The 63,438-nt window shown below is 37.1% G+C and overlaps 3 protein-coding genes across 4 annotated transcripts; 1 reads left to right on the forward strand and 2 right to left on the reverse strand.

The window, feature by feature from the left end:
• The first annotated feature begins 16,460 nt into the window (after positions 1–16,460).
• On the forward strand, positions 16,461–24,384 carry LOC124937580. Of its 2 annotated transcripts, none has more exons than XM_047477866.1 (9): positions 16,461–16,593; positions 17,236–20,092; positions 20,178–20,258; positions 21,392–21,547; positions 21,958–22,121; positions 22,201–22,348; positions 22,442–22,564; positions 23,496–23,583; positions 23,869–24,384. In XM_047477866.1, exons 2-9 carry the CDS (start codon positions 17,252–17,254, stop codon positions 24,063–24,065), a joined length of 3,798 nt encoding a protein of 1,265 aa, XP_047333822.1. In that variant the 5' UTR covers positions 16,461–16,593; positions 17,236–17,251; the 3' UTR covers positions 24,066–24,384. The 2 variants fall into 2 exon arrangements, with proteins under 2 accessions (XP_047333822.1, XP_047333823.1); XM_047477867.1 differs by having other exon boundaries at positions 21,395–21,547.
• A 34-nt stretch (positions 24,385–24,418) lies between these two features.
• On the reverse strand, positions 24,419–26,408 carry LOC124937581 (EP1-like glycoprotein 3). The gene is made up of 2 exons (XM_047477868.1): positions 25,929–26,408; positions 24,419–25,829 (listed from the first exon to the last, which is right to left on the reverse strand). Exons 1-2 carry the CDS (start codon positions 26,388–26,390, stop codon positions 24,798–24,800), a joined length of 1,494 nt encoding a protein of 497 aa, XP_047333824.1. The 5' UTR covers positions 26,391–26,408; the 3' UTR covers positions 24,419–24,797.
• Positions 26,409–29,120: 2,712 nt separating this feature from the next.
• On the reverse strand, positions 29,121–42,760 carry LOC124939115 (protein NAP1). Its single transcript, XM_047479626.1, has 24 exons — positions 42,465–42,760; positions 41,789–42,240; positions 41,630–41,704; positions 40,804–40,884; positions 40,472–40,552; positions 40,253–40,335; positions 39,925–40,009; positions 39,138–39,263; positions 38,869–38,976; positions 37,047–37,091; positions 36,802–36,944; positions 35,848–35,980; positions 35,444–35,554; positions 35,008–35,086; positions 34,300–34,493; positions 33,617–33,762; positions 32,278–32,359; positions 32,073–32,183; positions 31,689–31,814; positions 31,429–31,568; positions 31,254–31,350; positions 30,099–31,090; positions 29,778–29,996; positions 29,121–29,677 (listed from the first exon to the last, which is right to left on the reverse strand). The coding sequence occupies exons 2-24, from the start codon at positions 42,209–42,211 to the stop codon at positions 29,140–29,142; spliced, it is 4,218 nt and encodes a 1,405-aa protein (XP_047335582.1). The 5' UTR covers positions 42,212–42,240; positions 42,465–42,760; the 3' UTR covers positions 29,121–29,139.
• Positions 42,761–63,438: the final 20,678 nt, after the last annotated feature.

Below are 63,438 nucleotides of genomic sequence, written 5' to 3' on the forward strand. Positions count from 1 at the left end.
GTGATATGCATTATCTTAAAGTAATCATCAAATATTAAATCGAACCAGTCTACAGTCTTTTTGACAGGAAACATCATTCATAATTTATATATTGTTAATGAAAAAGTAAAAACAATACAATTAGGTGTTGTTTGATCTTTGTGTGTTTTTGTATAAAAAACCAAAATTTCTCCAAATACACGCTCAATCTTCTAATCATAAATCAAATAATTCAATATTTTAATTAACATTATATTAAATATTAAATTATTCATATATAAATAAAATTATATTTATTACATAAGTGGAAAATTAAATTAAATATATTATTATTTATATATAAAGAAAAATATATGAAATATAATTAACATTTAAATTATATTAAATTAAATAAATAAAATGAAGCGCCAAAACCTTTTTGTCATGTCAATTCACCTGTCACATAGTCTCAGGCTGTGTGAAACCCGTATACGGCAAGTCATTTCAACTGCCACCATCCAATCAAATGTCAATCCTTCAGATTGTATTATATATGTTAGATTTGCTGATCGAAGATTTCTTCGCTTCTTCCGCATTTAGAAGCGAATAGTTGCTCACCTTTTCGAATGTCTTTTTTTTTCATAATGTTGAATCATATAAAAGATTTCTTGAGCGAAGATATATTCGCACAATCCGACATTCAACACGAATAAATCTTCGTCTATTCTAGTATCTTTTATTTTCATAATGCAGAATTATATGTTACATTTCATGAGCGAATAATGCTTCGACTCATATGAAGTTCATGAAAAACTCCTTATTCATGTTTGTAAAAACCGATACGGCCTCATGAAAATACATTCACACTAATAGAGGAAGTTAGAAAAAAGAATATCTCAAGCCCGACTCCGGCCGTCATACCCCCAAGTTACTCTACTATTTGACCTAGCGCTATCGTCTCCGCTCGTTCGATTACGAATCCATTTCTCTTCCGGTTAGTATCTTCTGATGCTGCGAAAATGGTAAGAAGTGTTTACGGTTGCATGCGTGGGTCTTTTTCGTTTGCTTATTTGAGTTTGTTTGAATCTAAATGTGACTCTATCATTTCAGAATTAGGATTCCGATAAGAAAATAGTTCCATATACTGAATCGACGACGGAAGTTAACACACTGAGGTAATTACGCTAATGTTAGAAAATGTACATATTTGCTTCTTTTTGGATTATGTAGTTCATCGAATTTTTGGAATAAACGTGTGCACCATGTTAATGTAGTGTTCAACAAAGGAAAAGAAAACCCGAGGCATCAGGCACGACCACGATACCACTGGATATTCTAGCCAACGCTACTAATGAAGCACTTAATGAGAACCAGGTTAAGAAAAAAAGAAGAAAGACTCGTGACCCTGATTTTGATTTTAAGAGCAGAACCTCTCCATCGCGCCTTCATTACCTGATTAACAGGTTATCCGAAGAATAGAAGGATGCTGTGAGGGACATAGGATTTGGTTCCCTTCTTTCACTAGACATATTAAAATGCCCACTTGAATTCTCACGGTGCATTGTGAGTCTCTTCAATCCCAGAAGGAGGAGCATCGTCCTACACAGTGGAGAGGAGATGCAGATTGATGAAGAGGATGTTCAATGTGTATTGAACATCCCTAGAGGGAAATTAGAAGTGGCAGAGTGTTTAGGAATTCGCACGGACGACAAGGAGTACAAGGACCAGCTCACGGCGTGGAGAAGGAGATGGGGATTCGAGAACAGTGGAGGTCCTTCGACCTACCAAATGCCGGACAAAATTCTACAGAATACAGCCGGAGACAGTAACTTCAAGATGGACTTCGTGGTGTTTGCTGTATCCAGTTTTTTGTGGACATCCCAAAATCTACAGTGCAGGTATACCCAAACAACCTAACAGTAATTTTGTAATTTCATTTAGAACTTCACTATCATTTTAACTGATTTGAGGCACTCCTTTTTTATATACAGATTCAAAGTACTGAAATCCCTACAAGATGTATCTAAAATCAAAGACTACAACTGGTGCAAGTTTACGTTAGACGGACTAGTTGACAGTGTTTATAAGTGGAAAGAAAAAAAGACATCATATTTCTATGGACCATTAACGTTTCTTTTGGTGAGTGTAGAAATCTATTTGCTGTAGGTTGTAGCTTCATAATTTTTCCTTTATTTTAACGTAATATATATTTGTTTATGCAAATGTATCAGTTGTAATACTTGGACCGTGTGGTTGATTTCAAGGTAAACAGTCAGATCTCAAGGAATTTTCCTATTTTGGGATGCTGGGACGAGAAGAAGATGTACGAAATGATTGATTATGAGGCTGCCCAGGGGGGATTTGGACATGGTAGGGTAGTTGCTCGCATAACCATTCCGAATGAGCAACCACCGATTCAACAAAATGTGGAGCCACCACTACCACTAGCTGGGGATGACAATCTTACTGAGCAGCCACCAATTCCACAAAATCTTGTATCATGTTTGAGGAAGGTTGCAGCCGCTGCAGGCGAATTGGCACAAGAGGCTAAATATCTAAATGAGATGCACCAGATTAACGCAATGGAACTTGTACAATCTGCATTTGAGCCATTTGCCACTGTAATAAACTCCCATTCAATCCTGAGGGAAGGCTTACAAAAGAGCTTGGACAAGACAAAGCATCAGCAACCAAGAGGAAAAGGCATTACCCCCAACACCGAAACCACCACCCAAGCCAAAGCCAACACCCTTCCTCCCAACACCACTCCAATAGCCCCAACAAACAAGAACACCCTAACCCCCACCACCCATGCCAACACCAAAGCCAACACCACTCCAACAGCCAAAGCCAACAAGAACACCCTAACCCCCACCACCGAAACCAACACCAAAGCCACACTCACTCCAACAGCCCAAGCCAACAAGAACACCCTAACCCCCACCACCGAAACCAACACCAAAGCCAACACCACTCCAACAGCCCAAGCCAACAAGAACACCCTTCCTCCCAACACCGAAACCAACACCAAAGCCACCCTCACTCCAACAGCCCAAGCCAACAAGAACACCCTAACCCCCACCACCGAAACTAACACCAAAGCCAACACCACTCCAACAGCCCAAGCCAACAAGAACACCCTTCCTCCCAACACCAAAACCAACACCAAATCCAATACCCAAGCCAAAGCCAACACCCTTCCTCCAAATACCCAAGACAACACACAAACCACCCTCACTCCAACAGCCCAATCCAACAAGAACCCCATTCCTCCGAAAACAGAAACCAACACCAAAACCACCCTTACTCCAACAGCCCAATCCAACAAGAACCCCATTCCTCCGAAAACAGAAACCAACACCAAAACCACCCCCACTCCAATGGCACAAGCCAAAGCCAACCCCATTCCTCCCAAAACAGAAACCAACACCAAAACCACAACCACTCCAACCGCCCAAGCCAAAACCAACACCATTCCTCCTAAAACAGAAACCAACACCAAAACCACAACCACTCCAAAATGCTCAAGCCAAAGCCAACACCATTCCTCCCAAAACAGAAACCAAAACCAACACCAGCACTCCAACAACCCATGTCTTGCCTCCTACCCAAATTATTCAACAAACAGAAGAAGTGGGACCATCAAAGGCATTAAATGTCTACAGAAAAGTCCCCCAAAATTTGAAAATGGATTGGTTAACCGAGGTCATCAACACCGAAACCAACAACAACTCCCCTTCTTTGGCGATAGTAAAAATTGAACCAGAAGAATGCATCTCTAGTCTACCACCGCCACTTCAAACTGCCTCTTCTCGTCCACAAATGCTATTGAATGAATGGCTTGAAGCATTGGAATTGCCTCCAGTATTGAAAACCCCATATTACAGTAAAATGTTTAGGGATGTCAAAGAAATGACAAACATTCATAAGATTTTTGTGGGTTTCATATTTGCTAAAGGACTTGATAAAAGGTAATGTTTCCTGGACATTCTTACTTATTCCTAAAAAATATACTTTGTACCCCATTCTGAAACATGTTTTTATGGTTTTATGTAGTGAAATGTTATTTTTGGGGGAGAGACTAAGTCTACACGTGACGCGCGGGGACATGCTTACAATGGCTGATCAAACCTGGGTAGACAGTATGATTATTGACGTTTGGTCGTACATGTTGAACGACTTTTGTAAGAGAAATGTAAAACGGCGTTGCAATAAGATTTTCTTCACAACCGCGGTCACCGTAAGTTGTACTAGCACTATTTTTTATCAATTATGTTATTCGTGTGACACTAAAGACTATGTTGTAAACAGATTTTTCGTGCAAGTGGGATAACTTGCCAAAAAGAATTCGATGAGAGATTCTATCGTAGAGGTCGGGCTTTTAAGATTTCGAAAAGGGACCTCTTGGATGTGGACCTCGTAAGTACATCTCTCGCTGTGATATCTTATAATAGCATGTACACCTATATGAAATCTTATTTGTTTTAATTATATTCACAGATGTTTTTCCCAATCATTGATGACTCCCATTTCTACTTGGTTTGCTATAACTTCATACAAAAGCAAATTCAAGTACTTGACAACAGGGAGTCACCTATGCAATCGCCCTTCGAGAGAAGATATAAGAATGTCCCAATCTTGGTATGACACTAAAATTTTATTTTGAACTAGTTAAGTGATTGAATTACTAATAGCACTAAATTACATAACATCATGTTGTTTGTAATTATGTATTAGGATGACTACATTCAACGGTTTATGAACGGCATAGACCCCGTTCTTGCTGAAAAGTATGGCAGTTTGAAAAAGACATGTTTGAAATTGTCATGGCAGGATTCCAAGAATTACACTGACTGCGACATTTTTTGCATGAGACATATGGAGATGTATGAAGGTGAGGTGAAGGGTTGGAAAAGTGGCTTCGGCGTTAAAAAAATGTGCGGGCACAAATAAAGACCTTGAGGATGGTATATTGTTGGTGTGTCATTGGCTATGAGCTCAACCTAGCCAGGAACAAGGTCTACAAATCCTGCAGTAAATGGATTAGTCAATGAATTTGGAAATGTATACAGATTGTGTAATTAAAGTTTTCAAATCATTTTAGTTGGCATTTGTACAATAATGAAGATGCATACAGATTGTGTATTTAAACGATTCATTTAATTTTAATTGACATTTATACAATAATGAAGATGTTGTGTAATTTAAATTTTTAAATATTTTTACTTGACATTTTTACAATAATGAAGATGTATATATACAGATTGTTTTTAATGAAATTTGATTTTCAAATACTTGTTTATTTATGTATTAAATAAATAAATTAATTGAAAGAAACATGAAACGCCTAAATATTCGCTTCAAATCAATTTTTTTTTAGAAATGTTCCTAAAATTTTTATGTGAGGAGTCGATTTGGAGCGAATAAATACTCGCTTCAATTACTTGTTTTTAGTTTTACAATATTATATGAACACTTTGAATTTAGAGTAATCGAATTTGAGTGAAGAATTATTCGCTTGATGTTATTTGAAACCTGTCGTTCATGTAAAACCCTCACCCCACCCATGAGAAACCGGGTTACTTGACATGTAATTACACTTACTCTAACATGTAAATACCAAATGATACAAAATATCAATTTATTGAAAGAAACATGAAGAGAATAAATATTCGCCTCAAATACTTGTTTTTATTGTAGCGAATATTTATTCGCTTAAATTTTATGGTTTTAAATTTTCAATTAAAAGGATAATTAATAGGAGTCGGCTGGGGGCGAATAATTATTCGCTTCATTTACATGTTTTTATTTTTAGAAGGAAATTAGTGTTGTCATTCATTTGGTATTACATAAAACAGCGCATGCATACATAATACCTTGTTCATTGTTTCAAATCAAATATACATACATACAAATACATATCAGATTTCACATGAAACTGGAATTAGATAATTGAGATGACAAAAGAACAGTGAACGGAGTATTGGCTTCCATGCTGAAACTTTCGTCCCATTGTTGAGGAGTTGAGAACTAAGAAGTTGTCGTTGGCATTGCATTTGATGGCTGGAACGGTATATCAATTTAAAAGTATGTTAATAAATGAAGAGTAATAAACCAATTATTAGTAAAGAAGTTAAGTCAGAAAATTCATACCGGATTCTGTGTTTCGCTTGTTATTCTTGTTGATTTTCTTTTTCTTGAGTTCTTCTCTAGTCCACCTTTCATTCTCTTACCAGACTTTGTTGGCTTCTTAGTTTTGATTCCTTTCGCTTGAACATGGGCACCCTCGGCAGAACATGATACACCGGTTGGTGGAGTTTGCATATTTATACTCTCTTATAATATTTTATCCACAAACTTACACTGGCTAAGCATAATTTCTTTCACATGCCTATATGTGTCATCATCTTTCGGCTGCCTTTGTAAATAAATGCATGGAAAAGCCACACAAATCTCTGTATCTTATGTTATGAATCTCACTCGGATCAACATTACTATTGTCCACGATTGGATCAGTTCCAAATAATCCATGTTTTACTATTCTTGTCCACCTCTTCAATATCAACGCAGGAGGAATCTTCAACACGTCAATCGTAGTGAAAATCTTTAGGATGTGAGCACACAAAATCCCGCCAAATTCAAATTTACAGCAGCTACACTCGATATTCTTATCATCATTCTTATGAACTGTAACTGTATGAGAGCATCTCCTAGTGTGGGGGGTTACTTTATATTTTCTGTGTGTGTCGACATCCTCTAACATTTCTACACCACAATCATGCGACATAAACTATTGTTGTTCAAAACACTTAAATACCTCGGGTGTGTAAACTTTGCAGGCATCCTTTAAGATTAAAACTGGATAGTTCAGACTTGGTTGGCTGGTAATTGATTTGAAATCATCCTTCAACACATCATATCTTCTTTCATCGATTAGTCTTTCAAAGTGTTTGAAAAATTCTAAAAACTTGTGTTTGTAGGAGCAGTACATTTTCAACACACTGTTCATACTCTCACTTCTCTGTGTTGTCGTCATATCAGCACAAAACATTTGTCGTCCATAGACTAATGTCCACTTTCGCCTAATGCAAAACATACGTTTCAACCAGTCGTTGTTTTCAAGCCCGTAGTTTGTCAACATTTGATTCCAAGCTTCAACAAACTCTACCTCTTCTTCAAAATCATATATATATGAAGAAAAATCCTTCGAAAATTCTCTGAAATTATGGAACACGGAGCTTAGATGTATGGCTGCATTTTGAAATATGTGTCAAATACATAGACGATGATTTGTTTCGGGCCATGTAGACGCCAAGGCCTTAGCCATGGCCGCGTCTTGATCTGTAAGTATGGTTTTTAGTTTTTTCCCACGCATAGCTTTGGTGAAAGTATCAAAAAAACCATTCAAAAGTCATTGCAGTTTCATCGTATAATAGAGCTGCACCAAAAATAATTGATTGTTTGTGATGATTCACACCTACAAAAAGCGCAACTGGACGACCTTCCTTATTCTTCTTGTAGGTCGTGTCAAAACTGATAACGTCTCCGAAGTATGAATAATCAGACCGCATGTTGGAATCACACCAAAAAATATTCGTTATCAAATCGTCTGCATCAAGTTGAAAAGCATTATAAAAACCTGGATCATTTGATTGTTTTTTCTGCAAATACTCTAATACACCCCCTGTATCCCCAAAATTACAGTCTCTGGTTCTTTTTGTGTGCAAGTAATTTTTGTAATCCTCGGGAAGAAAACCAAGATTCTCCCTTCCACCGATTTGTTTAGACATTAGAGCATGTGATGCCTTAGGAGGAATTCCACGTTAGTGGCAATCTCGATATGTAAGCCTGCAACTGCAGAAATATTCCTATGGCATCTATACAGGTGAGTTTTCTTTGGACTTGCAAGAGGATGACAATGCTCACTAATAAAATTTACCACTTGGAACTTTCCATTCTCTGCCCTCTTTATCCTCAATTTCGTTTCACAACCGAACCTCGTCAAAGAACGGCTACGTCTCACATAGACATCACGTTTGTCTTTTACCCGTTCACCCTGTGCACTACAACAAAAAACTCTATCCAGTATTTTACCATCGTTGTCAACATGTTTTGAACTGCGCCTTATACCAAATCCTATTAGTTTAGCGTATGCTAAATAGAATACGTAGCCTTCTTCTTCACTCTCAAATTCCCTACCTAAATGTGGAATTAAGTTGGTTTCGATGTCGCCGTTTTCATCGAAATTCAATTGACGACGACAACTAGCAGATTCGCTGTTAAATTTTAGAACACGTAGAAAATAAATCTTCATCTCACCAAAACTTGTAGATGATTGTAAAATGAAGGAAATATAAGAGAAGAGCGCTTCACTTCACTATTATTTACATTCATACATTAAGCGAAGAGAGTTTCGCTTTACAAGCTATTATAAAAAATCCTATAAGTGAAGAGATCTTCGCTTAAATATGAATGTAAAAAATTTGAGAAGTCAAACAATATACCTTAAATCATTAATATCATTCTCGTTCATATCATTCTCGTTCATGTGTATTCCTTCCTGATAATCAACAAGAATAGAACATTTCATGTCGAGTATTTAAAAAACATAAAAAAACGTTGTGAAGAAAAGTAGAGACGGAAGATAACATTCAAAAATGCACCATTTTAATTTAGGAAGATGGATTGATATTAGAATGAACTCTCCGGCGAAGGAAAGGTCGATGGTAGACAATGGAGTATCACTCCGGCGAAGAAATGGTCGACTGCTTCTCAGACAGGTGAGAGAGAAAATAGTACAAATCTAGCAGCATGGCTGCATGGCAGCATTTAATGAAAAGGTGGTGTTAGGTGGCGGTGAGGTGACTTGATAAAAAAATATTTTATTTTAATAATTAAATGAATAACATTATTATGAATTAATATTAATCAATCAAGCGCTTCATCAGAAAGCGAAGATTGCTTCACAATATTATTTTGACAATTGTTTTATAACATATATAAATTTATCACATTAGGGGCGTTTATTACATAGATTGCTATGTATTAATAAATGAATACAAATTTATACTTTAAGTTATACATTATTTCATGTTTCAAGATTTCGTTTAATATAATGTTGCTGTTTAAAAGAAATACAATTCTAATAACAAAAAAGAGAAATCTGAAATTAAAAATAACATTAACAAATTCAAGAATGCCAAAAATTCAAATATTCAGTAACAAATTCAACCAACACATGTCTATTACAACAAAGGCTGCAAATCACAAGTAGCAATGGATTCAAGCAAGATTGTGTGAGGAACACCAAATACATCCAAATATGTCGTCAAAGGATTCACTGCCTCAAATACCCAAACAAGTTCATTAACATCGTGCCGAGACTTGTCGTATACAACTATAGTTTTGTCGTCCTCGGGCTCAACAAATGGATTCTCCATTTCTTTAGTCGTACCTCCTCCAACAATTACAAACCCCATCAGATCATGTTTGTAAGCCGGGATGAATTCCTCTGCAAATATAAAAGTGTAACTGTCGAACAGTTTCGGCAGCTGAAAGAAAATACAAAACATTTTTAGTTATCATGGAGAATTGAATATCATATGGAGGAGTAGGAATCAGACAAAACTTACATTGTTCAAATACCGCATTCTGCCAGCTCTTGGACCGCCCATAGTCCCATGATTATCTCGCTGCACCTCGTACGGTTCCTCGTCGACGTAACATTTAGATCTGATTGATGATTTTATCCCTGTACAAAAGCAATTGGTATTTTTAGTTTCATATATGTGAAAATGAATATTGAATTAAGAGTTAAGAATAACAGAGTCTCACAATCAATGGTAAGGACCCAACTCCCGTTCAATATTGCATTTAATACTTTGATAGTGCGACCGCATCCACCATTAGCATCGATGGATGCTATGTCGTGGGTCACATCGTCTCGCCACCTCATTGTCACCGTGGCACCACATGTGTTAGCATATTGTTGAATCAAGTGCTGTTTAAGAACAATCATAAATATTTCAGATAAATAGGATGAAAACTTAAACAATATGGAAAAAAAGGGATATATGTCAAGAATAGTACTATATCTTCACTTGTTAATTGATTTGGGCATAAAATCCAGTCTTTGCCAAAGTTTTGGACGGATGCATTTGCGGTTGCCTGCACATGCATGAAAAAAAACAGTCTTTGTTAGTATTTACTAAGGTTTCATGGAAATAATATCCTAAACCCTAACACTATGTAAGTTTTCCTAAATAAGATAGATTTTCATTCAACGTGACATTTTGAGAGTAAGGTTTCCTAAAGATTAACGAGACAACGACATCACATAACATAATCTAGGGTTTAGTGGTTTCATAATCCTAAATATGAAAAGTAACTATTTAGGAGTACGTACCATTGTGGAGACGTGAAGATGTTGCTTCTGGTCTGGTCGACGGGGAGCCGGTTGCGAATCGCCGTGAAAGGAGGCAGGAAGAGAGAGAGAGAGATGAATCGGGCGGAAATGATTATAAAATAATCATATTAGGGTGTATATATATTCATGGAACCTGGGCGAACAAGTCTTCTCTCGAAAAGCGACTATTCATTCCATTTCACATGACACCTGGACCAGGGGCGAATAAGTGTTCTCTCGAAAAGCGACTATTCAATCCATTTTACATGGAACATGGTCTAGGCGAACAAATATTCTCTCACAAAGCGTCTATTCATTCCATTGAATCTGGGCGAAGGGGTATTCTCTATGAAAATTAATTAATTGAAGCGAATAAGTCTTTGCTTTCAATCGTCTCCTCGTAAAAAAAATTATAATAAAAATATTAAAAAAAAGAATGAGGTAATTTGAGCGAATATTTGTTCGCTGCATGTCATTTTTAATAAATTGAATTAATATTTAATAAACGGAAATATAAAATCCATGTAATTTTGGCCTTTACAAACAAGGGTAAGTGTATTTCCATGACAGGCAAGCGGTCTTCTCATGGGTGGGTTGGGGGGTTTACATGTAGGTCAGGTTAAAATTAATTGAAATAAGTCTTCGCTCCTGAGCGTCTCTCCGCAAAAAAAAAAAAAAAAAAATTAAAATAAGAGTGAAGTAATTGAAGCGAAGTTGTTCGTTCGCTGCATGTCATTTTTAATAAATTGAATTAATATTTAATAAACGGAAATATAAAATCCATGTAATTTTGGCTTTTACAAACAAGGGTAAGTGTATTTCCATGACAGACAAGCGGTATTCTCATGGGTGGGTTGGGGGGGTTTACATGCAGGTCAGGTTAAAATTAATTAAAGCGAATAAGTCTTCGCTCCTGAGCGTCTCCCCGTAAAAAAAATTAATAAAAAAATAAAATAAGAATGAAGTAATTGAAGCGAAGATTTGTTCGCTGCATGTCATTTTTAATAAATTGAATTAATATTTAATAAACGGAAATATAAAATCCATGTAATTTTGGTATTTACATACACGGGTAAGTATATTTCCATGACAGACAAGCGGTCTTCTCATGGGTGGGTTGGGGGGTTTACATGAGGGTCAAGGCTCCTGGGCGGGGAAATCTTCGCTCCATTCGTTTCTCACCCTTCCCTCTGACATGGGGCCCGAAGCGAAGAGATCTTATCCGGATCATATGAATATTATATTATTTCCGTACGTTAACAGGCCATTCCGTTAACGGCGTTTGGTGTGAACCTGGAATGAAACCCGGATTCCGGATTCTCCCTCCCCCCTCTCCTACCCAGGTTGATTTATTAATATAATAATAATGCTGCAATTTGATTGGTCCGCAATAGGGGAACACGGGAATCGGTAGCAGAAGATCCGGATTGTATATATATATATATATAAAATAAATATAAAAATTGTGAAGGTAGGTGCATTTATAACCAAAACAAATATTTATATCTTGAATTAATATTAATATAGATAATTTTTTAGATGATATATATTAAGAAAATATATATATATATGATAATGGAAACCAAAATTTAATTAAGAAAAAAAGTAGGAGAGAGGAGAGAAAAAATACTGATGACGTGGATTATATATCTTATGACGTGGATTTATGTGGCGCGATAAGATAACGTTGATTGGTACTTGTCGACTTTAAACATTATTATATATATATATATATGACATTTTTAACAATTATAAATTATTATCTCATTTTATTTATCAATATAAATAAACAATATCCACTAATGAATTTAAAATTCATTATCGTTTTACTCATCAATTTAGATTCTTCTATTGCGTGCCATTAGGCTCCCAGAGTTTTTAGCCAACTCCAATTAACATTTTAACTATAATTCAGTAAAGAGGTTATTTTTAACAAAAACGCTCATGATTCCTAATTCTCTAGAAAATTAACTGGTATTAACGAAATGTCAAACATGTCCGCTACCACATATATGTGAATATTTATCTCGTCACATCTTATATTCGGCTCAGTTATATGAGTATGGTTAATTACTGTCAACTCCTACTATACCGAAACATCGCATCTAGTCTAAGCCTATTTTTTCTTCTTTCCATTCCAAAATTCACTATTCTCTTAAATCTATTCTCGAGAGACCATCAACCCAAGATAGAATGCCATGACCATGGACTATAAAGTAGTGTTTCGACAAGAGTAGGAATCATGAGCGTTTTAAAAATTAAGCATCATTATATATATATATATATATTATTTAGTTAAAAAGTTGAAATTATATTGTTAAGATTGTCCCACGTTCATCAAATTTGGTATTAAGTTTAAAATATAAAGTCTTATTAGCATAGTTGGTTAAAAAGTTGTACTTGTTTTTATTAGGTTGCAAGTTTGAAACATACATATAACATTTTTAATTTTATTTTTAACCATTTAAATTTATGAGCGGGTCAACTCACAATCCAACCCAAATTGACCCTTATCTTGTGACTCACGTTTTTTCATATGCATTTTTTATATCTCATCAAGCTCAACCATTAATCCTCCAATTGACTCTCATATTGTGATTCACACTTTTTCATATACCTCTATCCCTCGACAAACCACTCACCAATCTTAGTCAACCTCTCTTTTACTCCACTTCAACAAATCAACAACCAATCCCAATTTATCAAAGACCTCTTATCTAACGTCAAACCAACCACTAACCACCACCCGACCTCCATCTCATGACCTCACACTTTCAAATGCTCGCCAAACCAACCATTAATTCCAACCTCACACTTTCAAATGTTTGCCAAACCAACCACTAATTCCGATCTCACACTCGACAAATCACCCATCACCCGACCTCCATCTCGTGACCTCACACTTTCAAATGTTCGTCATACCAACCACTAATTCTGACAAACCACCCACCACCTGACTTTCATCTCGAGATCTCAAACATTTAAATGTTCGTCAAACCAACCACTAATTCTGACCTGACATTTTCAGATGCCTATCATTTGTTTAAAAGTTGCGCCACCATATATTATAATCAAGAATACATTCTTGAAAATATAAATTTGCTATTTTTGGATTCAAACTCTGGTCTTCAGGATGGATTGTGAACACTTAAACCGCTAAACCACTTATGATTTTTGAAATAATTTTATTATTTTATATATGCATATATATTTTGTATTTAATATTTATTACCAATTAGTTAATTTTTATATTAACATAAAAGTTATTTATACTCATAAATAAAATATATATATATGTATATGATGAGAAAAAAAATGTATGATAAAAGATAAAATATATTTATATAAAATTAATGATGAAAAATAATACAATATATGCATAAGGTAACAAATAAATATAAAATTATGAAATTAGGTGCATTTATAATAATAATAAAAAATTGTTTTTATATATATATATATATATATATATATATAATAAATATAAAAATTGTGAAGGTAGGTGCATTTATAACCAAAACAAATATTTATATCTTGAATTAATATTAATATAGATAATTTTTTAGATGATATATATTAAAAAAATATATATATGATAATGGAAACCAAAATTTAATTAAGAAAAAAAGTAGGAGAGAGGAGAGAAAAAATACTGATGACGTGGATTATATATCTTATGACGTGGATTTATGTGGCGCGATAAGATAACGTTGATTGGTACTTGTCGACTTTAAACATTATTATATATATATATGACATTTTTAACAATTATAAATTATTATCTCATTTTATTTATCAATATAAATAAACAATATCCACTAATGAATTTAAAATTCATTATCGTTTTACTCATCAATTTAGATTCTTCTATTGCGTGCCATTAGGCTCCCAGAGTTTTTAGCCGACTCCAATTAACATTTTAACTATAATTCAGTAAAGAGGTTATTTTTAACAAAAACGCTCATGATTCCTAATTCTCTAGAAAATTAACCTGTATTAACGAAATGTCAAACATGTCCGCTACCACATATATGTGAATATTTATCTCGTCACATCTTATATTCGGCTCAGTTATATGAGTATGGTTAATTACTGTCAACTCCTACTATACCGAAACATCGCATCTAGTCTAAGCCTATTTTTTCTTCTTTCCATTCCAAAATTCACTACTCTCTTAAATCTATTCTCGAGAGACCATCAACCCAAGATAGAATGCCATGACCATGGACTATAAAGTAGTGTTTCGACAAGAGGCTTTGAGTATATACACTCTTATTTTTGACGCAAGAGTTGTGACTTCTTTATTGGCTACTCACAATATCACTATATATTTCACATATACCAACCATCAACTCTTGATCACCCTTTTACAAATTGATCGTAACTAACATCAAAGTACATGATTCAAACATATGATTTTACTTGAGCACCTCAAGTCTAATGACAGTTCACTATAGTAGCTACGAGACGCACCACTGACATAGAATTATATATATATATATATATATATATATATATATATATATTACCATGAGGGATCTCGTGCAGGACACTCCAGTGCATTTTTAACTCATTAACAACCACATTTATGTTTATTCAAATTTATCAACTATAATATCGAGTTATAAAGATACCCGCTTGATCAAATCAAACAATATAACACACACTAGTCTTATCAGTTTAATGATGTCATATCTCAATAAACCTACGACTATGGATTATTTTGATATGAATGTTACGCAGCATAATAAGAGACATATATTTATTATCACTATCATAAACATTTTTATACTAGTAACATATCGTGGATTTCACTTGATTCATGAGCTCACTTGATTCATGAGCTCGTTAAAGACAAGAAGTATAAAACAAGAAAGATGCCTTTATTAACTGAAATTAATAATATTAGATGTGATACCATTAAGCACTCTTATATAACATCAATTATATATATATTTTTCTCAAGATTTTGAGGTTCTTTAGGATTTTTTTTTGTTTATAAAAGAATAAATTATTTGAAATGTTTTTAAAATAAATTATTAAAATTTTCTTTTGTATTTAAATATAAGTTTAATAAAAATATTTTAAAGACGAAATTAAACAATTTGTTAGGTCAGTTACACACAGGCACAAAACGATATCGTTTAAGTTCTATTGTATATTTGTTTTTATAAATGTTTTTTTTATATTTTTGTTTAGAGGGTTAATGTTTATGTAGGGGACACACTGATCCCTTCCCAATGATGATAGTGTGATGTAATAATTAAAAATAAATAAATAATAAAAACACAATATTAGACAGCTCTTGGGAACTTGTTTGTTCTAAATTTTTTAGGTTTTTGTTAAAAAAAATATTTTGATTAAAAATAGATTATTTGAGTGTTTAGTAAATTTAATTATTAAAATATTCTTATGCATTTAAAATTAAAATTTAATAAAAAGAAAGTAAAAATATTTAGTGTTTTAATTGATAAAATGAATTATTAAAATGATAAAAATGTAAAAGATATATTATATATATATTTTTTATATAAAAAATTGAAAAAAAAAATCAAACCAAACCTAAGAGTTAGCCTATCTGGACCAATCAATCATTTCTAATAAAATAACAATTTTTTTCATGTTAGCTCTTATCATATTCTGATTAAATTAATGATACAATTTCAGAACAAAGATACAAAATTTTCAATTGATTAAATTTGGTAAAACGCATATAATGACAATACATATTTTTATCATATATGTGCGTTATGATAAACGCGTATAATAATTTACGCGTTTTACATAGAGCGCGAATGTGGTAAAACACGTTAATAAACAGTAAAAGGGCACGAAAAAGGTAAGACAAATATTTTACCGGACGAAAATCTAGCGAATATATTTTTCGAATTAGATTCATTATCAGGATCATTTCGTCAAATTTCCCATGTAAAAGACTTGAACATAATTAAAATTTTATATTTTTAAAGTTGTAAACAAAAATAGTTACTATATTAGTAATTAATACAGTCTACAACATTTTATACAAAGGAATTTTTGTCTGCTTTGACATATAAAAATAAAGATTATTATAAGAAGCATGTAGACACAGAAAACTGACTTCAATTTTGAGCTCTAAGAACGACTTAGAGAGAGAAAGAGAAGGGAAGAGAGAGAAAAAAGAAACTTGCTTGTCACCAATCCAATGGCGGATTTCTTTTCTCACGCCTATCAACCAATACCACCTTAAGGTACAAGTCAAATTTCACTTCTACTGGACTTTATCTGCAGCTCGATTCATATTATTTATGTTTCGATTGTTCATTTTCCTATTTGGATGTTGATCGCTTTCTGAATTTTGGTCCCAAGATCTAGTTCCATCTGTTAAACAATAAATCTATTGGTGGATTTGATTTTATTTATCGATTTAATTAATTGATGAATGGAATCAACTTATTTGATCATCTGAATCATCGAGATTGATTATTATTTGTTCATGCTTTTTCTGTGATCCAGTTTCTGATGCTTTGATGACTTTACAGATGAATCTTTACTGTAACTGGAATTCTTTTGTGCTTTTAATTTTATTAAGTCTGACATTGAGCTTTTCTTCTGAAATTTAATTAGTTTTTTTATCTGATGATTGTTTTCTATTTATATTCTGTAAGTGCGCCAGCCAGTGACTGTAATTCCAATATAGTTTTTTAGATTTCATAATTGATTCATAAGATTATTTCATTTAGCAGCACAATTGAATTCCACAGGCTGGCTTAAAGCTGAATCTTTTTCATTGCCCAATGGGATCTTTACCTAGATACACTTGTGGGTGAATCTCAGTTCTATTTACAAACAGATCTGACTTCCTTTTCATTAATATTCTGTTCTTTGTACAGGAAAACTGATTCATGCATGTACAGAACAAGTGGTGAGATGGAGCCGCATAAGGCACATGAACAAGAGCAATACAGTAATGTGGCATCTAGAAATGCAGCACTTGGAACGAGAAATAACAGTTTTCTTCAGGACCCGTCCAGCTCTATTAATACTAATGTGAGACCACCCGATTTTCAGAATCCACCAGCAGCTAGGCCTGTTCACAATTATTCCATTCAGACTGGTGAAGAGTTTGCACTTGAATTCATGAGGCTGATTCCTAGGCAGCAGTTGCTTCCAAGCACATATGCTGATTCTAATGCTGCGAGTAACTATACGGATCTAAAGGGGATTCTGGGGATTAGCCATGCAGGTTCTGAAAGTGGATCGAATTTATCCATGATTTCCTCAAAGGGCACAGCCCGTGCCCAAGAAATAGAAAAGAAAAATATGCATGGAATACCTCAAACCTCAACTGATACTGCTGATAATAAAAGGTCTCAAGTTCATGTCCCTTCACAAGTTCCTGAAACCCCTTTGTCCAAGAAGTTAAAATTTCTTTGTAGTTTTGGCGGTAAAATAATGCCTCGTCCTGGTGATGGAAAGCTTAGATATGTTGGAGGTGAAACTCACATTATTAAGTTAAGCAGGGACATTTCTTGGCATGAACTTATAGAAAAAACAAGATTGCTTCACAGACAGAATCATTTTATCAAATATCAGCTTCCAGGTGAGGAGCTAGACGCATTGATATCTGTGTCCTCTGATGAAGACCTCTGCAATATGATGGAGGAATGTGAAATCCTAGGAGACGACGGATCACAGAAATTCAGAATCTTTCTCTTTTCTGGTAGTGATTTTGATGATTCAATGGCTGGTCTTGATGATATAGAAGGCGATTATGAAATTCAGTATGTCCTAGCTGTTAATGGAATGAATCTAGGGTCAAGAAAGGGATCAATTGCTTTGAGAAGTACTGGTGGCAGCAATTTGGACGAGTTACTCAATTTGAATGTTGGGGCAAATATAGTCCATGCTGGAAATACATTGGCTGGTCCGCAATCTATGCCTTCACTAGCTCACATGCCTTCATCAACAAAAGCAGTTGTGCAATCTATGCCGCTCTCTCTGACTCATGTTGGTGAATCAGGTTTGCAGTCTTACAAAGGCCAAATGGTGGATCAAGCAGAAGATAGACTGGAGATTTCATCCACCGTCAACCCGAAGGAGAACTCCCATAATGTAGATGGCAAAAGTAATGTTTCATCATCTGCTCAACATGCTTATATTCCTAACAATTCCAAACTTGCTCCCAAGGTAGAAAAAATAGAGATGCCTCTGCACGCGAATTTGACTAGCCATGGAGGAGGAGTCTCCATAGATCGGGTTCCCAGTTACATTCATGCTCAGTATGCTGAAGTACAACAAAAAGGCGATAGCATAAAAACAAAAATCAGTTCAGAAAACAACCAAATAGCAAAAGAGATGCTTGTAAAGGATGAAGGAACTAAAAGAGACAATTCTTTCAGGAAAAGGGATGAACCTGGAAATTTTTCTAACCAAGAAGAGGTTGATAATTCATGTACAAGTGCTGCTGCACTTCTGAATTCTGTTCCTAGGAATATACCAGATGTCACCTCCTCTTCTGTGGATGCAGGACCACCATTTCTACTCTCTCAAAATCATGGAAAGCTCGAACAATCTGCAAAGACTTCAAAGTTCAATGAAATTTCAAAAGGAGGAAATAGAGATAAGTACAGAGAAGATGAATTAGTCTACTCCAGTAAGCCTGCCTATGAAGCCGAATCAGAGGAGTTTAACTACCTTGAAGTACCCGCAATTCCCCAACGAGTATTTCATTCAGAAAGAATTATGAGAGAACCAGTGGAGCAGACACGTTTATCAAAATCTAATGACCTCGATCCTCAGGTTCTCATCAGTCATTCACATTCTAACATTTTGCCACAAATGGAAGAAAAAGTGGATTATTCAAGTGTTGGAAACATGAATTCCATAAATGACCAGTCCATCTCTACTGAAACCTCTAATGCAAAAATCCAACTAGTCAGAAAGGGACAAACACTACCTCAGAAGTATGATAAGTCAGTTGAAGATTCGGACAGAAAGGCTTCCTCCAGTGCTGCAGTGATGGATGAGATAAATTCTACCACTTCTATTTTAAGGGCGGCCCAAAAAGATGGCCACATAGTGGTCCCAGCCCCTTCTGCTAAGATCCTGCCAAATTCTGTTGATGGAATACCAAGTAGAGGGAAACTTGCTGATATGAAAAATACAAACAGCGCAATTTCAAGTTTACCATCCATGGTTCGGACAGAGAAACCACTTGACATTTCTCAGAGAGAACCTCTTCATGTTGGTGTTACAGGACAAAGTGATATTCGGATTGACATTAATGAACGTTTTCCTCCTGAATTTTTTTCCGATATATTTTCCAAGGCTAATATTTCTCGTGAGCTGACGGAAGAGAGTGAACTGGATAATGATAGAAGTAACTTGAGCTCGCAAATTGAGAATCAAGAACCTGAGTACTGTTCATTCTTCCAAAATGTGGCAGAAAATGATCTTGGTAGGAAAGATGTTTCTCTTATTGATCAGGACCATATTGGGTTTCCATCATCATTAAATGATCCCAAGGGTACTCCAATGGACTATAGTTACCCTCCTTGGAGAATTGAAGAATTTAACTTGGCTCATATTAACTCCAATTTCAGCAATGAAGCTATTCAGCGGCAATCACCTGGGAGAGATGGTGCTGGAGCTATGGATCTGCATTCTGATTTAAGTCTATCTAACAACGATGAAAGTTTTCAGGTTGATGGCTTGGTGGATCCAAAGATAATATATTCGAAGAATGAGGTTTGTGCTTTACATAAGGTGGTAAACTACTATGACTCCATTTGCTTCATAACTGAACCTAGTGAACTTTTTTTTTCCATTGAAGGAGGGAAAGTTGGAAGCCGATCATACAGGAAAACCCCTTGCAGATATTCCTTCTGGAGAAATTGATATTAGCTCCTTGCAGGTATTTATGTATTTCCATATAACACTTATAAATCTATTTCCGTCTCTCTCTCTCTCTCTCTCTCTTTCTCACACACACACACACACACACACACTCACACACGCACGCTCTCTCGCTCGGGCACACACATGCACGATCTGCCTGCTTGCGCAGATGTTTTGTGATATTTTCGAAGTGAATTCTCTAGCAATTGAGTGCAAGTATGATGTATCATTGGCGCAATACTAAAAGGGAACGGTTCAATTTGCAGAATAAACCCTTAAATCTCATGATTTTAATTTTCCTCTCTCAAGTAATTTCCTTGTGCATCTTTTTCCTTGACAAAAGTTATGGTAGAAAAGGAAGAAAAAGAAAGTACCGATCTTTAGTATCTAGGCCTCGGGGAAGTAGTTTCAGCTATGGTTATGGTCTCTTTAGATGTCAAGGGTTCATGATTCACGCGAAAGATGTACTTCATTACAATATTTCAATGCTAGAATATTATTGTAAACAATTAACAGACTGCTAGCTGGATATATTGTTAAGCAATAGATGAAAACGTTGCTTACCAAAATACTCCAATTTCTGGATTATTCCTGTAATGGTCTTTCTCCTGAATTATGTATGCATCATATAGTGCTGATTTGCATGGTCAATCTGTTATGAAATTTTCCAAAGGAATTGTTGATCTCTTGATGCCAGCATGCTTAAGCAAGAGAAGTTGAAGAACAAATTTAATATAGTTCCTCTTATTTTGTTTTTAAGTGTAGCATGTATCTCTTTCTCAAACACTTCGGATAGCTTACAAAACATGATGTTTCTGACCAGTTTTCTCTCTTCTTCCCTATTCTCTAGTTTTAATTTATTTATATATATATATATATTTTTTTTTTGAAAAATGTCAACTTTTATTAAAAAGAACGCAAGATGCGTTCAAACGTTACTTTTTTTTTTTATATATATATATAAACAAAAAAAAACATTTTCCATTAGTATCATGATCTTGATTTCAAAACATTTTCAATCCTAGAAGCCCTGAATCTTGTTCTTGAGAATTTGAACAAAAACCTTCTTCTTTTTTATTATCAAGTGGACTGCTTAAATCATTGCATTCTGTTAGTGGAGATGTTTATATTTACTTCTAGCTGTTAAAGCAGTTTATTGAGAATGAGGATCTTGAAGAACTGAAGGAGCTTGGTTCTGGAACATTTGGAACTGTCTACCATGGGAGATGGAGGGGAACTGATGTGGCTATTAAACGGTTCAAGAAAAGCTGTTTCACTGGCCGTTCATCTGAGCAAGAGAGATTAGTGAGTTTTCTTTTTGATCATTTAGTCAAGATGCATTTGTCCTTTTTTTTCCAGTCTGTCTGCTGCTAAGTATTATGGTCTCATTCTCCTTCTGTAATGTACAATGAGGAAGTCCAATGCATTGTTTTTTCAAATGCATATAATAAAAAAAAGCACCAGTTGAATTGAGGGTTCATTAGCGGTGAGATGTTGTGCTAGCCTCCTCCAGGGATTAGTCGAGGTGCGCGCAAGCTGGCCTGCTCACACTCGTTAAAAAAATATATTGTAGAAAACAGACAGAGTTATGCTTCTTATCCCTATGTAAATTTAGGATCAGTTTTTTTTCTTTAAAGCATTTATCTTTGTTCTTAAGTCTGTTTAATCATGGAAGATTGATATTTGCATACTAACCATTCCATAATTGTCAACAGACAACAGAATTCTGGACTGAAGCTGATATTCTCTCGAAGCTACACCACCCGAATGTTGTGGCCTTTTATGGTGTCGTGCAGAATGGACCAGGAGGAACTCTTGCTACTGTGACAGAATATATGGTGAATGGTTCTCTTAGGAATGCTCTAATTTCAAAAGAGAGGTAACGGTTAGTTTAATTGCATTATCCAAGTCAACCTCTTTATCTTAATGCCTGATCCGCTTGATATAACTGGTATAAGGCATCTTGATCGTCGAAAGAAGCTATTGATTGCAAAGGATGCTGCATTTGGAATGGAATACCTGCATTCAAAAAATATTGTGCACTTTGATTTGAAATGTGACAACTTGCTTGTAAACTTGAAGGATCCTCTGCGACCCATTTGTAAGGTAATTATCCCCGTATTCCTGGTAACAATCATGGCTTAACTTGATGCCAACTCAATGCATTATCAGATAATGATATCAAAATTGTTTGTTCAGGTGGGTGATTTTGGTTTGTCGAAGATAAAAAGGAATACATTGGTTACTGGTGGTGTTAGAGGTACCCTTCCATGGATGGCGCCGGAGCTACTAAATGGTAACAGCAGCAAGGTTTCTGAGAAGGTCAGCCCTTAGCATTATAAATTGATCATCTAGCAGTTTCTTTAGGAAACTTAACAATAAAGTGCAATATAGGGTGTGCGCATCAAACGCGGTAGGGAAATTATTTCTAGATTCGAATAAGTTTGCTAGCCTATCTCTCTTGATTCTTTCAACTTGTGTAATATGAATTTCACTTCTAGCTAGTTCCGTGAGAGATTCAGAAAAAAAAAACTTTTAGCTCAACTTGTGCTTCCATTAAAATTTATAGATGTAGGATATGGTATATACATATACAATACCCGATGATTCTTGTTAGTAGTTACTCCAAAAAAAGACGTAGCGTCTTGTTTGGTTATAAGGGTATTGTTATATGGACTTTTATAATTGGAGTTGGGCCTTGTTATTGTTTGATCAGCACATTCCTAATTAATAAAACTTCAGTTTATCTAGCACATACTTAATTTTCTGCTATTTATTTGCCCCTAGTTTTTTTCTCTACGTATCACATGTCAAACACTGAGATATTAGAATTCTTTATTCTCACAAGTTTATCTTTCTTGTCCCCTGTGAGGATGAAATTAACGACATAAACAATAAGAACTGCCAATTGCTTATTAGGAGAAATCTTTTTATATGATATAAGTTATAGTGTAATGTTAAGGTTTCACTAAATATTAATTACAAAACATAATCAAGGATATTTTCTGATTCTGAGCAAAACATCCTCTATACGTATTTGAATTCATTTTGTATATAAGTTCAGTTATGGATTTGGATTCAACTCGAGTTTTCACAAATGTTGAATTTAATTGAGCTCAAGCTTGATCTAAGTAGTTTTTGTTTCTGATAAATGTTAAAGTATTTAGAACCCTCTGCTGGATAGGTTATTAAAAAGTAGCCTGTGAATTCATTCTTTATTTTAGAGCTAATTTAGAACCCTTTTCTGAGGCAGGTTGATGTTTTCTCATTCGGCATTGTCTTGTGGGAGATACTTACTGGCGAGGAGCCCTACGCAAACATGCATTATGGAGCAATTATAGGTGCATTTATGAACCCCCTTTCTCTCCCTTCTGATCATACTCTCTCTCTCTCTCTCTCTTCCAATCATGCACTGTCAATAGATTTGCTTGTATAAATAAACGTTAACCTTCTTATGTAAGTAATAGACGTGTATCTCATTAGCACATGTCCTCCTGGAAAAAATAAAATAAAAATCAAGAATATAGATCTTGATGGTATAACATCAGATGACTGACTATTGGTTCTTTATTGTTCCTTTTAGCAAGTGTTATATTGATAAATTCTGTTGTCTCTGAGTAATGCAGGTGGTATTGTAAATAACACTCTTCGACCACACGTGCCAAGCTCTTGTGACCCTGAATGGAGATTACTAATGGAGCAGTGCTGGGCACCAGATCCAGCCACACGTCCATCATTTGTAGAAATTGTTAGATGCTTGCGTGTGATGACTTCAGCAGTGTCTCACGGGAAATCTCAGACAAGAAACCAGGTTTCCAAATAGTAACTTTATATGCAAATCTTTACCTTATCATGAACTTTTTACATTTAATAAGTGCAGCAGGAAGGAAAAAGAAAAAAAGAAAAAAGGGATGTTATTATTATGTACCCAACCCATTCATTGGATTCCAATTCCCTTCTGATTATAATTGTATAGGGTGTCTTTCCTTGCATAGTTCAAACATTGGGTTTCTATTTGGGAATGTGGGAGAGATTCTAGCACGTGTGTATATATTACTATTTGTGTATAAATTATTGGTTTGTATTATTTATTTATTTTGTTGGAATTGACACAAATCCGTAAGTCTATTCGATTGTGTACATGACTTTGTGTTCCAAATCTCTAAACTGTATGTTTTCCGCTATAATTATTTTTTCCTTGGCTTGTATTTACATGAAACTATTTTTAAAAAACTGGTAAAGAAGATCATCAAATTCGAAAAGTCGTGTTCCCTTTGTACATACTTATGGACCCTAATACATTTTGAAATGCAACAAGGCTAAAAGCTTATGTTTGTTTAGTGTTGTAGCTGATTTTGTTTTCCTTTACTCTCAAATCTGGTTTGGATCCGGACAGTGAAGCTCAGTTGTCTTGAAAGCTGAAAGACAAGCCAATAATGTGTCCAGTGTGGTCTTTTAGACCCGTTTTGAGCTAATTAGGTCATTCTGGGAGATAAATAGGGACTTGTGGAAGCCGTAGAGCAAATGTAGTTTTACAAACCCCAATGCCAGTATATTACTGTTGGGGATGGTTAGTTGGGTGAGAATGATTTCTTCTCTTGGAAAGGACACAACAGTAATAAAGAATCCCCAGAAAGAGGAGCAAGAGTACGAGAGCATCGGTGGCTCCCACGAGGGCCAAGACCCATCCCTTGAAAGCGGAGGAGGAGGAGGCCTTTCCCACAGTAGTATCCTCCTTTCGGAGCTTAACCATGTAGGTCAACTTATTAGTTGCCATTAAAGGCGTCGTGAGGTCCAGCTCCTTCAGCCCCCTGACAAATTCATAGACAAAACAGGCTCCTCCTCTGGAGCTGGTTGCGTTGTAAAGTGCGGCTGCACATTTGCAATTGTTGATACAGGTCTGAGCGCACCGGTCCTTGCTGCTGCTCACGTTTGTGTCTGCAGGAATGCCTCTTATTACGCTCCAAACCTTCCTTAGCTCCACCATTTTCACGTCGTCCCGGCTTGCTGCATTACATGAGCTCCTGTTGTTGTTGTTGTTAATAAAGGACGAGGAACAGACATTTGTGAGGGTGCATATTTCATAGGGTCGGCAAGCAAGAGGAAGATCACATGTGGAGTTTGGAACGCGAAATGCGGCCTTGAAATTCCCATCAGCAGTCGAGTAATAATAGAGCCCTAAACTTCCTGTCTTGTTGTCCAATGCTAGGAACCTGATGGGCTCTAGCCTCTGAGATTGGATTTGCGATATTTTCTTCCCTCTGTCGTCGAAGATATCTAAGCCTTGCGTAGACACCTTAATAAAGGTGAGGTTTCTGTTCTGGGAAGGCCTGAATTCCCAGAAGGGGTACTTTGAGTTTGAGTTTGAGTTGGCAGCTGAATTCAAGTAGAGCGCGATCTTTTGTCGTTCAATGTCAAAGGAAAAGGACAAGCTGGTTGAGTTGGTGGGAAATGAAGTAAGACGGGTGGCCACATTGAGTGTCTGGCTGTAGAGCATCGTGTCCGTTGGAAAATTGAAGCTTTGCCATTTTATTTGGTTCAGACTGTCAACTAAGACAAGGTTTCCATTCCTCAGCAGTTGTAGTCTCTGTTAATTATTAGTCACAAGTTGATAACTCATAAGATGGAAGAGGATCCATTAATTAATTAATTTAGTTGAATTTGAAGATAATAAGAAGAAGATTACCTGGACCCCCTGTCCTGAAGTGCCTGTTTTCCATCCAACTGTCTGATTTTGTTCTTTAAGAAGAAGATCTCCTTCATTTGTGAGCTCAAGCACACATTCCCTGAGAGCATAGAATCTAAAAAAATGAGCAGAAGACCAAACTCTCACTTCTCCAAGAAAGACATCAAGGGAGCAAGAAAATAATAATTTCTTCTTCTTGTTGTCTAAATCTTCTTCTACAACACTCAATGCCACCCTAAAATCAGGTGTTTGTTGGCCATCGCCACCGGCCTCCATGATAAATGCCCTTCCGGTGAACAAGTTGTCGACGTCCACTGGAACAGGGAGGCTGAACCTGTAACCAGTTTGAAGATTGTCGGAGGAACTGCTGCTGCTACAGTAATAATAATGGCCATTAGATGTAATAATAATGAGGAAGACAATGAAGACAATGAAAGAGAAGAGTCTACAACTACTACTCATGAGCCAACTTGATCTAAATTTTTCATAAATTAATGGTTTCTCATTTCATATATCTGATAATATGGGTGGGAGAGTTGGTGTGAGAAAGCAGCTAACACTCATCATCAAGTGCTTGCCATCCATCTATCCCACTCTCAAAAAGTGCACTCATTCTTTTATTTATATTTACAAAGTTTGATAATTTATTATATAGTTTTGTATTTTTATTTTTCCAATATTAATTATGTACAAATAATGAGTCCAAATGGTTGCAGTTGTGAAATAAATATGTAATGTGTGTAACCATTTAAGTTTGTTTTTTGTGATAGCCTCCTAAATGACCACTTTGATTGATTGAGGTAGTTATAAGAGTGTGAGTATAAATTATTAATATGTGATCTGTATGTGACAATAAGGAATGAAAATTGTGAGTGTGATTTCTTAATATAATCATGTGTAATCTTTATGTGATTTGAGTGCTTTCTTTTGTATGTGGTGGGTTGCATGCTTGTCTTTTAAATTCTTTTGCTAGGTTTTAAATTGTATTTGTTGTGGGAGTGGGACATATTTTGTTTTTTCTAAGTTTTAAATTGTAAACATAAGCTAAGGTTGACACGTGTCGCATCATCATAGGTCCGAATATAGTCATGCTAACACTTGTGTGACGTGTCCATGACATAGACTAATTTTGCTTTTTCTTCATTTTTCCACAATCAAATCCGAATATATATATATTTTAATGAAGTTTGTAGAATTGGAAATGGTTTTAGTTACAAATTCTGATTCCACCAAATTCTTTCAATATGTGGAACTGAAAAAATGAAAAAAAGGTTTTTAAAAGAAAAAATTATGGGTATAATCTTCTCAAAAATTAATGTTATAGGTGTTCGGTTCAATTTGAAAAAAAAGTTTGTACGGGATGAAAATTTTTTTATTTTATTAATATTTAAAATACGTTTTTATTTATTGTTTTATATTTTTCATTTTCTTTTGTAACGTTTGAATGAATTTTGTACTCTTATTAATAAAATTAACCTTTTTAAAATATATATATTATAAACTTTGAAAAAAAACAAACAAAATAAATTAAAAAAGCATCAAAGTAAATAAAAAACTTCTCATTGCAATTTATTAAGTCATTCATATATACATACTACTAGGGATGACAATGGGTACCCGTATATCCGAGGGTACCCAATGGTTAGGTTCGAATATTTTAAATCGGGGACGGGTCGGGCGTGGAGAGGGAAAGAAGGTATCTGATCGGGTTCGGGTTCAGGGATGGAAAACAGAGTCGGTCCCAAGTTTTAGGCTACCCCAGCTCCACGAAGAAAAAAGTTAAATTTTTTTTTGGTAACCTATGTCTAGTTTAAAAAATTGATAATTTTTTTTTTTTGAGATTTGAATCCAAGCCAAATAAAAATTTTCAGTTTTTATCTTAAACTATTGTAGTACAATATCTTATGTTTAAAAATACAATATACATATCTTAAAATTTTATCGAATGGGCTGTCCTAGCCTAAGGACTTATTGGACTTACTCAGGACTGACCCTGATGGGGAGTATGCGAAACCCAAACCCAAAACTCGATAATCGTTTATATTAATATTAAAAATAAAATATATTTTTAATTAAGGAATAAGGTAACTTTTCAAATGTTTAATAATGACAAATATCATAATAAACACATCATTTATTTTACTCTTATCCATTATTTATCTCTTATACATTGTTACTCTTAATCTTCAAATACTTTTAATAAAAAATTGTTTTCTCTTTTCTCATTTTCAAAAACTTATTTATCTTTTCTCATTTTTCACATTAAAAAAACTCTTTTAACATTTTTACCTTCATTTTTTAAATTTTTCTTCGGTTATAATAACAACAAAACTATTATCTCTTCTATATCTATTAAATAATCAGGTATATTATATCTTTTTGTTTTTATCAACATTTTCAAAATTATGTTTTTTTTTTATAACTCTACACTCATATAAATATTTAATCAGGTTATAGAGTATCTATCGAAATTGGATACCCGATAAATCAGGGATGATAATAGAAATATAAATACCCGTCGGGTTTCGAGTAGTAAAATGGAAATCGGATTTGAGGAAGTTCGTTACCCTAAGCCATCCCTATATACTACCAAATCATATGATAACATTTTCGTTTATCTATCCAATTGATCAAAAGAAAGCCATACTACCTGATTACTTATCTCTTCAATATCTATTAAATAATCAGGTTATGTCTTTTTGTTTTCATCAAAATTTTAAAAGTTATGTTTTTTTTCTTCTTATATTTCTTATATTTCTTATATTTCTACAATTATATAAATAATTAATTATATAATTAATCAGGTTATAGATACCCAATAAATCAGGAAGAAATATAAATATCCGTCGAATAGTAAAATGAAAAGTCGAATAGTAAAATGAAAATCGGATTTGAGAATGTTCGCTACCCTAGGCCATCCCTATATACTACCAAATCATATGATAACATTTTCATTTAAACAATTATCTATCCAATTGATCAAAAGAAAGCCATCATATATATGATGACATTTAACAGTTCCACCACCATCATCCCAACCCAGAACATAAACAATTGATTTATTATTTTTAAATAAATAAAAACTGGCCAAAATGTCGTGCATAATATTTATATATGCAAAATTCTAATGAATAATCCTTACAAGTAGCAGCAGGTCAGGTCTTCTATGCTTCTTGTTTTAAATAATACCTATTTGTTTTAGGTACATCTACTACTTATAATATGATATAGGACCCGATCTTGAGACTGCAAACCTTCGCGGCAATGCACCCGGAGGAGCTGTGCTCCCAGACGTAGACCCTTCGTACTTATTTTTGCTGCTTGAACTATAATTTAATGGACCCGACCGTCTACTGTTCTTATGATGATGCGTGTTTCCGCCACCACCAGCTTCATAGAGTTGATGATCCAATTGTATACTATGATTATGTGCGGAAGAAGCAGCAGATGACGACGAAGGCTTGAAGTAACTGTATTCATGAACAGTAGTACTAGAGGAGGAGGAGGGGGCTTGTGGAGTTGAGTCGCCACGAGACCTAACTGCAGGAGATGCATGAACTGCTGGAGAATGTCGAGGGGACGAAATTAACAATGCTAGTGCTGTGGTTGACAAATTTGTTGTATAGTACTGGTTGTATATTGATCGCAGAATAGTACAAGGGATGTGCACTTCAAGCGAGCTTCTAGCTAGGTATGGCGATATTTCACACATCTGATCCAGGAATATCAATTTTGCAACCAGTTGAGATCTGCCAGAATCAAATATAAATAAGTTTGCCTCATTTTCATTTTAGATAGCAACACTACCACAACAGTAAAATTAAGTTAAGTTGGTTCCGGTTAGTTTACCTATTAGATTCAGTCCATGCATCCAATATAATTCCAGCAGAAAATTTAACAAAGAGCTGCATTGTCGCCTTTATACTTGTTTCAGCTGATAAACGGCTCCGCATATCTGGATGATCCTGCGTACCATTGACATGATGACCATTGGAGAAAGACTGTCTTTGCTGACATTCTCTTTCCAGTCTAACAAACTCACTCCCAGCAATCACTGCACAAATGCATCTACAAAAAAACATTTTTTAATTTATTTTATGAAAAGTGAGAATTTTTTCAATTGAAAAAAATAACTAGAACATTAACTAAAGCATGCAGCAGCTTACACACCTTGCTAAACAGTGGATGTTGTTGTTAAATCCCCCAGTATCCACATTGAAGGCAGTTGTAGTCCAGATGTTGGATGTCATGAAAGTAGCAAAGAAATAAGGCAATAAGCTCCATGATCCATCATTCGCACCTCCCACCTCTTCCAAAATTGACCTTACCCATTCTGAATCATGATCAGATACCACACTTACACTGTTTGCCACCCTTCTCATCCTCCTCATTTCCTTCTTCTCAGGCATTTCCTCAGGCAAATGATTCACAATCCCAGCAAGCAGTGAATGTATCAGAGGCGCTCCTTCTTCAAGGACACTTCCAGCAGCTTCCGCTAGAAGACAATCAAAGGCCACAGCTTGTCCTGCTTGAATGCAGAACCCAATAACCGTCTCAATGTCTATTATCTGCCTCATATTTGCATCTCTTTCTATTCTGTCACAACCATGCATGCTTCCTGCAACCGCCTCTAGTATTTCTCGGTTTGCTCGTAGTGACGTGTCTATGCAATTCAACAGCGCTGCAGTATGTTCCTTCATCATCCTGTCCAACCTGTCTACACCATAGCTTCCAAAAATGCGGATAAAAGCTTGCAATTCTCTCAGATTAGTGATAGATTGTGCGAAATAACCTCCAACAGGTCTCATGCTCTTAAAGCACCTTTGAAGTGGTGCGAACAAGACAGTAGCTCCAGAGATATCCTTGACAATATTGTCAACATACCAGTTGCATGCAGACTCAACAGCAGATCCAGTATGTTGTTCAGCTGGTTTCTCAAACAAGTGCAGAGAAGAAACTGGACCACAGAATGTCTCATTCAGTAGAACTTCACGAATGCCCTGGGTCAGGTCCATGCTAACATGTTGCTCTGCTAGATGAACTATACTAACATGCCTACGAATCAGTGATTCCATAACAGATGGCCGTTGAAGATCACTATCATTCTTGAGTACTGCATGCAGTCTTCTCTTGAAGTTCCCTAAAATGCATTCTCTCATGTACTGCAAATTATGTGCATTCAGGGTCTAGGTATAAAAAAATAGCATAGGACCGACCTCTAGAGTTGTGAAGTAAACAGTAGGTAAAACAAACAGCTGAGGTACAAGACAAGATGTCACCAAATCCAGTAAGATAGGGTATACATAGAAGGAACAACACCCTTACCTCCCTCAGAACGAAGACATGGTTTAGAACGCATATAGGCTCCATGTCATTTAGTACTGAACAAAGATTCATCAGCCTCTGCATTGCAGCTTCCAACCTGTTTCCATAGGATCCTAAATGATTATCTTTTTGTGACTCAATCAGAATAAGAATCAGGTATAAGATCAATGCCTACATGTTAACAGAAGCACTATTTTCAGGAAAGCTCTCATAGCCTGGGAAATGAAAGCCAGTAATGCCTTTTGGAGATTTAGCTGAAGGGAGTGATGTTCTTGAGGTCAGATTCACGAGATTAGCTGCCTGCTCTGGAAGAAGCTGAATTTCAATAATGGTAAGCATAGGACTTTTTGAGAGAAATCAAAAATAGTTCCAAAACTCATGAAATAAAAAAAAAATTAATATCTTTTTTTTAAAGTAAAATAAAATACGTAATACCTGCATCTCCAAAGAGCCAAAACCTCCTTCAGAGTCGAGAATATTAATTAATCCTTCCATTCCTCCCATGATGGATTCTATAAGGGACTCAACATACATCACTGCATCTCGACCAATCTTAGTAACCTGTATTCAGAAAATTATTTGTTCACTCATTTTGTTGTACTATTGAGGAAAATATCTCAGTATATATACAAATAAATAAGTGAAACACCATTAATAGAAGTACCCAAGCAGATATATATTCGACTGAATCAAGTAACAAATGTGTTTTATTCGACTGAATGGTTTTGCAAGCATGCCAACTTGAAATGAGATATCATATTAGTTTCCCACTTACTTGAAATGCCAAAGGCATACTAGAAATAAAAATGATCAACTAACCTCTTCAGGAACAATTGTAGAAGCACAATCGGGAAAACTACTAGCAACACCAAGCCAAGCACAACAATGCTGTGGACGGCCTTCAGGTCCAAACATGGTGTTCCTAAAAACCTGGTACATGCCAAGTTCATCATATCAAGCTATCACAGAAACATTCAGACAATATATCAATAGAAGATACGTCCTGTCTGAAAGAAAAACTCACTGTTGTGAGGTGCTGGTGGTAGAAGTAGAGCTTTTTAAGGCTACCATGCTTTGATAGTTGAGATTCAAGTTCATCAACACATCTGCTTGCCAGAGGGAATAATCATTATGAATCTCTTGGACCAAGAACAAAACAACAAAATTATGCCATGCATTATCAGTAGTATGTAGTATATGGAAATACAATACTTCAAAGTATACAAAATTCCTCATCACACAATTAAGGGACTTCTGAAATCTTAAACATTGGTACAGCCACATCACAAGTGTCATTATGGTACAAAAATTGTTACTGTCCCTGGGTTGACTTCATTTGATGATACTGCCACATCCATGAGAACCTGAGAACTTTCTTTGGGCTTGGACACTTCAAAGCTCACTTTAACAGTCACAGATTACAACAAAAATAAATATTCTTTGAGTGGCTCATGCCTCAGGTTCCATCAGGATGTAGGTCTAAATATTTTTTTTTTTTTTGGGTAGGCACAAAGTGTCCGGATAGAATAAAATAAAAATAGTCTAGTGGCACTTACAAAAGCAAAGCACCCAACATCAAAGTGTTGAAACTCGGAAACAATGAAACTAAAAGAGATATATATTTTACTACTACTAAACAAAAAAGCGCCCCAAATCAAAAGAAATGGAAGTACACACGATGCTTTCCAACCATTGCAATGCAAAACAAGCGCTCCATCAAAATCATCATCTTTAAGAAGACTTTCATCCCAAACCCACATAGAAAGGCTAACCACAAAAAAATCAACAACCCTCTCCACTAGGCGCCAACCCAACACCCCACAACCATGGGCCCAAAGGGAACATCAGACTCAAAGGCCCGACAAACTCTATCAGAACCGACTCCATACCATCCCCATCCGCATCCAACCCCTTATCTTTACACTGGAGCTTGTTGGATTGGTAGAGAACTTACTCCATCGTCCACTATTTGTAACACAACAAATATGAACTGTCCACATATTTCATGTCTTCTCTAAATAACAATGTGACATGACTGACATCTTCTAAGTATCTCTAAGAAAGTATCACTGATTTCTTCATTTATAACCCCTATAATGATATGAAAGTCGATGAACTTATAGATCATTTTGACCAACTAATTTACAAATAAAAACATGTATTCACATTTAGGCCCCTAAAAGAACATTGTCGGGGCCAACAAGCAACATGAACTTGACAGATATATTAACATCGCATATTCTCATATTCTTTGAAGGGAAAGTTCTGCCGAATTGTTTAAGAGTAGAATTTGCAATCAAGAGAATGTAACTATATCATAGATACTAATCTTATGATAGCTATCCACTCATGTATAACAGTACCTAGACCAATTGTAAGCAGCATTCCCTTCAGAGAGTAATCCTTCTTTTCCAGTGGAGACAGTAGCTTTCTCCAAATGCCTAATGGTTATAGATGATCGAGCTGAAGTGACAATCATCAATATTGACAACCAATCTTTCCGCAGCTCCTGATCAATAAGGGAAATTTCTGAATTTATCTACCAGCACATTGTAAGGAAAGTCTTTAATGATTGCTCTCATCAAACTAATAAAAAACTTACAACATGTAGAATAAGCTTGTAAATAGAAAAGATCCGAGAATTTGAGAATTTGGAGAAAAGACTAAATAAATACTCCTGATATTGATAAAAGCTAATTGTCATCATAGGCTATGACCCTATTTATATAACTAAACTCTAAACCTAATAGGTGTCAAATAATAAGAAAGAAGTCAATTATTGATCCTATTTAAAAAAAAAGTAAGGAATAAAAGGAAACTCTTCTGTCCACGTATGTATCCATGTAAAATAAGGACTTTACCTATCTCCAACTTGGAAGTATCAAAGACAAAAGCTTATACTGAGGCTGATTTAGATTATTAAACAACATATCAAAGAAACCCATTTTAATTGAACTCAAAGAAGTCTTTTCCAAATCAATCCCATAACAGATTGGAAAGGACACATGAAGAGCCATGAATATAGAAGGCATAGAAAAGCACTTACTGATAGATCACATGTTATGGCAGAGATATTTTCACCCTGTAGTTTTGGTATGTTTTCAAGATGCTGAACAATCTTCTGAAAGAGACCCTTTAAGGTTGTATCCAAGTCAAGAGCCACCATTCCAGGGGTTCCCAGCAAAAAACGTATTCTACCAGCAGAAGATGACAAATAGGACAATGCATATCCTCTAATCGCTGAAAAGAAATGAGAACTAAGCTTCAATATGATGTGGATTAAAAAAAAAATAATAACTCAGAACATAACAGTTGAGATTATCAAAACATAATGATCACTGTATTCATTTATAAACAAAGGAATAATTCAGTTTTGAATTAACAGAAAGGACTGAGAAGAATGGTCACAGTATGCAGATTTATCTTAAATTTGAAAGAAGCCTTAAACTGATTATAAAATATAGCTCCTCTAAAAATGAATGAGGAAAATTATTCTCCTTGGAGAGATTAATTTCAAGCCAAAGAAATCTTAGCAGGTTAAAGAAAAAGTGGCTCATATGAAACAACTAGCACATACCATTTGAAGAGAATCACGGAGTCTAAACAAACAAGGTTAATGCATTCTAGTAGTCTCAAATTTAGGGGGATTGCTAGCTCAAAGACGCAAAGAAGTTAAGATTGCAGATTTATCTCTAGAGCTGAATAAACACAACATGACTCTCAAGAAAAAAGGTGATTCTAGAGTTCATAGAACCTGCAATGTATTTGCGCACCAAACAACAAAGGCGGTCCATCCCATCCAAAAGAAATCCAATAGTTGGATCACTTGGATCCTGCATAAAAACGTTCAGAACAATCCAAGTTTAGCATTCTAGAACAGCAAGCAAAACCATTACTTCAAAAAAGGTCAATCTTGTACTAAAAAAGTTAATGAGCGTGAGGAGCGATCATTTTTATACTCAAACTAAAGGATAACTATTATTTGACTTACTTACTACCCAAAAACATTAACTGAGCAAAAGGATAACCATTTTTTGCCACCAGGGTTTATTACCTGAGGAGGCTAGCATGAAAAACCCCAATTTAAATCAGGGAATTCTTAGTGGGAGACCTTAGCCTCTTAGGTAAAGAATCTTTCCACTTGAGCTACCCGGTGGTTTAACAAAAGGATAACTACTATATGAACTTACTATTTCTACTGCCACAATCCTGGTTGATTTTGATCTTGCTGATGCGACGCCAACATGTTGGAAGTGCCATATAATCTCATATTGGGCCAAGGCTAAAGCTGAAAATACCATCTATATGAACCACAAATCATCATAGAAGTCAACTATCATAAAAAACTGATACATTATCCAAATAAGGCCCATACAGATGGGATGCAATGACTTTATCTTGTATCCATAGTTATGATAAAGACTTCTAGAATAACCAAGGAAAACTAGTAGTATCTCAGAATAAAACACTCAACAGAAAAGGATAGGAACATATATAAATATCATAGTATGGCTCAAAAGATATAGAACAAAGAAATGACATTATCCAAAAAGGAGCTTATCTTAGTAGCAGACCAAGACCTTGCACCATGTACCTGAATATTAGGAGCTAATAAACTAGGCTGATCGGTAAAAAATAGCACCATTCTTCCAATCTCTTGTTTCAACAATATTCTTCTTTCATGGTGTATGGAATCACAGGATAGTAATGCGTGTTCATGAACTTCACTGCAATCATAAATTACTTTAAGAACAACTGTTCTATAGCACTGATATGAAGTTATCAAGAGGCAGCAATAACATAAATGTATACTAAACATATATATTAACCAATAATAATTCCCACTGTTTTTGAAAGCTCGTTTAGCTCAGTGGTAAAACATGGGACTCGTGGCCACAAGATAGTGGGTTTGGGCCTTCATGACTATGTTCAAAAACAATTTCCAGTGCATTTATTAGAAGCTTCTCATATCCTATACACAATTGTTACTGCTCATGAGATTCAGCTTAAATACTTGTCAATTAGTTCTGAATCATGGGTATACTTTTCACCACATTGAAGGCTTGTTTAGCTCAGGGGTAAAGCATGAGACTCATGGCCACAAGATAGTGGGTTTGGGCCTTCATGATCATATTCAAAAACAATTTCCGGTGCAATTATTAGTAGTTTCTCATATCCTATACACAAACGATACTGCTCAAGAGATTCAGCTTAAGTACTTGTCAATTCGTTCTGAGTCATGGCTATACTTTCTCCGGCATACAAAAGTATGTCAAGTCTTCTTAAGTTAAATCTTAGGTGAACAGTTTAATCATATCCTACCCAGAACAAAATGGTGGGAGACAAAGATACAGGAAGTGTCCACCAAATACTTTCAAGATACTCCATTTCTCTCATGTACCAGTACTTTATCACGTCATAAGTCCCTGATTTACATTTTAATACAATGAGTGCACTCTTGTTCAACTTTTTGTTTCTGGCACCTCACTAACTCTATCAAAAGTTTCCAATTTTAATAAATAAATCACCTCCGCAGTTATCATCATACCTTATCATTTTCTCAACCTGCTTTGCAATACTATATTCCAGATCTGTTTCCTTTTGCTTTGTGCGTCCAGATTTGGCCATCTTTTTAGACTCCAAGATTCGTGGCAAAACATATGACTGGTAATCCTCATGTAGTAGTATGTACTGCATGTTATGCATGTGTTAGTGATTGAACAGCTCACATTGTCATCATCTATTCAGTAAAATATAAGTTGCAGTTTGCAGAAAAGAAGATGTGGAACTTGCCTCATCTCTGTAAACACTAAGAACCAAGTTCTCCTTTAGTACAACCTGAAACCATCCAGGGTAGAAAATTTAAGGAAGTCGAATTTAGAAGACATGAATAATCTCATTGTTAAGCTAGCATAGAGGACAGGCACATTTCACATGGAACAAAATTTGTTTAATTCTTATTTTTTGGTAACAACCATAAAGATAACTGTGTCTAAAACCATGTCCTGGATATGTTTGGCACTTGCCTTCCTTTTTTCTTTTGGTAGAAGCAATGGTGTTCCTTACTCTTTAATACATCACCTTTGGTTGTATTATCCTTTTCAGATCTATAACATAAAATTAATTTCTATAAACAAACTTCAATAGGACCACAAAGAACTAAAACAGAATCAAATTAATTTGTAAGCAATGTAAGGTTGAAACTTAAAATAGGCCTTCTGATGAATACAAAGTTATTCCAAGATAATTAAGGACAATATAATAGCGATTCGGGAAGGAGAGGATCAAAGGCTTCTTCCTCCACACGTTCCCTACCATCAAGAATGGGGAATTCATATCAGATGGGACTATTTTACCTCATAGGAACATAACATTTTGTCTTTTTTTGTTCCTCCTTTCTTGAAAAAAAATCATCCCTCCTCGTGTTCATAATCTTTTGTAATATAAAGTTGACCTCTTTTTCAGAAAAAAAATTAAAAAGAAATTGCTTAAAGGGAATAGTGACCTCGTTGTTTGTATTGGTTTGAATGTGTTTGGATGTGTTTAGGAAATTTTTATGGACAAGGATGTTGTATCGGACTACTTTTCTAGGATTTTGGGTTTTTTTGGCTTTCTAAGGGAATGACCCTGTGCTTCTATGATTTATAAAATCTGGATTGAACGAAATGCGAGAATCTTCAAAGGAAAAAGAAAGGATGAAGAGGAGATTTGGAAAGATATCACTTACGTTGCATGACTCAGATGGTTTCTTGGAGTAAGTATCCCAATCCTCAAACAAATACGACAAATTTGTGAAGAGTGAGGATTTTATTGTGACAGTGATAAGAATGATCAAGATAAGAGAGAATTGTTACTCTATATAAGTTTCCACTTTCGCTTTTTCAGATTGTGAAACTCGATGTAGAATTGTGAATTTTCAATATTTGTGAGACACTTGATTGTTCTTTTGATAAAAGATTCTATGTTTTCTCAAAAAAAGTAGAATGAGATGATTGACCAAATCCTGCTACATTTGCTGCAAGATACACAGATTTCATAATCTGAAAATTGAAAATATTCTAGCTACTCAACTAGCCCTGAGATGATTGAAATGATGTGATTTCCCATTCATTTATGGAGGATGTATGGTCTTAATTCAAAATATAATAGATGCCCATCGAATTCTAGCTACTTAGAAAGATATCTTGTTAGGTCCAATAATGTATATAGTATATGCCTCTTACAACATTCATTAATGTCTCTTAGAACACTCACTAACTTAATGCATCTCTATTCAAAAAGAGCAACTCATTCAGAGTAAATGTCAGTATGCAAGGAGTATTTCTGATTTTCTACATATATTCAATAATAATATTCATCTCTCTCTTTCTTAATCTTTTAGGTGATATTTCCAATCAGTAAATCTCCTTACAGGTGCACAACCATACAATTCATTACTATAAAACTTTAATATGTATAACAGATTCATTGAAAGAACATGCTGCAAGGTTCATGGAGAAACAACCAACTCCATATACCCTTTGCTCATAATGTGATGGAGAGCATTTTTTTATTTTGTTTTTGCAATTTTACTCATTCAAAGGAGAACAAGGGAAGGAAGATCTGTACTAATTACCGAAGCAATATCATTGCTGGTGACTCTAAGAAGTTCATCAGGACAAACAAGGTACCCAAATAACACCCATTCTCTATAGGAAGTGACATTTGCCAAGTCTTGAGCTCTCTGCAAGAGAGGATAGAAATGAGGAAGTAGGAACAAAAGGAAAAAAATATCAAGACACTAGCATGTATATCTGTGAGGAAATTCTATAACTTTATATAGATTTGCATGTCTTCAAAAGCACTAAACTGAAGAGTATTATTTAAAAAAAAAAACATTCATACCATTGGATGTGCAGAATTTGTGAGTATGTCAGGATAGCGTGGATGAAATGGACTTAAGAAGCCCTCATTTCTTAGCTTCCTTGTATCCGTAGAAAGAAGTATTGTTGGCCCCACAGCCTCTAAAACCTGAAGAAGCACATCTTCTTTAACCACACAACTCTGGCAGTAATTTAGAAAAAAACAGATTGCACTTGGAAGTTAAATAGTCATGGAAAACAACTGCCAGCGGATATAAAATATGACAGCCATAGTCACATTTCAAAGTCACTTTTTGCATCCGTTAGCCATCCCAGAACAGAGTTCAACGTCAACATATTTATCATTTCTGGAAACATTTTGTTGTGTTAGCTTCTTGGTTTTCCCGGTTAAATGCAAATAAGCAAGAAGACGGAACAACAAACATCCATGTAACTGCTACTCGTTAAAACATACTAATCAACTTCTGACTGTTTTCAAAAACCAATTAATAAACAGATGTTGATAACGAGTAATGAGAAATCAAATTTATAGGTAACTTCAAGAAGAAATTTCGTAAAAGGGAATTATTAGTTGCAACAGAGGCCTTTTCATGGACCAACATTTCATGTTTCGTTGGCCATGGTAAAGTCTGAATCTTGCATCTGAAAAAAAATTCCTACTTTCCAGGGAGAATGACATCTGGTTTGAATTTTACCAGATCCACTGCAGGAAAAGGAATGCACTATTGTACTAATTGCTTAAGAACAAAGGTGAATTCTATCATGAGAAGTATGAGTAATCTTATTGTCAATAAAGGAAAGAATGTAACCTCTCCTATGCGAGGGCTCACAAAATTTAAGTCTTCATGTAATCCTTTCAAAGGTTGATCATAGGAATCAATGTATTGGACCAACCTGTTCAAGGAAGAGAGACATATATCATCATTTCCTTTATGAAATTTAACAATTTTGGGATCTATTTTAGCTCCCTAATAATTTCTTAATCATGGATATCACATGAGCGGAATTTTAATTAAGAATCTGATTTTTAGCCAGCAGCTTGTTTCTCAAGTGAAAATATAGCATATACTTCTCCAAAAGATATTGTTCAATTATTTGTACCAACTAGTAGAATCAATGAAACCACAACTGAGTTACCGATGATAAAAGTCACAGTCACGATCACCATGCAACATTCCATACAAAAGGTTATAAGTTTGAAGTATCATTTTCCTAGGCATCTGCAGTAAATGCAATAAAAACAGTAAGTATAAATCAAATATACACATTCTTTCATACAACCATGGGCAAAATGTAAAGCCAATGGAAAAGAGAGTACCTAATTATAATGCAAAATGTAGAAATACCCAGACTTACCTTGTCGGAAAAGAGGTTGACACGAACAAATGCACAAAAAAGGTCCATAAATGCATGTAGTATCAGTGCGTTCTGATGAGGCTGCCCAAACAAATAAGTTTCAGCAAGCAAACAGGCATTTCATATACAAAATGTGTACTGCCATATGCATTAAATGAGGTTATCAACACTTTCTACCTCATAAATATAAGTGTAAATTTATCAATATTGACATGTTGCGTGAATTAAATATCTCTCTTTCAACAATATATAGACAGAAAATATGGAGAAAATCCTGAACAATGTCGATAACAGGCACTCATATTCACATTCTAGCATATATGCTTACTCACCAACAAGGTAATAACAGTGCTGCTCAGATCCAAAATCAACCGTAAAGCTTGTTCTCGAAATGCCATCAAGTCAAGAAGTAGCTGGCCGAAACAAGAGAAACATCAAAAGCATTATTGAAAATGTATGTGACTTTCCAACCTGAGATATAGATCCTTGTAAACCATCATATAAAGCAGTAACTAGATGATAATGGGCTCACTTAGAAGTACTGGCTGGATTACAATAACGCATATCTATATTGAAGGACGTTGGAGCTTGATATAAAATCAAAGCAATTACAAGATGAGAAGAGACACTAGTAGCCACTTCAAACTAGGCTGGGTTAGAAATAAATAAATCTGGTGCTTTTCCCTTTATGATCTGCAGGCATCAATTCATTAGGTTCATAGATCATCCATCATTTAACAAACTGATGGTATAAGAAACAAGTTCTCAAACAACCCACAGAAAAAATGAATGGTGGCCCGTGCATGACTCATATAGTTTACTGAGTTCTTTATATGTACAAGTGCAGAATCTACAGGAAATCTGTTGTAAGACAAATACAGATTTCCAAAACCTAGAGAAAATCACTTGGACCTTATTTTCAGTCAACAGCTGCATAACGGCGTAATAATCATTTCCTGATAGTAAGAATGGCCCCAATAGAACTTTCAAACATTCGAAGAGCAGCTTCTATGGAACTAAAAAATACAACTTTCCAACTTCATTGAACTATTTGAGAAAATTGACAAAGGAGATTTTCTTTTTATGTAGCATCCCCCAAATCCTGATACCGGTTAAAGCTCGAAAGATTTATCGATGCAAGAAAAACTGGGACTGTACCTGAATCCAAGGTTCCAAGCTCTGTAAAAGAACTTCTGCACCATCATTCATAGCATCCAATGCAACCTTGTCAACCTGAACCATAATCAACATCATTTGTCACACCTAATTCCATGAACATTAAAAGAATAGATGCAACGGAACACTCTTGATGCCTACTCGTTCAAGCTGTAATTTGCTGTAATGCTCTGGAAACTTTTTGGAGAGTAGGATACAAATTTTCGGATGGTTTGGGAAAACACTAGCTTTCCAAAATGCATCAGAAAACACATGACCCGCTGAATCTGGGTAATCCAAGATTTGATTGAGCCTGTAAATCTTGGCCATGAGCCCCTCGGCAACTTGAGTTAGCTGGTGCACCCACAGAATATTCAATCCCTTATGAGACAGAGCAGAACTCGAATTCACACCTTCAGACCCACCAACAGTTCTCGCGGTGGTCTTAGACGTGGTTGGAGGGGCAATGAATTGACCCAAGTACTCGTTCCATCTCCCTGGGCCTTCCCCGTCCCTCGATCTCCCAGCCGTAGGGGCAGATGAAGAGTAGTCTTGTGGAGGAAAACTTTGCCTAGACTTTGCCATTCCTGCCTCTGTTTTTTTCCCAGAAATATCTGCAAACAGGATGACGAATTAAGAAGAAGAATTTGAATGGAACTGGCAAATGAGCGAGAAATTGAATTGCTTTACTCAGTTACTCTGAAATCCCAATTCATAAAGAGAAACGTGTGACAATATAGACACGTTCGTCCAAAATGTCTCTCGATCAGCAGCATTAAACAGAGAGCAGAAAAACAAAAATGGAACTAGTTTTAAACAGAAAGAGGCGTGCAAGTACCTTGAAAGCGGGAGAGGCTTCAGCTTTGGAGGAAAGATTACATAATCAAATTCCCATTTAGGGTCAGATCTAAATATTCCAGGACGTGCAGCGATTATAATATAGAAGGAGAAGGAGAGAAAGAATGGTGCTAGAACTGATAGTTGAAGTGGAATTGTTGCTTGCTGAGCTGATTTCTTCTTCAAATGCTGAGAAGACTAAGCAACGATTCTACTTTCTGCCTTAAAACAGCTTTGCTTATAATCTTCTCTTCCTCGTATAAATGTGGAGAGAGAGAGGTTTACTTGTCTAGCTGTCTTAGAGAGAGCGGTGGACAAGGGAACTAAGAAATCGGGAAATTTTAGCATGCACGATTTGGGTCCCATCCAAAATATTTGTGCCATTGTTTTAGGGGAAAAAATATTTCTCTTCTCATTCTTGTTAAGTTTTTTCAATTTTAAGAATATAAGTAAAATATCATTTTATTCTATGGAATTTAAAAAATATCTAGTAAATAAAAAAGAGATATATTCCTTACATAACTCAATAGTCAATTTTAAATAATATCAATGTAAAACATTTGGTAAAGATGTCTACAATTTGGGATCGTAATAGGACATGTAACACTTAAACTTGTCAACGAGCAACCTTTTCACTAGACGAATGCGCATATATGTAACGTATATCGTTTGAGTATATGGAGTGACAGGTGTAGAACATTAGAATTTTCAAGAAGCATTGGAAGGTAAAAATAAAAAAGGAATTGGTGAATGTCATGGAAGATGAGATGTAATCTCTTCGTGTGAATAACACTTTTGAGCTAACAAAGTTGTCTAATAGAAATAAGGCTTTGAAAAATCGATGGTTTTATAGGTTGAAGCAATATGAGCATAATTCACAACCTAGATATAAGACTCGGTTGGTTGTAAAAGGCTTATTGCAAAGAAAATATGATAATGAATCAGATATGATGACAAAGATGTTGTCATGAAATAAGTTCGAGTTTTATCGCTCGGATATCGGGTTGACATTTCTCTCCAACTAGTCGATCGTGAGAATTTCTTGGATTTTGTTCTCCTAGTTGGAGAGACCCAATTTGGTATAGACTTTATTTAGGCCTAAAGTATATAATGTGAAACAACATTATTTTTTATTTAGATTTTTAGAAGGTTAACTAGGTTTTAAGAACACAAGAGAGAGAATAGAGCAAAAACTTCAAAATTTTGAGGTAACAGCTAGAGAAGATTTCTGTTTGCTGAAGTTTGCACCGTTTGATCGAATTCAAACGTTGACAGCTTGTTGGTTATTTTGGGGGCTACGTTCTGGACGGTGAAGATCTGTTTTCTGAGGTTTTTAAGTTAGTTTAAAAGAAACTAGAATTGCAGAATTGATAAGGTTGGTTGATCTTATTATTTTTTATCTTTGTTGTTATTTGTCAAGATTGTTGTGTGATTTTGATGCAATTGATTATACTCTAGTTTGATTATATCTAGAGTGAACCTTTAATTGTAACATTGTTGATGATAGTGGATTATTAAGTGGCATTCTTAGGTCTCGTGGTTTTTTACTCTCGATTTGAAGGAAAGTTTTTTCACGCTAAAATTGTCTTACATTGTCGTTTCAATTTCCTTTTGTTTTGTTCATCTCTTATACTCAATTAGTTGGGAAAGTGTTATATTTTGAAGAATATATATTTTCCCATCAATGAGGACAATGCCCCACTCACGATGTGGTTCCCACCGCCACGACAACCATGATTGGGACGGATATCGTCAGATAGAGCAACATAATTTTCAGAAGGAGGAAAATGTTCAAATAAATTGGTAAGGTAACGATGAAACGATAGTCATTAAGGTTGGAAAAGGATAACTAATAAGGGGAGAAGATGCATGTAATGCTAAGATGCAACACTAAAGTGCCAAAGAGAAAACAAAACAAAAATGGTGAAGAGTTTCTCTAAAAAAATATATAATAATAAATTATTATAGACATACCTCAGTTACTAAGGTAACAACTGATGAGAACAGTGTAAGACTATGACTTTGTGCTTAAGAACGAAACAAGACTCGATACTAGGAAATATATTTACTTCTTATATAACTAAATAATGTAGTATATATATATAACAAATATATACACTATAACCCCTGACAAAACCCTCTTGTAATTAGTTTTACGTAAAAGTTCGAGATTCAAGAATTTCAACCTTAGTTTGCATGTTAGGAATTTTCTTTTAAAATAAAACATTATTTAAAAGATTTTTAAATGATCCCTAACAGTTTTTTAAATCAATTAATTTCGGAATCTAATTTTAAATAATTTGGGTTTCCGGTAATTAAATCACAATTTTTTTTAGAAATCATTTAGTTTAGATTAATTAAACATAATTAATTTAAAAGATTATTTATTTTGAAACAGAGTCGCCAATTAATTTTTGAAAATTAATAAAAGTTGGCATACGTGTATAAACGTATTAGCTAGAGTTTCTTTTAATTCATAGTTTTGTGATACTCGGGAAAGATTTTCACGTTTTTGACATATTTAATACGTTTTTGACATATTTAATACGTTTTGGTCCATTTAACACACTTGTGACATGTTTAAAACGTGTTAAATATGCCAAAAATGTGTTAACCATGCCAAAAACGTGTTAAACATGTTAAACGTGTTAAACGTGTCAAAAATGTGTTGAACTTGTCAAAATGTGTTAAACGCACCAAAAACGTGTTAAACATATTAAACATATTAAAAATGTGTTAAACATACAAAAAATGTGTAAAACATGCCAAAAACGTGTTAAACATGTCAAACGTGTGAAAAACATGTTAAACATATCAAAAACGTGTTAAACGTGCCAAAAACATGAAAAACGTGTTAAACTTATCAAAACATGTGAAAAAAATGTTAAACGTATTAAAAATGTCAAAAACGTGTTAAATGTGCCAAAAACGTGAAAAATATGTAAAATATGTGTTAAATGTGAAAAACGTGAAAACGTGTTAAAAGTGTCAAAATGTGTAAAACGTGTCAAAAATGTGTTAAACATGCCAAAAATGTGTTTAACGTACCAAAAACGTGAAAAACATGTTAAACGTGTGAAAAATGTGTTAAACATGTCAAAAACGTGCCAAAACATGAAAAACGTGGTAAACTTGTCAAAACATGTTAAACGTATTAAAAATGTCAAAAACGTGTTAAACATATCAAAAATATGAAAAACATGTTAAATGTGTGAAAATTTGTTTTAAGTGTGAAAACGTGTTAATCAAAAACGTGTTAAACGTGTAAAAAATGTGTTAAACATGTCAAAAACGTGTTAAACATGTCAAAAACGTATTAAATGTGTCAAAAACGTGAAAACATATTTAAGAAGTTAACATTTTAAACCGATATTTTATTTTACAAACATAGGAATTGAAATTGAATTATAATTCTATCATTTTTCCAAACATAGGAATTGGAATTGAATTACAATTCTATAATTTTTCCAAATATAGGAATTGAATTGTAATTCAATGTCAATTCTCATGGAATTAGAATTAGAATTTCAATGTCAATTCCAATTTCAATTACCCCTCATCAAACACACCCTTAGAAGAATGGTAAGTTATCATATTGTTTTCATTCTTCACATATGATCTTGATTTAATGAAACTTTGAATTTTGAATTATCATTTTAATTTTGCATTCATAGTCTAGTTTAATTCAAATTGTTATTTCATTAAGTATTTAAGATTTTATGTAAAGCCCAATTGATATAATTATTGTTAAAACAAAAATACACAAGTTGTGTTATTATATTGAAATTGGGGAAATCGTGTTTTTTAACTTTTGTTCAAAAGTAAGAGCTCAGGGTTAACATTTTCAACATGTTTTAGAATATATCCATGTTCTTTTTGGGCATTAAAATTGGGTACATAAAATAATTATTTTATGTTCTTGAACATTCAGATTTTTGATGATTTTTTTATGGAATGATGTCAGTGTTAGGATTTGTATTTCCCAAATCCTACCAGCTTGAAAACAATCTGTAAAAACACAAGAAAGAAGAACATAATAACACACAGATTTATAGTGGTTCACTCAAATTGAGCTACATCCACTTCAGCCACCACCAGATTTACTATGAAGAAGAAGAAGGAATACAGAGTGTTTGCCTCACACTTTATCTCTCTAGAATTCTGTCTCCTAAATGTAAACTGTTAGGATCTAGGTCGCCGCTGGTGGACCGGGGGTTGGACCGGTTAGCGGTTCTCACTCGTAGGGTGGTGGTTAATCCTGTTAGAGATTAACACCGGGGTTTCAATACTACACAACCTGTCACAAACCCTTGAACTAGGTTCAAGCGCGGAAGAGGTTTGCTTTCAAGTTGAAGCGGTACACGTGTATGATAGGCGGAGTCGGTTTCGGATGATGGAGATTTGAAGGATGGTGGGTCGGTTTCGGCAATCTGGATACTTGGTGTGGTTAATGTAGATTCGGTTCTAAGTGATGTTGTTTGATTAGTCGGTTATGTAAAGACGCCAACAGAAAGTGAATGACACAACAGATTTTATGGATGTTCGGAGATAAAACTCCTACGTCACCCCTTCCTCTCGAAACCGCGAGAAGGATATTCACTAAGGAATACAAATACAATCCGATCGAGACTTATTTTCTGCTCGATAACACTCGTACAATTTACACCGAAATTGTAGAACAAATTCTAACTTTCAGCACTTAGGCTTTCTAGAATAGGACACTATTATCAATTGTAGTAAATGCCTTTTGTTTCAGCTATATGTTCCACAGTGTGTCGCTTAATGTCCCACCTTTACTCTTCTTCAACTGCCTCCTTTTATAGGTGAAATATGCCAACGGTCATATTTCAAAGCCTTGAATCTGATTGGCTGATCAGAGATGCAGTGATTCAGTGTCTCAGACCTGCGGTCTTCTCCTCAGACCTGACGGTCAATCTCAGACCTGGCATCATGTTTCAGACCTGCCGGTCTGTAAAGCAAACCTGCTGGGTTTGTCTTTTACTCAATATAGGCACTGTCTGCTTGGACAGTTGTCTGTACTTTGAAGATTTCCTTTCTGGCTTATCCCGAAGTAGAAGGATCCGGTAGTACTGTTTTCTGCAGCCTACAGTCTTTCCTCAGACTTGCATGGATATGGAAGTGTTCAGTATGTTCCTTTGGTATCATTCTCAACAGATACCCAAAGTGTCTTCTTGTACTAGTCGGCCTCTTGACTTGGCCGAATGTCTTTTGGTAGTGAAGTGACCTTACTTCTTCCGGTTATTCTTGTCTTGTAGATAATCGGCTATTTGATGGATCTGGCTTTTAGGCTTTGGCCGATCCTTCCTCTGCGCGGTCACGTACCGAATACTCTTGATCGGTTTGGTAGCTTGACCGGTTCGGTTTCTTCAGTTGGTTTTTTTTTGTTCATCCGGTCCGGTTCCTTGTTCCTGCGTAGGAAGTTTGTTTAAGTTAGGTTTATTTGAACCGGTATGAATTTATCTAACAATTTCTCCCTTTTTGATTATTTTATTTAAAATTATCAAAATTATGTAAGTTTGCAACCGTAGGCCGGTTGTTTTGTTTGGCCGGATTTTGACTTGGGAGAATTTTCGAAAAATTTTGGGAGAGAAGTTTTGGAAGAGTCTTTATCTTTTATCTAACAATTTCTCCCTTTTTGATTATTTTATTTAAAATTATCAAAATTATGTAGAAATGCAAAATAAGGCCGGTATTCAAAAATAACTTTATATATTTATAGATAACCGGAAAAGACTAAGCAAAAATACTAAGGTAAGTAAGAAAAAGAAGGATAGTCCCTATTCTGAGTCCGTGAATTCGTAGGCACTCTTCTTTCTCTTCGGTGGTGGTGGCGGTTGCGGTTGGGAAGATCGTGGCCTTTTTGATCGGGACCGCAACTGTTCTACGACTTCCTCCTCGATTAGGTCGGCTTGCTGCGAGGGGCCCGTTTCTGCCGGTTCAGAGATCGTGTTGAGCGTCTCGAGAATTCGAACTTTCTTACTAGCCGGCCTCTTTCTTTTCTTTGATGCCGAAGCTGAGGCTGCTGGTGCTGAAACGGAGGCGGCTGCCTTCTTCTTTTTCTCGTTGTTTCTTGCAAATTCGGCTAGCTGCTGTTTTTGCCCTTCCAGACGTGCGGCATCCTCCGCAGCCTGTCTGGCCACTTTCTCAGCGTATCCTGGGAATAAGGCCTCGCCCCTTCTTATTCGTTCGGCCTCTATTTCTTCCTCGGTCAGCTGAGTCGCTCGCGGCGGCTCTTTGTCCTTGCTCACTTCGGCGTCCAGCCTTTCTTGGACCCTCTTGGCAACTAGAGCATCGGCCTCTATGGCAGCGGCATCGGCGTTTTCCTTAGCTTTCAGGATTTCGGCCATCTGTGCAGTAAGTGCCTTTACTTCGGCCACGAGATCTTCGTTTTTCTTTTCCAGTACCGAGACTCGTTCAATTGTCGGATCAACCCGTTCGAAATCCTTCTGTAATTCCGAAGTGAGACCCTCCAGAGCTATAATATGATGAGCACAATTTTCTCGCTCACCGGCCTCTTCCCATAGTCCGGTGCTGAGTTGCTCCAGGCGCGCTTGATGGTGATCCACAACGTTCTTTGTCACATCGGCGAACTGCATGGCCGAATCGAAAACGTTCTCGCATCTTTCCTTGAGCGGTTGAAGCTTAGAGACGTTGTGTTCAAGTATCCGGTCATCAATCATCTCCGATATTGATGTTTCAAATTTCTGAAGCCGGTCTTCAACCTGCCCCGATGTGGACACTTCAAATTTCTTAAGTTGCTCACCAATCCGTCCCGAAACGGATGCTTCAAATTCTTGAAGCCGGTCTTCAATCCATTCCTTAGAAGGAACTGAGACGGTGGCTGCCGGTGGAGGAGTAGGAGGAGACTGCTCGGTCTGATGAGGATCGGCTCTTTCATCGGAGTCTGTTATATCAACAACCTCAGTAGGTGTTTCTAATGTGACCGCATCCTCCAAGTTCAGTGCCGTATTTTCCAGGATCGGTACCTCGACATCCTCTAAAGTTTGTACTTCAACAGTTCTTGGAGTCGATACCTCAACAGTTCTTGGAGTCGATACCTCATCATCTTCTGGCATCGGAGTCTCGATGTCCCTCGGTGTCGCGGTGTCTTCTCTCGAAGTTGATGCCTAGTCCATTTGAAAGTCTTCGATGACCGGAGCGGTATACACCGGAACTTGTTTCTGAACGCAAATTGCTTCTAACCGCGCTATCTCTTGGCGTACTTCCAATTTGCCTTTTTCAAGCTTTTCTAATACCCGCGGCGCTACTGTAGACACCGATCCCCCTTCGGCATATTCTTCCTTAATCTTTCTGATACGCCTTCTTATCTGTCGAAGATGACTTCTCGGTATCAGTAGGCAAGTTCGGCACTGTACCTCATGAATGGTACCGGATTTTGTGAGGCTTAAGATCATGGCCTCCACCTCCTCCAACCTGGCGAAGCAATCCTCTTGGTTCAAGTCCATCATGATGTTCTTATAGTTCGTGTTGAAGCGATGCTCATGCCACTCCAAGTATAAGTTTATAACGTCCTCATTCCGCTTGATGATGCCCTGAAAGATATTCTGGGCTAATCTCTCGGCCTCGGCCTCATCGGCTTCTTCCCTGCTGAGGCCTTCATTATCGGCTCCCTTATGAATCCCTTCCCCACCCTCGGTGGTCTCAGGATTGAAGTTTTGTTCGGCATCGGTCGGACTCCGAGCCGAGAGATCGTCCTCATGGACCGTTTCATCTTCGGTTCCCTCTATTTCAGCTTCCTCATCGGCCCACTCCTCATCCTCTGTTTGTTGAGGTGGTTCTTCGAAAATTACCTTTTCTTTTCTCTTCCCTCCGGTGTTTTCTTTTGCCGGGGTACTTTTCTTTGCGGCTTTCTTCTTTCGGCCACCTGTGGAACTGGAGGCCGGTTGCTTTCTTGGAAGAAAGTGCCTTGATCGGATGATGCTACGTTTTAGTATCCCCACACCGGGACCGACTTTGATCTTCAGATGTAAGAAGATCTTGCCGAGTTGTACGGCATACCCCCAAGACCTGTCTGAGTCCGGTCTCACCATTTCCATAAGGTTGCCGAAGACCGATCTTGCCCAGTTAATCTATGTGCCTTCCATTAGGCGAAAAATCATTCTGATCTTGTCTTTGGTCAAATTACTGAAATTTCCTCCCCTTGCCAGTATTGCCCTGGCAAAAACGTCACACGCCGGGATGAGCTCCGGTTTCAGCAGTTGTTTCTTTCCGGATGTGGGAACCGGCTTGTTGGTTGCTGATAGACGGCGGCGAGCCATCATAAAAACGTCATCGTCCATCTCTGCTGTTGCGTCCATACCGGTAGTTGGGAGATGTAGACTCTCGGCCACTACAGCTTCGGTGATTTCTATTTGGGAGCCGCAAACCGTTGCGAGGATCCTGTCGTAGGAAATGGTTGCGGTTTTGAAGAACTCTTCGACCGCTTCCTTGTATATTACGTGAGGACCGTCTAGTAGATATTCCAAACCGGTCTCAATCAGCCGGTTAATTACTTCTTTTGCCTCGGCTGTTCCATTTTGCCGAATCTCCTCAAAGTCCACTTGAGAGTATAATTTGAATAGTGCCGCATCACGACCCATGTTTTGAAGAGTTTGAAAATGAAAGAAATCGGCTTCAAAGAGTTTAGAAGTTTAGAGAGAGAAAGTGAATTTGTGTGAGAATGAAAAATATGACTAAGGCCCCCCTTATATAGGCGCGGTTTGGAAGCCAAACCGTCCCATCATGAATGGGCGGGAAATTTCCCTCCAAAACGAAAGGGCGCGAAACTGTGAGCGGTTTCGTACGAAACGGTTGGCGGTATCTTTGAGCGGGAGTTTTTCCCTCCAAAGTTCCTTGCCTATGTCATGGATGACATATTTTTCTTATGAGGCCGAATGATCTATCGGTTTGTTTCTGAGCCTATTTTGATTTACCGGTATTTGATAGTTTTAGGCAGATTTTATAATACCGGGCAAGTAAGCGGTTATAGGTGTCACTTAGATAATTGTTCAAGGAGTTGAAAAGGACTCGGTTATTTAAACTGAAATAAGATTCAAGGAATATTGGAGGAAGAAAACCGATTATAGAATTCGGTACATGAATAAGCATATAGAGACAACGAAAGATATAGTCTATTCAACAGGCATTCTCCAGAGTCGTTCTCTTGCCGAAACAACGTTGAGAATGTTCGAAGACGAAGCCGGTGTGCCTGGTCCGAACTCCGGTCGATACCCAAGAATCAGCTTGCTGATATGCGGTGCATACCCAAGACCCTTCTTGGTCAGCACCATGTTCTTCAAATTTTCCCAGATGACCGATGACCAGTTAATGGCCGATTTGCGAAGAATGTTGGTCATGATATTGTAGGTATTCCTGGAATACCGTTGATTGGGAGATTGACACAGGATTGACCTGGTCACGATCTCGAGCAGGAGCTGACCGTGACTCGCAAGTTGGGTTTTTGGCCCAAACTGTGCCACCGGAAGAGGGGTGGCTGACAGGTAAAGTGCGGTTTCAAATCCCGCAAGGTCCTGAACAGCCGGGAAGTCAGAGAAACCCTCAGCGGGTAGATCGAAGAGTGAAGAAAAGTCATCCTCGTCGATCCAAAAAGTGTGGTCTCGGACAGTCGAGACAATGTACTTGCCCCTGATGCAGGCGCTTCGAAAGAAGGCCTTGACATCATCCAGAAGGATGGGACCGGCCTCTTCAAGAAATGGTTGAAGGCCGGTTTCAACAAGAGAGTCATACATGATTCTCGTCTTGAAATCACAGTTTCTTATGTCCGTGCATGATTCGAAATCGATGCATAGAAAATTTCCCAGAGTTCTGCTAGGCATGATTTCGGTAGTGAGAGATAGAAACGGGATTTAAGGAGAGAGAGTGATTTTGTACTTTCAGGTGTGATGAAATGGGAAGGAAATGACTCCTTATATAGGGTCGGTTTTTGGAGGGAAAATCTGAGCATTGATGGTCAGTTTTGTTTTATTAATGAAAAGAATCTTTTCCCTTTCAAATCACATGGGGAAGCGGCGATTTGCAAAGCCCGAGGTAAGTACTCGTTGGAAATCAACCAGATTAGTTGGGAATTAAATGTGCGGGTGGTTGGGAGTTATCTTAGTTGCATTAATTGGGATTATCACATTAAATGCATTTAAACAATGTTGATTAGATAGAAACCGAAAATGGTAGAGACAATGCCGAAAATGACATATGCAAAAGATGAAGTAGATATAAATAAGACAGAAGTAGACATGAATGAAGCCGTTATGATCATTTTGGCTAGGTCTTCATCCGGTGCATGCTGCAAAACGACCGGATGCCAGACGAAGTGACTTAACGAGGAGGGTTGAAGTTTCTCCTCCTCCATTCCCTCTCAAACCGACTATAGAAAGAGTCGGTCATTTCCCTAGTTAGCACTTGAGCCTGGTTCAGGCCTTCGCCAGGGCAAGTTGGAACACCGAGTTCCACCAGGAGGGTGCTCATTTGGGGAATGAGACTAACTGACTGGACGTTAATCATCCAAACCAAGGTGTCGAACAGCACCCGGGACCAGTTCACTGGTGTGCCTGTGATGATTGCCGCCATCATGTTGAAACTTGCCACGCAGTAGGTATTGGTGACATCTCTTCCAAAGATGCCCCTACCTATGACATCATTGAGGAGCTGGTATTCAGCCCTCAGGAGAGATTTAGAGCCACGGTCGTTGACAGGCTCATCCGACCGGGCAAAGGCTAGGGAAACCTCAGCCTTAATGTCGGCTGGAGGGTTGAGGTCTGTGATACCTTGTCTAGACAGACTGAAGCACCGAGCAAAGTCCTGCTCGGTGAAGTCGAAAATTACCCCCCCAACTTTGGATTGGACGTGGGTCTCAAAATGGGGTGTGCCCCGGAATACCCTGGCGTTGTAGTAGAATTCCATAACTGATTCAGGGTAGATGATCTGCTTATCATCCAGAAAATGCTCGAGACCAGTGTCTTCCAGTTTCTTAATCATCCGATACACCTCATAGTGTTCGGTACCGGTACATGATTCAAAATCTACTTGGAGGATGTTTGGAAATTGAGACATGGTTAGTTTGCTTTAGTGAGAGGATGCTCTTGTGACTTGTGTGTTTTGTGGTGAGTGTTTACCTCTCTTAAATACTAGTTTAGGGGCTAACCTATTGTCCAGGTATTAAATGGAATGACATATATTAACTGCAGGATAAAAGGTTTTTCACCAAAATGGGTATGTTTACAGTCTAGGTGTCGGTCATAGGCCTGGATCATGAAAGATATCAAAAGATCTTCACGTCTTTTTAGGCGCGACCAGTTTTCTTTGAAAAGGTAATATTTCAGAACAGACATCTACAAACATTGGTAGTTGTTCCACATCTGTGAAATTCAAATAATCTAGGATGACCTGCTTCCGAACCGGTCAGTCATCAGTTGTTCATCCCGATGCGGTTAGTTGGTGTTTCCACCAAGTAGCCGGTCGGTTTACTCTTTCTGATGAGCCGGGCGGTTCTTCCATAGGCATCTTGAGAATTCAAAGATCAACAGCTTAGGAAGAACTACCTGTTTTATCTGTCGAAGCCGGTTTTCCTTTTAAGCATCCTTAGGAAGGATCTGACTAATATCGGTTAAACCGAGAGTAAGTCTGAATTGAGAGAACTTAGCTTCCTGTAGAGGCTTTGTGAAGATATCGGCTACTTGTTGATCGGTCGGTACGTATTCCAGCCGGATATGCTTCAGCGTGACATGCTCTCGAATGAAGTGATGCCTTATGTCAATGTGCTTAGTTCTGGAGTGGAGAACCGGATTGTAGGTAATCGCTATGGCACTTGTGTTGTCACAGAAGATCGGGGACTCTTCGGCTAGGATGCCGAAGTCCTTCAGTTGCTGTTGGATCCAGAGAAGTTGAGAACAGCAACTTCCGGCCGCCAAGTATTCAGCTTCTACGGTTGATGTAGCCACCGATGTCTGTTTCTTGCTATGCCATGATACCAGTCGGTCACCAAGGAACTGACATGTTCCGCTGGTGCTTTTTCTGTCAATCTTGCAACCTGCATAGTCTGCGTCTGAGTAGCTCGTTAGATTGAATGATGAGTCCTTTGGGTACCACAGACCGACATCAGTTGTGCCCTTTAGATACTTCAGTATCCTCTTTGCGGCTGTGTAATGGGATTGTTTTGGATTTGCTTGAAATCTCCCACACACACCAACTGCAAACAAGATGTCCGGTCTACTTGCTGTCAGATACAGCAGGGAGCCGATCATTCCCCGGTATGCAATCTGATCCACTGATTGGCCTTCATCGTCCCTATCCAGTTTAACTGATGAACTCATTGGAGTAGCAGCCGAGGAGCAGGTGTCCATCCCGAACTTCTTTATTAGTTCCTTGGTATATTTGGGTTGGCTTATGAAGGTTCCTTCCTTGAGTTGTTTAACCTGAAGACCTAGAAAGAAACTTAATTCTCCCATCATACTCATTTCAAACTTGTCAGTCATCATTTTTGAAAATTTGTCACAAAGCTTGGGGTCAGTGGAACCAAAAATGATGTCATCTACATAAATTTGAACAAGTAGGATATGTTCCTTCTTTTCAAATTTGAACAAGGTCTTATCCACTGAACCGATGGTGAAATCATGCTCTACTAGGAATGCGGTTAGTGTATCATACCAGGCCCTAGGTGCTTGCTTTAGACCGTATAAAGCTTTATTTAGCCGGTACACATGATTTGGAAGTGCAGCGTTCTTAAAACCGGGTGGTTGTTCAACATACACCTCCTCACGTAGGTCACCGTTCAAAAATGCACTCTTAACATCCATTTGAAAAACTTTGAAATTTTTGAAAGCCGCAAATGCAAGAAAAATCCTAATGGCTTCAATCCTGGCTACAGGAGCAAATGACTCTTCAAAATCAATGCCTTCTTCCTGTTTGTAGCCTTGAGCCACTAATCTGGCTTTGTTCCTCGTGACCAAACCGTCCTCATTGAGTTTGTTTCTGAATACCCATCTTGTCCCTATGACCGACTGATCCTTCGGTCTAAGAACTAAGTACCAGACCTTACTACTCTCAAACTGGTTTAGTTCTTCTTGCATTCCCAAGATCCAATCCGGATCTGACAATGCTTCATCTATTCTTTTAGGTTCAATCTGGGATATGAAAGCAGAGTTAAAATATCCTTCCAGAAGTTGACTCCTAGTTCGAACAGGTTCTGAAGGGTCACCTATAATGTGCTCAGGAGGGTGTTTACTGTTTCTTCTGAGATTCAGTTCAGGAGTGTCTACCAAGTTACCGTTTGTTTGATCAAGGCTAGACTTGTCGGTAGGCTGACCGAGATTGTCAGACCGACCGGCTTCCTCGGGTTGGACCGAGGTGTCAGCTTCCTGCTGTAGAGCAGCTTGATCCGGCTGGGTATCAATATTACCCGTTAGGTCATGGACAAATCCCCTGAAGACCGGAGTCTCATCTTCACTATCAGAGTGAATATCGTTATTTTCCAGTCTGTTGTGTAGATCAAAACATGAAGCAGTATTGCTCTCAACCGATTCATCGAAAACAACGTGAATTGTTTCCTCCATGGTTGCAGTTCTATTATTATACACTCTATATGCTTTACTTACCGACGAGTATCCTAGCATAATGCCGGTGTCGGTCTTTGCATCAAAAGCAGTGAGTTGGGTTTTACCATTATTGTGAATATAACATTTACAACCGAAAATCCTGAGGTATTTAAGTTTAGGAACTCTGTTAAAATAAACCTCATACGGTGTTTTGTTGTGAAATCTGTTAATCAAGGACCGATTTTGTGTATGGCATGCAGTGTTGATAGCCTCAGCCCAATACTTCTGAGCGATGCCGGAGTCGGCTATCATTGACCGTGCGGCTTCCTTGAGAGTCCGGTTTCTTCTCTCGGCCAGGCCATTTTGTTGAGGAGTCCTAGCACTAGACAACTCGTGTCTAATGCCGGATTTATCAAGATATGCAGTTAATGTGCTATTTGTAAATTCGGTACCTCTATCACTTCTAATGCAATTAATACGAGTTGATTTTTCATTTTGCAAACGCTTAAGAAGATTTATCAGATTTGATACGGTTTCACGTTTAGATGGTAAGAATATTACCCATGTATATCTAGAGTAATCATCAATAACTACCATTGTGTAAAGCATACCTCCTAGGCTTATGACCTGAATTGGTCCAAATAGATCCATGTGAAGAAGATCTAGGCATCGGCTAGATTGTAGGTTTCCTTTGCTTTTAAAAGATGACCTAGTTTGTTTACCCATCTGGCATGCTGAACAAACCTTATCCTGGTTAAATACTATATCTGGGATGCCTTCAACTAATTTCTTACCACGAATGTAGTTTAAGGTTTTCATGTTTAGGTGGTTTAGTCTCTTATGCCATAGCCAGGTTTGATCAGTTTTAGCTATCATGCATATAGGATGTTCTACTCTAGTTTTCCAGTCTACCTTGTAGATGTTACCTATCCTGTTTCCGGTTAGTAGTACTATGCCTTGAGAATTCTTAACTAAGCATGCATATTTAAGGAATTCTACCGTGTATCCAGCATCACACATTTGACTAATGCTAAGTAGATTAAAACGTAGGTTTTCAACTAAAAGTACATTATCAATAGTTAGGCTACCATGGACAATCTTACCCTTGCCCACGGTTTTACCTTTAGAATTGTCAGCGAAGGTGATTAAAGCACCGGTTGCTGATCTAATGTCGGTTAGCAGATTGCTATTTCCGGTCATGTGTCTGGAGCAACCGCTGTCCAAGAACCATTCGGAGTTTCCTAGCCGCTTCTTTGGATCCTGCAAAATGTACATATTTACAACTATTTGGTACCCACATTTACTTGGGTCCACATGTGGTTAGTCCCTTAGGTACCCAAACTTTGATAAATCGTACGGTCTTCTTTGCTAAAGTTTCAACTGTTCTCCTCACACTTGGTCTGGTGTAATTCGGTTTCCCTACAGATGACCTAAATGGAGATGGTCTTTGGTTTGATGATCTATAGGTTGACCTACGTGGTTCAGGGAAGTCTTTCTTATATTTGAGGATTTCTGCTTTCCTTTTCTCAAGGTCAAGCCATGAATCGGTTGGGCCAACATAATCATATTTCGTCTTTTCTTCCCTGTAGTATGCGGTCTCTTCTTCCTCAGCTGTACAGGTGCTCCTAAGGAATTTTATAAAGGGAAGGTTTCCTTTAGTAAGCTTTGCTTTCCATGTGCGTTTTCGGTCTTTAGATCTGTTCTCTGTATATCCTAGGCCATTCTTACAACGAGGATGCCTGTATTCTTTATTCAGGTTCTTTACTATATCGCTAGATCTCCTATAGGCAGCCATCGTGTATTCAAATCGGGCATTCTCTTTTTCGGTTAGTTCTCTAGTCGGCTCACTGGGTTGCTCGATCTTAAGTTCTAATTCGGTTTCTAGGGTATGGGTATCATCAGGTTGTATAACCTCCTGTTCGGTTATGATGGGTACCTCTGGTTCTGCTGGGATCGGTACTATGGGATTTGCTTTAAGGTTGATGTGCTTAGGTAACATGGTCAATAGGTTCTTATATTCCTCTACCATGTCATTCAATGCTTCATATAATTCATCTTTAGTAAATTCATCACAGGGAGAGTCAAATACCTGTTCCTCATTTGCCATGAGACATGTGAGGTCATCGTCACTGTCACTGTGAGCCCATAGGCTTCCTCCATCATCGGCTATCAGTGCTTTTGGTACTTCACTTCCTTCACCGATTTGTTGATAGTTGTTCCGGTTATTTTGGTAGTCTGGTTTCTGTGTGTCTCTCCTCGGTTTCCTGCATTCCCACTTAAAGTGTCCCATACAGTTACAGTTATAGCATCTTATATTGGATTTGTCACCATAGTAGTTGTTTGTAGGTTGGCTCCTTTTCATGAACCTCCCAAACTTCTGTGCAAGCATTGCCATGGCGTCCTCAGTAAACTGTTCGGCGGTTCTGATCGGTGCAGGTGCAGGAGTCGGTATCGGTGCAGTTGTAGATATAGGGACAGGAACAGGTGCAGCCGGTTCCGTAGAAGTGATCAGTGCTCTGGTTGACGTTGAGGCCGAGACTTCCTCTTCAGTTCTGGAATTCATCTCGAACTCATATGCCTTAAGATCTTCGAATACATCGTATAGTTTCATCTTACGTAGGCTCTTTGATTCCCTCATGACCATCGTCTTTATATCCCAGGCACTTGGAAGAGACCTCAAGACCTTCATAATGACCTCTTTGTTGTCGTACTTCTTGCTCAAATTTGCTAACTCATCTAAAACACCGGTGAACCGGTCACTGTATTCCTTCATAGTTTCCCCTGGTTTCATTTTGATGCTTTCAAATTTCTGTGTGGCTACCATTATTTTGTTCTCCTTTGTTCTTTCATTTCCCTCAAAGATCTGGATAACCGTGTTCCATGTCTCCTTCGCGGTTTTGCAGTCTCTGATCTTGCAGTATGTATTTCTGTCCACGCTGTTGGAGATCCGGTTTCTTGCATGGTTGTCCAGATTGTTCCTTCTCCTATCTTCAGCCGTCCATTCTTTTCTATCTTTATCAATAAATATCGGTCCTTCGGTCAGAATGGATTCCATTTCATCATCCAAGGTGACTAGATGTAGGTGCATGCGTGCCTTCCAGTTGGCAAAGTCATCACCTTCTAGCATTGGAGGCCTATCTTGATACATGTTTGCTTGAGTATTGAAACTAACTGCTCTGATACCAATTGTTAGGATCTAGGTCGCCGCTGGTGGACCGGGGGTTGGACCGGTTAGCGGTTCTCACTCGTAGGGTGGTGGTTAATCCTGTTAGAGATTAACACCGGGGTTTCAATACTACACAACCTGTCACAAACCCTTGAACTAGGTTCAAGCGCGGAAGAGGTTTGCTTTCAAGTTGAAGCGGTACACGTGTATGATAGGCGGAGTCGGTTTCGGATGATGGAGATTTGAAGGATGGTGGGTCGGTTTCGGCAATCTGGATACTTGGTGTGGTTAATGTAGATTCGGTTCTGAGTGATGTTGTTTGATTAGTCGGTTATGTAAAGACGCCAACAGAAAGTGAATGACACAACAGATTTTATGGATGTTCGGAGATAAAACTCCTACGTCACCCCTTCCTCTCGAAACCGCGAGAAGGATATTCACTAAGGAATACAAATACAATCCGATCGAGACTTATTTTCTGCTCGATAACACTCGTACAATTTACACCGAAATTGTAGAACAAATTCTAACTTTCAGCACTTAGGCTTTCTAGAATAGGACACTATTATCAATTGTAGTAAATGCCTTTTGTTTCAGCTATATGTTCCACAGTGTGTCGCTTAATGTCCCACCTTTACTCTTCTTCAACTGCCTCCTTTTATAGGTGAAATATGCCAACGGTCATATTTCAAAGCCTTGAATCTGATTGGCTGATCAGAGATGCAGTGATTCAGTGTCTCAGACCTGCGGTCTTCTCCTCAGACCTGACGGTCAATCTCAGACCTGGCATCATGTTTCAGACCTGCCGGTCTGTAAAGCAAACCTGTTGGGTTTGTCTTTTACTCAATGTAGGCACTGTCTGCTTGGACAGTTGTCTGTACTTTGAAGATTTCCTTTCTGGCTTATCCCGAAGTAGAAGGATCCGGTAGTACTGTTTTCTGCAGCCTACAGTCTTTCCTCAGACTTGCATGGATATGGAAGTGTTCAGTCTGTTCCTTTGGTATCATTCTCAACAGATACCCAAAGTGTCTTCTTGTACTAGTCGGCCTCTTGACTTGGCCGAATGTCTTTTGGTAGTGAAGTGACCTGACTTCTTCCGGTTATTCTTGTCTTGTAGATAATCGGCTATTTGATGGATCTGGCTTTTAGGCTTTGGCCGATCCTTCCTCTGCGCGGTCACGTACCGAATACTCTTGATCGGTTTGGTAGCTTGACCGGTTCGGTTTCTTCAGTTGGTTTTTTTTTGTTCATCCGGTCCGGTTCCTTGTTCCTGCGTAGGAAGTTTGTTTAAGTTAGGTTTATTTGAACCGGTATGAATTTATCTAACATAAACCCTTAATAATTACATATTTATAGGGTAAACATTCAGGTAATAAACCTAAATAACTTTGGTCAGGCCCAAGCCCAAAACCAAAAAAAGATAAACCCAATAAACTCTAATTAACAATGTAGAGTTTATTATAAGTGTAGGCTCCATAACTCAACAATCTCCCACTTGGAGACTAACTTCATCATCTCTCGATCGGTAGTGGCTTTCCATTCGGTTTCTTAACGAAGAAGACCAACTGAAGTTGCACACAACTTCAGTTTCTCATTTGTCACAGTTTTCGTCAACATATCAGCTGGATTCTCACTCCCGGGAATTTTCTCAAGAGCTAATACTCCATCTTCTAAAGCTGACCGGATGAAATGATAACGAATCTGTATATGCTTCGTCCTGCCATGATAAACAGGATTCTTTGTCAAATGAATGGCACTCTGACAGTCGCATCGCAACACACTTCCCTCGTAGTCTTGACCCAATTCTCGCAAAAAAGGTTGTAACCACATCATCTCCTTAGCAGCTTCTGTCACAGAAACATACTCTGCCTCACAACTAGAAAAAGCAACAATCTTCTGCAATTTTGAAACCCAACTGATTGTAGTACCTCCCAGAGTATAAATGTACACTGTTGTGTTCTTTCTACTATCAACATCACCACCATTGTCAGCATCAACATATCCTTCCAAACTCATATTAGACTTTCAAAAACACAAAGCGAGACTGGTACTTCCTCTTAAGTATCGTAGTATCCACTTTACTGCTTCCCAATGTTGTCTACCCGGGTTGCTCATGAACCTGCTAACAACTCCCACTGCATGTGCTATGTCTGGTCTTGTGCAAACCATCACATACATAATACAACCAATAGCAGAGGCATATGGAACAGTTGCCATGTAATTTTTCTCCCCCTCTGTTGAAGGCGACTGATCTTTAGATAGTCTGAAGTAACTAGCTAAGGGTTAGTAACTGGTTTTGCATCATACAAGTTGAACCTGCTAAGAACTTTCTTCACATATTCTTCTTATGAAAGCTTGAGAACTTCTTCATCCCTGAAAATTCTCATCCCAAGGATTTGTTTTGCAGCACCCAAATCCTTCATTGTAGACTCCCACTTAACTGATTCATCACACTGTTTTGCTTCCTCATAACATTCAGGTTCACCTCTATCTGTCAACAAGATATAGTTCAGAGATGGAGACCATCTCTCAACTGTTTTTCGATTTCTTGACGATCTTCTCAACTATATAACTGGTGTTTGCTGATTTACCTCTAGGGCCACGTTCTCAACGATTTCATTTTCAACAACACATTGTTCTTCTTCGACAATCGGTATATATTCAGCTGAAAATTCTCTCAAATCGACTGTACCAGTCTCTTCCAACTTGGAATCACCATCTGATGTCTTTCCAACACAATCTTTGTAGAGAACCTGTTCATTGAAGATAACATTTCTGCTACGAATGATCTTCCAATTTTGATTATCCCAGAAACGATAACCAAACTCGATATCACCATAACCAATGAAAAAACATTTATTATACTTTGGATCAAGTTTGCTCCTATCACATTCATTAATATGAACATAAGATAAACAACCAAACACTTTCAAATAAGAAAGGTTTACCTTTTTATTGCTCCAAGCTTCTTCAGGAATTCTGAATTCAAGAGGAACAGAGAGTTCCCTGTTTATCAAATAGGCAGCAGTATAAATAACTTCTGCCCAGAAGGTTTTAGGCAGCCCTGCATGCAATCTCATGCTTCTAGCACGCTCGTTCAATGTTCGATTCATTCTTTCAGCTACTCCATTCTCTTGAGGCGTTCGGGGAACAGTCTTCACCATACTGATCCCATTCTCAGCACAATACTCTTTGAAATCTGAATTGATATATTCACCTCCGTTGTCGGATCTCAAGCACTTAACTTTCTGATTTGTTTCATTTTCAACCAAAGCCTTCCACTTCTTGAAAATAGCAAATACTTCAGACTTGTGTTTCATAAAGTAAACCCATATTTTTCTTGTTGAATCATCTATAAAAGTCACATAGTAGTATGATCCGCCAATAGAAGAAACAGGTGCAGGTCCCCACACATCAGTGTGTACCAACTCTAGTTTTTTTTTCTTGAGCTCCTTTCCAGTTTTTAAGAAACTCACTCGTTTCTGTTTTCCAAGAATGCAGGTTTCACATAACTGATGTTCAACAGACTTCAATTCTGGAATCTGCCCATTCTTCAAAAGAATTTTCATCCCTTTTTTGCTCATATGGCCCAACCTGCAATGCCACAGCTCACTGTTTTTCGACTCATCAACTACAGCAGCAACTGATTCTCTACAAGTTGAAGTCGTATATAACGTTCCAGTTTTGTGACCTCGAGCAACAACTATTTCTCCTTTAGTTACCTTTCACGCACTATTTCCACAACTGAAATTGTGACCTTCTTCATCAAGTTGTGTAACAGAGATCAAATTGCGCATTAAACCTGAAATGTGTCTCACCTTATTAATCTTCCAAACAGAACCATTTTCCATCTTCAATTTGATGTCACTAATGCCAACAATATCCAGTGGCTCACCATCTGAGAGATAAACTTTTCCATAGTTTCCAGCCACATAATTCTCCATTAATTCTTTGTGAGCAGTGGTGTGGAAAGACGCTCCTGAGTCCAAAACCCATGAATCTATCGGGCTATCAACTGACAGAAGTAACGCATCAGTGACAGATTCAGTAACAACGTTGGCTGCATCATTTTTTATCATTACCGTTTTTCTTCGGTGTTTTGCAGTTCCTCTTCAGATGACCCTGTTTACCACAATTCCAGCACTCAAATGTCCTCCCAGACTTGGACTGACTCCTCTTGCTCATTGACATAGATCTGCTCTTACCTCGGTTGAAATTTCTATCATTACCTCTGCCCCTGT

Source organism: Impatiens glandulifera, chromosome 5, assembly GCF_907164915.1.
Source record: "Impatiens glandulifera chromosome 5, dImpGla2.1, whole genome shotgun sequence".
Lineage (NCBI taxonomy): Eukaryota > Viridiplantae > Streptophyta > Magnoliopsida > Ericales > Balsaminaceae > Impatiens > Impatiens glandulifera.

Bases quoted from the DNA above. Each gene is read 5' to 3' on its own strand.
- LOC124939115 (XM_047479626.1), bottom strand. From the start codon at position 42,211: ATGGCAAAGTCTAGGCAAAGTTTTCCTCCACAAGACTACTCTTCATCT. The intron at 31,815-32,072 runs GTTAGTTGATCA...TTCTGAATACAG, and splicing joins CTACAATTGTTCCTGAAGAG to GTTACTAAGATTGGTCGAGA. The intron at 29,997-30,098 runs GTGTGTAAGCTG...GTTTTTTTGTAG, and splicing joins AACATCCACTGTTTAGCAAG to ATGCATTTGTGCAGTGATTG.
- LOC124937581 (XM_047477868.1), bottom strand. From the start codon at position 26,390: ATGAGTAGTAGTTGTAGACTCTTCTCTTTCATTGTCTTCATTGTCTTC. The intron at 25,830-25,928 runs GTAATCTTCTTC...AATAATTAACAG, and splicing joins CTTCAGGACAGGGGGTCCAG to AGACTACAACTGCTGAGGAA.
- LOC124937580 (XM_047477866.1), top strand. From the start codon at position 17,252: ATGTACAGAACAAGTGGTGAGATGGAGCCGCATAAGGCACATGAACAA. The intron at 21,548-21,957 runs GTGAGTTTTCTT...AATTGTCAACAG, and splicing joins CATCTGAGCAAGAGAGATTA to ACAACAGAATTCTGGACTGA. The intron at 22,349-22,441 runs GTAATTATCCCC...TTGTTTGTTCAG, and splicing joins CTCTGCGACCCATTTGTAAG to GTGGGTGATTTTGGTTTGTC.